Source organism: Oncorhynchus kisutch, linkage group LG25 (genome assembly GCF_002021735.2).
Source record: "Oncorhynchus kisutch isolate 150728-3 linkage group LG25, Okis_V2, whole genome shotgun sequence".
Classification (NCBI taxonomy): domain Eukaryota; kingdom Metazoa; phylum Chordata; class Actinopteri; order Salmoniformes; family Salmonidae; genus Oncorhynchus; species Oncorhynchus kisutch.
In genome coordinates, this window is record NC_034198.2 from 13,837,404 (window position 1) to 13,898,351 (window position 60,948).

Below are 60,948 nucleotides of genomic sequence, written 5' to 3' on the forward strand. Positions count from 1 at the left end.
CAGAGGAACTCTGGAGCTCTGTCAGAGTGACCATCAGGTTCTTGGTCACCTCCCTGACCAAGGCCCTTAACCCCCGATTGCTCAGTTTGGCCGGGCGGCCAGCTCTAGGAAGAGTCTTGGTGGTTCCAAACTTCTTCCATTTAAGAATGATGGAGGCCACTGTGTTCTTCCCCAGATCTGTGCCTCGCCACAATTCTGTCCTGGAGCTCTAAGGACAATTCCTTTGATCTCAAGGCTTGGTTTTTGCCTTGACATACACTGTCAACTTATATAGACAGGTGTGTGCCTTTCCAAATCATGTTCAATCAATTCAATTTACCACAGGTTGACTCCAATCAAGTTGTAGAAACAGGATGATCCATGGAAACAGGATGCACCTGAGCTCAATTGTGAGTCTCATAGCAAAGGGCCTGAATAAATAAGGTATTTCTGTTTTACATTTTTAATAGATTTGCAAACATTTCTAAAAACCTGTTTTCGCTTTGTCATTATAGGGTATTGTTGTAGATTGATGAGGACATGTTTTTATTTAATCATTTTTGAATAAGGCTGTAATGTAACAAAATGTGGGAAAATGTAAGGGATCTGAAAACTTTCCAAATGCACTGTATATTGATGTGTGCCTGATTCCGCCCCTCATCTCTGATTCTCTGCTGGGCGCACAATATCAATTGTGTCTATAGGCTATTTAGTGATGTCTCAATCAAATTATCCATAGTCTTTAGGCTATAGGCTATGAAGTGCATGCTCTGAGAAGCCTGGAACAAACGTATGTTTCTAAGATAGCTGCCAAGATTGTGTATATAAAACTAGGCTGCATTGCACACTGCAATGGATATTCCAACCCTGCTCTGCTCTTGCTGATCAAACTTTGATAGCTTGCTATTACTATAATTGATTTTTAATTAAAAAATAATATGTTTCTTGCCCATTATGTATTTATCAGAGCTCGATTTCAATCAATCAGATTTGAGTAACTTACATTGTGGTGCTGAAACTTGAAGCAGCAGCCGCAGTACAATCTATCGGAAATGGACAGCTCATGGTGCTGAAAGTAGGCAAATTCGAGTAGGCATAATTCATTTCAACCGTCTTCATTTTAATTAGACTTTACTAACAACAAGAGGGCTTTGTGTTGGAGCCTATTTCTTCCTATTTTAGAAATAAGAGGTAGGCCTACCTGTTAGACAGATTAAATTAGGCTATAGGCTGCTATTTCCATAGATTCGTCAGGCAATTCCTCCACCCACTATGCACTCTTTAAATAGCCTCCCTCCGTATCAGTGAAGCTAAAACCAATACTCAAATTAAGAGGGTATGAGAGGGTATGCAATAGGCCTACCTTTTATGAAAGAAAATGGCAAAAAGCACAGGCCTACCTTGTTAGCTTAAGATTTGTATTTTTTTTTTTACAGATCCGATTATATAAAACTATCTATATCAGCCCTTTGGTCCGTGATGCTTTATGGTAGAATCAAGCTTTAAAATACCTGGGAAAACCGTGACTCCGATGCATATAGGGATATCATTGTTTCATTTCTTTGACATTCAGAGGCTGACTTTGCTTGGGAAGTAATCCATTTTTGTCACTAGCAACTGATTAAGCTATTCACGTTCTGTACAATAAAATATGTTTAAACCCAGACTTCTTTTACAGAAACACTTGTGACCTCTCGTTGGGTTAAGCCACGGAAGAAGAGTAGCTTAGCAGTTAAAGCTTACATTTTTTTCTGCATTGGAAGGCCTACTCTGTCTGGGGTGGAAAGGTAGGCCTAACTTTTGAAAGTACCATGCTTAGATTCCTAATTTGCAAACAGGGACAGTTTCGTTACACTGATTTGGCATTGGAGAAATATGATAAGATGATCACATAGGCCTATCTCTCTGTCCATTCTTAGCCGGTAATTTAGTTGATTTGTGTGGTAATAAAAAAAGATTCCGCTAACATGTAGAATTGCATGAAATGTTTATTTAAAAAAAGGCAATTTTTTTCTCAGACCTGCAAAACAGATGCTTTACTATAAAAGAGATCTTTCCACCCCTACTCTTGTCCACGGTGGTCTGCAATCCCACAACCTTCTGGCCCGCAGCCCTGTGTGCTATCAAAATTCCCATGTTGCCATGTAATGCTTACAAAACTGTTTCTAACTGCATATCTAAGGCTCTGCTATCCACTTTGTTTTAGTTATTCTTTTGGGTAATGGGGAGGGTCACTTTTGATATATTCTTTTGTTTTTAGGGAGGGTTTAGGTAAGATACATTTTGCTGAAGGGGGGGGGCATCCATTTTCATTTCAAAGAGTTATTATAAATAACATTTCATCTCTTAGCAGAGTATCATTCAAAACAGGGGAATCGATTGAACTATTAAAACTGTACAGTTTACGAGGCCTTAGGTGCGTTGTACTGTGTGTTGAAACCAAACTGGGACAGAAATGGTCTTTGCTGCTGCTAACAGGACGCCTTCATTAGAAGGTCCCTCTATTGAGCCAGTGGTAATGAGCTATGGCTGTGGAAGAGGAGTGTCAGGCAATGAGCCCAGGAACAGGCACCCTGCTAGGGCAGCTGTCAGGGGCCTTCACTGCTTTCCTCACCTGTCTCCCTGGACCAATACAGCTATTCATTGACCTGACCCTGTGTTGCCGGAGCCCCGATCAGCCCATCCAAAAGCGACAATCATCAGCAATGAAATTAGCAGCCAAGGCGCCTGGCCAGCAAAAGTGATTTTGAGGTCAAGCTGAAGTGTGTTAGTTAGCCTAGCATACTGTGCAAAGGACTTGGGGTGCTTGGTTATTTTTATGCATGGTTGACTGAAGGTCCAGATGTAGCAACCAAAACGTGCTTTTTTTTTTGTGAAGTGAACAAAGTGGGTAAATTCTGAATTCATTGAGGAAGAGAGGTAGAAATACACTATGTGCTGTATGTCAACTGCATTTTACCATGAGCTACCAATACCATACTAGCCTTGCAAATGTCTCCAATGGTGTTTCGTACCATTGCAACACAAGGAACCACCAATTTAACTCACCGTACTTTTGATGTGAACCTATAGTACCAGACACATTTTAAAGGTGGCCTGTAAATCAGCTCTATAAACCGTGCCACTGGTACAGTGTAGGCCGTCATTGTGAATAAGACTTTGTTCTTAACTGACTTGTCTAGTTAAATAAAGTAAAAAAAAAAAAAATGATCCTCCTTGCTGTGGCAGATTATACAGTAGAGTGGCTGTGGACTTCAGACGTCTAACCAGCTAATCAGCTTTAAAGCCAAGCAAAGCAGCGACTCACATGGAGACTAGACTCCGGGACCATCATTCAGCAGCCACAGTTTATCCCCATGGCTAGAAAGGTACAGGGCTTAGCATCTTTCAAAACGAGGGGAACAGGGGGTTGGGCATTGATATCATTTGGGGCTTTTACTTACGGTTTCACCGCGAAGTCTCCACCGCGTCATGTAGATGAACTCCATGGTGTGGTCTTTTCCCATGATCTCCCCGTTGCATAGGACGTCTAGCTGTGAGGGGACACGGAGGCTGGTGACTAAAAGGTAGACGGCGGGACATAGTGAGAGTATATGCTGTTTGAGAGGACGACTAGAGCTAGGACAAATCTTCCTTTCTTATACTGGTCGAACGAACAGAAAAGCTCTGGGGGCCCCATGTGCCTGTCATCAATGTCAAAAGGATTTGAATGAATAAATCACTTTTACAGTAGCCTTCAAAAAAAAGTCCTTCCTGAACCTTTTTCATTTCCATATGTACTAGGAAGCTAAGTATTTGTTTCTTGGGCTTCAGGAATGTGTCTGAAAAAGTGCCTCAGGCCTTGAAAAAAATGTTTTACTGATTGAAAGTAAAGGGAGATCTGTAAACGAATGGGCACCACTGCAAGTGCTAGTAGATACCCATGGACTCCCGGTCATTGCGCTAACGCTAGTTATCATTGGCTCGTGAAACAACCTCTAACGTCCTTCATACTGGACAGAGAGACATAAAAATGGAATCCAGGAGTTCATCTGACACTGGGGAAGAAGTTAAAGGGCCTCATTGCCAAAATCCCAAAGTATCCCTTTAATAAGTTAGAAACAACAATACTATGCACCCACTAGTGGTCAAAAGGTTTTTGGCGCTCCAAAAATAATGTACGGTACTGTATTTTGTGGGGTGGAGTTACAGTACCATTTGAAATACAGAAATTCTTTCCCGCCCACATTTTCGCACAATGCACCAATATTTACAGTATATACCTGTGCTTGAAAAACGAGAAAAAGCGGCAATCGTACTGTTTGTCCATCTTGAGATGCCGTAGCCAGTATACACTTCCTCAAAAATGTCTGAATTATTCTAAGATAACTCCAGAAATCAGTCATTCATTTTGACATTTTGACACACACAAAAATACTCGAGGCAAGCCGAAGTTCGGAGCCGAAGTCTACGCCCCCTTGTCGATCATTGATCAAGAATAGGGATTCTTGCATGTTTGTGTTGTGTGTGTTGTCATTCAACGAGAGATGACTCCTTTTCATGCACATTTTCTCACTTGAGAAATATTGCACTAAACATCTCAGTTAGATGTAAAATTGCGTGACTAAGATCTCAAAAATGTCAAAATTAATGACTGATTTCTGGAGTTATCTTAGAATAATTCAGACATTTTTGAGGAAGTGTATACTGGCTACGGCATCTCAAGATGGACAAACAGTACGATTGCCGCTTTTTCTCGTTTTTCAAGCACAGGTATTTTAAAGGAGTATGCAAGCACACTCGTTCGGCTAGGCGCCAGCCAAACCAAAGCATGCTGAAGCCTTAAGGACAGACTCAGTACAGCAGGGGGCCTGCAAACAAGGCCAGAACTTTTACCCACAACACCAAACACACAGGAGAGACTCTGCGGGAACAGCTACTGTATGTGAGGCCCAAACAAAACTGACATAAAAGGATAAATATTCAATAGCATTTATGGCTTAATATCTGTCATACAGTAGATACATACGAAAGGGTATAGAGCACATATACAAAAGCTTCATTTCTTACCTCATAAGAACTTGGAAGCTTCAACTTCAAGCTGAGAAACTTCTTGATTGTTCCGACTGTCACTCGAGTCGAGCAGCGTATAAATTTCTTCATTAAGCCCTAGAGGAGGTTCAGAAGATTACTTTAATGATTCAGGCACATCTCCCTTTTCTTTTCTTTTTTACTTATGTGAAGAGCATGCAAATCCAAACATTCAAACAGCCATTTTAAGGTAAAAATAAATAAATAAATCAACGAATGTGTAAATTAGGAATAGTTTGACACCTTTTGTACCTTTTGGTGCAGAGAAACTCCTTCTATATACCTAAAAACAATATATAGGACATTTTCTATGGTCCTATATATAACCTTTATGGAGAATGGTTCTTTAAATAACCTTTCACACTCTCAGTCTTTGTAAAACCATATATGTTTTTAAAGAATTCTGGTTTAATAGCCATATTATGTTGCTAAAATTCCATAGCTTTCATTATTGTGTTTACTAACAAGTTGAATCAGGTTGTGCTAGCTCTGGAACAGCTGAGGGTCCCTGAGGAGAGGATTGAGAACGACTGACTTAGTCAACCGTTCTCAATTGACACAAGGCCATATGTGAGTCTTTCACAAGACACCGTCACTGGCCATAGGCATATATAATATGTAATAGAATAACACAACAGATTTTATGAACCGGAATGACTCTCACTCACGGTTGCACAAAAAGAGCTCTGCACAAACCACGCCCCAAAAATAATATAACGAGCCACTGCCCCTACATCTTAATTATCACAAAAAGAGGAAATAACCCTTTTTAAAAGTGCAAAGAACCATTGAAAGGTTCCAAGGGTTATTTTGGGTCAGTATGGTTCCACATAGAACCACCACCCTTCCCAAAGAACACTTGAGGAACCCTAATTTTTTTGTATGTAGTATGCCTCAATTTGAAACCAATTGTGAGCCTCTCCTCTCTCCAAATATTCACTGTTCTGCCAACCAATTACGAACAGCAACACCACTGTTGCAACGAGGACCACTATTTTCATGAAAACAACTGCCTAATTAGTGATGGACTGGATTAACACCTGCTGATAGAGGAGCGTGTCTGACTGAATGACCTGCTCACAATGGCAGCCCAGGAAACAAAGGAAAAACCACAGCGTCATCGTCTCTCTATATTCTACCAAACTCACATTCTGCGGTGTTAAGACAGTTAGAGGGACGTAACGGAGTTAGCTTCGTAACACTGTACCTAACCAAATCAGCCTAAAAGAGGGGGAGGAATGAGGTTAGGGAGACAGGGAAGAGGGTGAACGTGGAGGAAAGAGCAGCAGAGAGGCGCTACAGATAGAGCTCTCCCCCGCGACTTACCCTCACAATGTTCTCTTCCACCAGACTGTTGTTACGTAGACAATCCAGACAGATGGCTATCTGAGGGTCACTCCTGTGGTAGTCTCCATCTCCACCGTCATCATTCTCGGCATCCAGCCTAGACCTCTTTGATCGGGGGCCATCTTCTATGACAAAAGAAATGGATAAGCATGTTATACTTATGTGTGTGAACAAGAGCACGCACTGTGCGGACACAAGTTCAGCTTGCTTTATCTTGAATTTGTTTAAAACTGTGAAAAGACACTTCACAATAAGCATGGGTTTGATTGATCCTGATGTCTTTCGCTTTTCACTTCGAAATGCAAAATCATAAGGTAAGACCTTTGGGACAAATTGTCTATCATCACATTGTCATGGAGATGGCATTTAAGTCTGGCGGACTGAATCCATCCACCTTTAGTCGTCCTGTGGTTTCCACCTGTATTATACCTCATCAACAGGCTAATCTTGTCGATGCCTTGTAGAGTGTGCCGTCCCTCCTCCTCTTGTTCCTTCTCTCCCTCTCAGCCTCATATGACTCACAGCCACCTACAGTCGTGTGCCACTGCAACAATAGAACCTAAGTCGTACTGTAACTCCTTCTCTCTCTTTGTCGCCTTGCTGATCCGTCTCCCACATAGAGCCTCTTTACCTTTCACCTCAATAACCAATCACAGCCCACCTCTGCACACCCAAGCCCAAGGTTAATTCTGGTCCCCCCTGAGGGTCTTGGTCTTCATGGATACTAAATACAGATCTTTTACCTTCTCCGTTCTCCTTCGACTTTCGACTCCTCCAGAACTCAATCTCCTGCTGTTGTTCCTCTAGTCAATAAGCAAAAACAGAGAAGATATGTATACACAGGGCAGGGCTCTATGATAAAAACAATTACAAGGAGAATGTGTGCTCCTAAGTTTAAAAATATATGAGCACACAAAGAAATTTAGGAGCACAACGAAAAATATTTGGGGTATTAAAGCGGCAATCTGCTGCTGAACGATAACAAAGCTGTCCCCGTCACTGTTTCAGTAAAAGGTTGAGGGATGGGGATGGAGCAATGACTGTACATATAAATGGACAAAACCGTTGATCACGTGACACCATTCATTCCTATTTGAAGAATCAGTAGCGCATTGAAGCCAATTAAGTTGGTTAAGATGGTGTCTCATGGAGACATAACATGCGCAGTTTGAACTAGTCAAGGAAGTGACGTTGTAGGCTAGCTCAGTTCTGCCCCCTCTCAGGATACTTCTTCTATGTGCGATTTTTAAATAATCGGTTCAAGGACATACTGTACATCTGGTGTATTAGAAGCAATTATTGGTACCATGATTGTCTTCAAACATATATATATATTTACACGAAGATTGACCAACGAAATTGCCATCTTTTCCATTCACCATAATGGGAATCCTGTTTTCTGCTAACAATGCCTGCAATACCACGGTTGGACTTGATCTACCGTGGCTTCAATGAGAAGGGGCAGTCGGATTATAATTTTAACCATGTTTTGAGGCTATACAGAGTTACTTTGTTTACATTGACTTTGTTTACAAACAATGGGGATGTACTAACTGCAGATTGCCCCTTTAATGATACGAATTGCCAGCAATGACAAAATACACGGTTTAGGAGCACCAGAACAATAGATTTTTAAGATTGAGATATAGCCTTGGACCTATATGAATCCTAGCTACGTTTGAAGCTCATCTCCCGAAAAAGCTCTCCTTTTTACTTTCTTTCTGTGCCACCACATTTTTGCGTACTGCTGAGGCTGCGGGACAGCGAAGAAATCATTACAATAATTATTACCTGGGCAATTTATTTTCTAGGGGCACTAGTGCTCCCAAATAAGAATTCCAGGTAGCACAGCAAAGTATTTATATGCCCCCAAAATGGTAGCACTGTAGAGTCCTGCAGGGCAGGAGTTATATCATTCAAGTCGAATGGAAAACAGCTTGAGTAACTCTTAGGCCTTACTATCAAAGGCAAGATTTATATCTGATGTTGGTGGATACTAAAATGACTTCACTCACTTTCTCTCAGCCCAGGCACGAGTTTGAAAATGATTTCCTCTAAAGTGTTGTCCAACCTGGCGATAGAATGAGACGTCAAGGAAGAATAAAAGTAAGTACACTTACACACACACACACACACAACCACAAACCCACACACACATTCCCAGACATTGCATCTGTGGGCTGGGTAGCTGGGTGGCTGAGCACTGGGTGAGGTCTTCAGCTGAGACCTTGGCTCCAGAATGGTGTCCAGCTGTTGCCTGGATCTCACCGCAGCCAAGCTCAAGTTCACTCTATCCTCCCCCAGCCCAGCCCAGCCCACACCAGCCTTACAATCTCACAAGTCAAGTAGACAACTGAAGAAAAACTGCCAAAATCCGGCTAGGGCCAGTTCAGAAGCGCAAAGGCCAGCATGTTTATACTTTACTGATGGTTTTGATATATTCATCTATTCAGTAGTATACATTACGATCCTGTGATTCTCAAAAGGAAAACATAAATGCAGATAAGATTCTGTCAAATATGTCAAATTAGGTGAATTACCTTAACATCTCCAGAGGGTTGGTTTCGTGGACTTGAATGCCACATTTGGGGCAGTCGTTGCTGTCTTCAAAGTGTTGGACGATGCAGCTTTTACAAACTGTTGACAGAATAAAAGGAGATCGAGACAAAGACAAGTTGACCATCTCAAAATGCGGACCTAAAGTAAATATGGATTTTTTTTTTATCACATCATTCCTGTGTTAAATAAATGCCACGATGACGGCATATTCTCTTTCCTTATCCCTTTCGCTCAGGTAATCTCCACAATAAAATGATTCTCAATTGAAAGTAAAGTTTAAAACCCAAAAAGGAATAGCACTCTTAACATCTCATCTCTACAGTTTCAACTGGATAAACAGCAGAGTGTCTGTTGAGCCTTGAAACATGACTAAAAACTCGGGCTTGCAGTTGAAATTTAAACTGCGGACCGGGCAGGGAGATAAGGAAATAGTGGGTATAGCCTGGCCAGTTCTATCACACACATTGATCACACAGCCAAGGTCAGCTGCAGCCAATACCACAGAGCGCACACACACACACACACACACACACACTTGCATGTACACAGACTGTATGTGCAATAAGGCACACGGACACACGTACACCATCTATGAGGTGGTACACGATGTACGGTCTGATCGTTCTTTTAAGAACACAAACCGATTCCATACAATACTGACCTAAGGATTAAGCCGACGTCCCACAACGGGGATGTCGTCAAATCGTCAGATAAAGATACTGATCAACAATATCTGCGGAAATACAGGGCACAGTCTCCCCTCCTAGCAATTGCCATTGTCAACACGACGCATACTCTATGTACTTGTGCACTATGCACCGACCTTATAGCCTACATAACAATCCTCGCAAACATACAGTAGTGAGTTGCTGTCGTACTTAAGCAACCATGACTGCCAAGGGAAACGATATGTCAGGACAACAGCTTACATGTTCTTTCAATAGCCAGCACCACATAACTGCGCATGACACATATGAGACAGACCTCACTGTGCACAGTAGTGTGTAATAGTGGCAGATGTTCTCTTCAGACGTTTCCTATATGCATACATGCAATTGCATGTAATTCACATGTAATTGCATTCTGAATACTGTACTTTATACAGAGACTTGGAACCACGGGCCACTTTCATAATGGAACACTAGTGACTTTGATCATGTTTAAATCATGTTTACATGCTGCTTTACTCATGAAATCCTGTACAGTTGAAGTCGGATGTTTACCTACACTTAGGTTGGAGTCTTTAAAACGTGTTTTTCAACCACTCCACATATTTCTTGTTAACAAACTATATTTTTGGCAAGTCGGATAGGACATCTACTGTGTGCATGACACGTGTAATTTTTTCCAATAATTGTTTACAGACAGATTATTTCACTTATAATTCACTGTATCACAATTTCAGTGGGTCAGAAGTTAACATACACTAAGTTGTCTGTGCCTTTAAACTGCTTGGGAAATTCCAGAAAATTATGTAATGGCTTTAGAAGCTTCTGATAGGCTAATTGACATCATTTGAGTCAATTGGAGGTGTACCTGTGGATGTATTTCAAGCCGTCATATGGCTCAGGCAGGAGGCGCGTTCTGTCTCCTAAAGATGAACGTACTTTAGTGCGAAAAGTGCAAATCAATCCCAGAACAACAGCAAAGGACCTTGTGAAGATGCTGGAGGAAACAGGTGCAAAAGTATCTATATCCACATAACCTGAAAGGCCGCTCAGCAAGGAAGAAACCACCATAAAAAAAGCCCGACTACGGTTTGCAACTGTACATGGGGACAAATACCGTACTTTTTGGAGAAATGTCCTCTGGTCTGATGAAACAAAAATAGAACGGTTTGGCCATAATGACCATTGTTATGTTTGGAGGAAAAAGGGGGAGGCTTGCAAGCCAAAGACCACCATCCCAACCGTGAATCATTTAAAGGTAATGCTACCAAATTGTACCTTTATTTAACCAGGCAAGTCAGTTAAGAACAAATTCTTATTTTCAATGACGGCCTAGGAACAGTGGGTTAACTGCATGTTCAGGAGCAGAATGACAGATTTGTACCTAGTCAGCTCGGAGGTTTGAACTTGCAACCTTCCGGTTCCTAGTCCAACACTCTAACCACTAGGCTACCCTGCCGTGTATGTAAACTTCTGACCCACTGGGAATGTGATGAAAAGCTGAAATAAATCAATCTCTCTTCTATTATTCTGACATTCACATTCTTAAAATAAAGTGGTGAAACCTAACTGACATAAGACAGGGATTTTTTACTCTGATTAAATGTCAGGAATTGTTTAAAACTGAGTTTAAATGTATTTGGCTAAGGTGTATGTAAACTTCCAACTTCAACTGTATATACTGTATTCTATTCTGCTATATTTTAGTCAATGCCACTCCGACATTGCTCAATCTAATATTTATATATTTCTTAATTCCATTATTTTACTTTTAGATTTGTGTGGATTGTTGTGAATCGTTTTTAGATACTACTGCACTGTTAGATACTACTGCAATGTTGGAGCTAGGAACACAAGCATTTCGCCACACCCGCAATGACATCTGCTCAATGTGTGTATGTGACCGATACAATTTGATTTGATTTATAGTAGATGTTACAACAAAAACAGTCTAGACTAATGTCAAATATATATTTTGCTGGAGATCACTGAAATTCACTGCCATGCACACTGAAAGAGATCATGCAACAGCAAAAACGTACTGTACTAGGCAGCAGCTGATATTTTTCATTATTGAGATTATGGCTAGGGGTCAATACAACTTATATGACTGTAAAGAAGTGACTTTGCCCTCAAAACAAACAAATGCATTGGACACAAACAGCTTATCCTGTGTGGAGGATATTTGTTGTCATGGTGACTGAACCCACAGATGACTGTGTTTTACCCTGATCACTTGAGATGTGTCATTCATGGGAGCGAGATCTGCCGTTCTCCTCCAATAAAACACTCAGTTCAGATGGAGGAGGGCAGAAATGAGAGAAGGATGCCATGTAATATGATCTGTAAATCATGCAGGATATGACATCGATGAGATCAACAGAGGGCTTTTTAAAAATTCATTGCTGTGACTGTGCAAGGCTGTGGCATAAAACAACAAATAGGACAGCCAATTGATTCTGTGAGCTCTGAATTCCAGCTACTCTAGCACTTTTTAGTGGTGCAATAGATGCCGTAAAGATTTCGTTTTTTAAGTCACACTACACCCCAAAAAAATCCTTAGGATATTTCTGCATAAAATCCTTGTTAGATATCATTTCTAGTAAGGGAAGTTAGGTATAATGCATATATATTAGGCAGAACTAAATAGAAATCATACAAATATGCATAGTGAAAATGTGTTGTTTTTCTGGTATAGCCAGCTCCCATTTCCCACAGGCCTACATTACATGATGTCACATTACATGGTGTCATTATGAATGAGGCACCTGAGAGAGAGAGAGAGAGAGAGAGAGAGAGAGAGAGAGAGAGAGAGAGAGAGAGATTGAGTGAATGAGGGAGAGAGAGAGATTGAGTGAGAGTGAGTGAGAGTGAGAGAGAGGGAAAGAGAGAACAAGGGGGAGGGGGGGCTTACAGGTGTGCAGGCACTCAGTCACCGTAGTGGGCTTGATCAGGTATCCTTTACATACGTAGCATGTGATAAAGTGGTTGAAATCCTTGACCAGGTGCTTTCTCGGCGAGGTCATCTTGGACCAGAGCAGGAGTGTTGATGGATGGGAGTGCTGTGTATTTGGGGGAAAGGAATGATGGCAGATGGGGGCTGGAGGTCAGAGTTCACAGGATTTTCTGAAATGCTCCACACTTCTGGGTTTTCCCCTTCAGTCGCTTCATCTTAAATCAGGCTTCCCCTCCAGGGAGATATCAAGTGTGCTGCATTTTCATCTCTGTGGTGCTGTGGGTGTCTGTGAATGAAAGTAGAAAACAGCGTTGTTTGGGTATTTCCCAGGTTACGTGCTTGATATTTGAAAATGTGTGACCACAAATTCAAATGCAAATTGCAAAGTTGTATTATTTCATGAAATAGAATACATTTGACCAAAACAAATATCATGGATAAGCTACAGGCAGTGCTTGACTTGGACAGGAGCTGACCGGAGCTAAGTACCGGCACCTCAAATGTTCTACTGCTTGAGCTCATGTTCCTCTTATAGAATATTATCTCAAAAGTCTTGTGGAGCTCCTGCACCTAAATATGAACAGTACCGACACCTATTTCATTACAAGGCAAGGCTACAGGTGCATGTAACGTTTCACCTTTATGCCCCGCCCCCTTTATGCTTTTTTAAAATCGAAAGCAACTTCAGTTCCTTCCAAAGATTGTTATGACATAAGTGTATAACCCCTTCATTGGCACAGTAATAGAATTGAAATAGTATTTTCAAATCCAAAGTTTGGAGAAAGGCTACTTCGGTTCGCCAACTCAAGCGGAACGACACAGAAAATCGAGATCTCTGCTTTCGCTATTAGCTAGCTATGGTCATTATGCTGTTGCATGATCCCAGAGTTCAATACCAGGTAAACCTATAACTAGTATATTCTGAGAAGAAATGTCATATGATATAATTGTCACAAATTTGATTGCTGAAAAATCCTCAATTGGCAGTAAGGAAATCGAGGATTGTCCCCTTTACAGTGACAAAATTGGTGCTTATGTCCCTCATCATCACCAGGAAACCATTCGCGTCATTCTGTCAACCACGGTATTGCGCGAATTACATTATGGTGAGTTTATCATACCCTGAAAAACTGACTTAAGATTCAGCCTAACTGTGGGGACCGTACAAAGATAATTCAATCACTAAGATAATAAATAAACTAGCGCCACGGCACACATTTGACTATGACCAAAAAGCACATGTCTAGAACTTGATAGCCCGTATGACACATGATCGCATTCCCAACCCACCCCAAACTTTACTATCACAGCACCTACGGAAAAAAGATACGCACAAGCATCGTTTTCTCGGCTTCTGAGTAGCGAGTAGTAAACGCATCTCTTACATTCCAGTTCAAGGCTCCATGGTCGAGATGGTGTGATCTTATCCGACAATTCTATCTATATACGCTGTATGATGTGGGCGCCGATGTTACATTAATGTAGGCTAGCACTGAATACGGAACTGGTTTCAGAATAGATGATAGGAAAGGAGCGGAGGAGGATCCAGCGCTTGTTTACGCATTGCTGCTTTATTCATTCCACGACAGATACCCTCTGATTGGACACAAACTAGGGCGCAGCCTTCAATTACCAACTACTCTAGTCCAGTAACGCGTAGTCTATATAATATGATAAACACAAGGCTCCTGAAACCTGTTCATCAACCCGAGCAAAGGCATGGTATTGATTGATGGACTTGTGGGCCTATAGATCTGAAGTAGCCTGGGCTACCTAGCCTATAAACATTCAAACAGTATTCACCAACATATAAAACAGATTTAGCTTACATATCCACTTGTCTTCATAGCTTCATATAGTGTTAGTGTTGATAAGTAGCCTGATATGACCATGTTATTACATCGTTTAGATATAAAATAGGACTGGCCAGTATCCAGTTATTCAACATATGTCCAAATAAAAACATTTAAAAACATATAATTTGCTATATTTCAGGAGTAACTCTTATTCCTAGTGAATTCATTTTTGTAGGTATCAATAAATAAGTTGATATGTGTCAGCCACCTTTCAGCCCTTTATGAAAATAAGAATTTGTTCTTAACTGACTTAACTAGTTAAATAAAGCTAAAATATATATATATTTTTTAAATGTCTTAATTGAAAGGACATGCCCGCCATTCTGTCTAGGGGTGTGTTAGGCTACATGTGGGCGGATCATGCCTTCATAAGGAACCCAAAACAACTGCTGAGGTTGGAAACAGAGATATAATTACTCTCTAGCGGCTGTGCTAAGGGCACATTTCACATACTAGAACTCACATTTCTTTATCCCTTCAACCTTATTCTCAACCGTCTGATAGTGCATGTTTTGACGATGGACTTAGAAGTGGATATGAAAAAAAATCTTCACTTGAACTTGGTCAACTCCCCCAGCCTTCCTGCATCAATTAACATCATTTGTATCCCTTTGGGTTGCTGCAGTTCAGTGCTGTGGCACACTTAACTTTGCCCACTCAGAGGGCTGTAAGAAAACTCACAATCAGTCACCAAAGATATGGGATCAAATGCAGGAATGCAGTTGGTGAGGTATTAACATGACACCATTCCTGTTAGTAGAGACCTTGGAAGAGTAGGAATATGAAAATAAATAGCTAAAATGTAAACAGATGAAAAAGCAAGAATTTTGGAAAGATGTCAGCAAACATCTTTCCAAAAAGAGAATAGGGTAAAACATTTTTTTTTAATTAAATCAAATTATTTTGATTGAATTGTTGACAACCCGCTTTATCAGGCAACATACATTGGTTAAACTGCATTTCATGAACCATAGGCTCAATTAATCAATATTCAAACTTAAGGTTGCCTATAATAGTAAGAAAAACAGCACTGTCATATATTATCTCAGAATGTAGTCTGAACATGTAGTAGGACAAATGGTTGTTGAACCTGGATCAATTGAAATGTAAGAAAACCATTTTGAGGGACCTTGCACTATACACCACCTGAAAATGCATTAATTTCAATTTAATTTAATATTACCATTCATGTGTTAACATTTGACATTAGTCCTCATTTAACAATGCTAAAGTAATTTTTCTAATATTGTTGAGATAAGTGAAATGCTATGAATTATACAACAGGTGGTTTGGAATTCCCATTGTTATAGCCAATCCTACCAAATTATACTAGACAACCTAGGCCTACATATGGCCAGTACATAGTGCTGGGTCCTCAGCACTATGTTTACATCGTTAACTTGCAATGCCCTACTACTACTAGGCTACTACTTTCACAGATCCACTGCCCAGCCATGCAATTTATAAACTTGTTATCGGAAAAGTTTCTGGTCTGAATCCTCGAGCCGACTAGGTGAAAAATCTGTCGATGTGCCCTTGAGCACTTAACCCTATTTGCTCCTGTAAGTCACTCTGGATAAGAGTGTCTGCTAAATGACTAACATTTTAATGTGTAGGGTGTCTATGGAAAGCCACTGGGGCACTGCGGGTGTGTAAGGCAATGGCGGTCGGTGCCATTTAAGATGGATGATTCTTTTTTTTTCATGGGCATGGCCTTATTTCTATTACAGCATATTGGATGACTGGCATTCATATTCACCCAGTTCAATGTAACAGAGATAGGTTTAAGCTACTACATGATACTCAAATATTCCCTATACCCATCATGAGGTTGCTACAACCTAGCCTATGATCGGAGGTTTACAACATAGGTGCACACAGGTCGAAGAGAAAGATTTGAGGTGACAGACAGCGACACTTTCCATATCGCCTTGCACACTCTTGCATGCATCTAGCTGATCTAGAGTGTAATCTTTAGTCCAACAGTTGCAAACAATAATTTCTATTGGAGAAATTCAGGCATGTTTATCACGGTTCATTCAATTTGCTTCCGTTTTTCAACAAAATCGATGAAATAAATACAGCCCTGATCACACGTAAACACAGTTCATTTTCATAGCAGCCTCATTGTATTCCTTCTCGCATTTATGCACTCTCCTCCTCTCACCTTTTCCCTTCGCTTGTGGACTTCAATGCACAACACATTAGCTGTATATGACCAGGTCGAAACAACCTTTCCAAGCCAAACCATATCATAACTGCTACACACAGCCTACATCGTTGTCACCATATTACCTAAAGTAACATCATAGTCAACATAGCTAATATAACTAACTTGTTAGTAAACCCGCTACAATCATGCAGTAACGTTACAGTGTACATTCAATAAGCGGTTTAGCACTTACATCGGTGAGCCCAAGTGGCAATACCTTTGTAAAACCAAAAGCTTACCTTGACTTGGAAGAGTTCCAGTGTTGTGTTGGATAGTCATCGCCAGCTAGCTAACAAATCATCCCTCTGTTTGAGCAGGGTGGTTGAGTAGGCTAAACTAGCTAGCTGCATTTGCTAGCTAAGTAAGTGAAATTGAAAGTGAAAATAATTATGAAATCTCTCTGTCACTTTCTTGTTTCTCTTTTCTTTTGGAAGAAATTAATTTGTTCAAAACTGTTCAACTATTGTTTTTCTTGAGTCAATTACTCACCACAATTACTCACCACTGGGAGATGTTTCGTATTGCGTCAGACAACAACATTGACGAATACGCTGATTCGGTGTGCGAGTTCATTAGAACGTGCGTTGAAGATGTCGTTCCCATAGCAACGATTAAAACATTCCCTAACCAGAAACCGTGGATTGATGGCAGCATTCGTGTGAAACTGAAGGCGCGAACCACTGCTTTTAATCAGGGCAAGGTGTCTGGTAACATGACTGAATACAAACAGTGCAGCTATTCCCTCTGCAAGGCTATCAAACAAGCTAAGCGCCAGTACAGAGACAAAGTAGAATCTCAATTCAACGGCTCAGACACAAGAGGCATGTGGCAGGGTCTACAGTCAATCACGGACTACAGGAAGAAACCCAGCCCAGTCACGGACCAGGATGTCTTGCTCCCAGGCAGACTAAATAACTTTTTTGCCCGCTTTGAGGACAATACAGTGCCACTGACACGGCCTGCAACGAAAACATGCGGTCTCTCCTTCACTGCAGCCGAAGTGAGTAAGACATTTAAACGTGTTAACCCTCGCAAGGCTGCAGGCCCAGACGGCATCCCCAGCCGCGCCCTCAGAGCATGCGCAGACCAGCTGGCCGGTGTGTTTACGGACATATTCAATCAATCCCTATACCAGTCTGCTGTTCCCACATGCTTCAAGAGGGCCACCATTGTTCCTGTTCCCAAGAAAGCTAAGGTAACTGAGCTAAACGACTACCGCCCCGTAGCACTCACATCCGTCATCATGAAGTGCTTTGAGAGACTAGTCAAGGACCATATCACCTCCACCCTACCTGACACCCTAGACCCACTCCAATTTGCTTACCGCCCAAATAGGTCCACAGACGATGCAATCTCAACCACACTGCACACTGCCCTAACCCATCTGGACAAGAGGAATACCTATGTGAGAATGCTGTTCATCGACTACAGCTCGGCATTCAACACCATAGTACCCTCCAAGCTCGTCATCAAGCTCGAGACCCTGGGTCTCGACCCCGCCCTGTGCAACTGGGTACTGGACTTCCTGACGGGCCGCCCCCAGGTGGTGAGGGTAGGCAACAACATCTCCTCCTCGCTGATCCTCAACACTGGGGCCCCACAAGGGTGCGTTCTGAGCCCTCTCCTGTACTCCCTGTTCACCCACGACTGCGTGGCCACGCACGCCTCCAACTCAATCATCAAGTTTGCGGACGACACAACAGTGGTAGGCTTGATTACCAACAACGACGAGACGGCCTACAGGGAGGAGGTGAGGGCCCTCGGAGTGTGGTGTCAGGGAAATAACCTCACACTCAACGTCAACAAAACTAAGGAGATGATTGTGGACTTCAGGAAACAGCAGAGGGAACACCCCCCCCCATCCACATCGATGGAACAGTAGTGGAGAGGGTAGCAAGTTTTAAGTTCCTCGGCATACACATCACAGACAAACTGAATTGGTCCACTCACACAGACAGCATCGTGAGGAAGGCGCAGCAGCGCCTCTTCAACCTCAGAAGGCTGAAGAAATTCGGCTTGTCACCAAAAGCACTCACAAACTTCTACAGATGCACAATCGAGAGCATCCTGGCGGGCTGTATCACCGCCTGGTATGGCAACTGCACCGCCCTCAACCGTAAGGCTCTCCTGAGGGTAGTGAGGTCTGCACAACGCATCACCGGGGGTAAACTACCTGCCCTCCAGGACATCTACACCACCCGATGCTACAGGAAGGCCATAAAGATAATCAAGGACATCAACCACCCGAGCCACTGCCTGTTCACCCCGCTGTCATCCAGAAGGCGAGGTCAGTACAGGTGCATCAAAGCTGGGACCGAGAGACTGAAAAACAGCTTCTATCTCAAGGCCATCAGACTGTTAAACAGCCACCACTAACATTGAGTGGCTACTGCCAACACACTGTCAATGACACTGACTCTACTCCAGCCACTTTAATAATGGGAATTGATGGGAAATGATGTAAATATATCACTAGCCACTTTAAACAATGCTACCTTATATAATGTTACTTACCCTACATTATTCATCTCATATGCATACGTAGATACTGTACTCTATATCATCGACTGCATCCTTATGTAATACATGTATCACTAGCCACTTTAACTATGCCACTTGGTTTACATACTCATCTCATATGTATATATTGTACTCGATATCATCTACTGTATCTTGCCTATGCTGCCCTGTACCATCACTCATTCATATATCCTTATGTACATATTCTTTATCCCCTTACACTGTGTATAAGACAGTAGTTTTTTGGAATTGTTAGTTAGATTACTTGTTCGTTATTACTGCATTGTCGGAACTAGAAGCACAAGCATTTCGCTACACTCGCATTAACATCTGCTAACCATGTGTATGTGACAAATACAATTTGATTTGATTTGATTTGATTTATACACTGCAGTGCTAGCTAGCTAAAGCTTATCAAAGAAAATCAAAGTTTAATTATCACGTGCGCCGCATACAACAGGTGTAGACCTTACAGTGAAATGCTTACTTACAGGCTCTAACCAATGGTGCGGGGGAAAATGTAAGTGTGTGTGTGTGTGTGTGTGTATAGGTAAGTAAAGAAATAAAACAATAGTAGAATAACATTTGACAAAAGAGTAGCAAGGCTATATACAGACATCTGTTAGTCAGGCTTATTGAGGTAGTATGTACATGAATGTATAGTTAAAGTGACTATGCATATAAGATAAACAGAGAGTAGCAGCAGCGTAAAAGAGGGGTTGGGGACCCCTCTTTTAGGGCCTTCCTCTGACACCACCTGGTGTAGAGGTCCTGGATGGCAGTTAGCTTTGCCCCAGTGATGTACTGGGCCGTACGCACTACCCTCTGAAGTGCCTTGCAGTCGGAGGCCGAGCAATTGCCGTATCAGGCAGTGATGCAACCGGTCAGGATGCTCTCGATGTTGCAGCTGTAGAACCTTTTGAGGATCTCAGGATCCATGCCAAATCTTTTTAGTTTCCTGAGGGGGAATAGGCTTTGTCATGCCCTCTTCACGACTGTCTTGGTGTGTTTGGACCAATCTAGTTTGTTGTTGATGTGGACACCAAGGAATTTGAAGCTCTCAACCTGCTCCACTACAGCCCCGTCAATTAGAATGGGGACGTGCTCGGTGCTCCTTTTCCGGTAGTCCACAATCATCTCCTTAGTCTTGGTTACGTTGAGAGATATGTTGTTATTCTGGCACCACCCGGCTAGATCTCTGACCTCCTCCCTATAGGCTGTCTCGTCGTTGTCGGTGATCAGGCCTACCACTGTTGTGTCGTCAGCAAACTTAATGATTTCAGTACTCTGATCCTTTCATTGGGTGGTTTCTCTGGGGGCCTGCTGTTTGTGTCCAGCGAGCCACTCTCTCTCTCCTTTCCCGGGGGGAGAAATAACTCGTGTTCTGATTGTATAACATTTTTGTATAACAATCCAATTGCTGGGAAAGCACAGCTTTCCTGTTGTCACAGATGGAGAGAAGATGTTCTCAGCTTTCTGTAGGTATACCTTGTTTCATTCTGTTGAGACATTTTCGTTGGCCTAATTAAGTTCCAACTGTAATGTTGTGTTTGCTGCAATATTCTACCCGTATTTTCCATAATAAAGATTACAAACTTTTGTGAAGGTTTGGTGTGGTGTAGTTATTAGCCGATTCTACTTCAGGCCTGTGGTAATGAAGGCAGTGCACCCTCCAAATGACTCTGACAGTTGAACTTGAGGTGTGGAAGAATGTTTTAGGGCTACCAGAGTTACTCCTATAATCTAACAATATAATGCTTATCTTTGTAAAAAAATATTCAAATTGAAAATTGACGAATTAGCCTCCTTCTGTACGCCTATATCTGTATAGCAGACGCAGTAGCCTATCTGACAAGGATAAATCAATGAATGTTGGTGTCTTAGCATGTCGCCGGGCATATCTCTCTCTCTCTCTCTCTCTCTCTCTCTCTCTGGGGCAAGGCCTTAAATTCTCTTCCTTTATTTTATAAAACAATATATTAATACAGTAGAAGCTTAAGCCAGCCTAAGCATGAAATGCCCTGATGCATTTAGTGCTCAAATCTCTTGACAGCTGAACCGTGAGGTGGACAATTATTGTTTTAGGAAAGTAAAATACCAATAACACAATAGGCTATGAAGTTGTGCATACGCTACCGATCAAGGAATAGTGTTTTTGTCATTAGTTACGCTAACGATCAAGGAATAGTGTTTTTGTCATTAGTTATAGGCTGTTTTTAAGGACACGGCTAAATGTGCCTCTTCTGACAATGGTAAGAAACAATCTAGCTGGTTGAGTTTTATCAAAATCTTGCTTTAGTGTGAAGGGCACTGTCAAATCAAATACAATCAAATCAAATGTTATTTGTCACATGCGCCAAATACAACAGGTGTAGTAGACCTTACAGTGAAATGCTTACTTACAAGCCCTTAACCAACAATGCAGTTTTAAGAAAATCCGCCAAAAAGTAAGAGATAAGAATAACAAATCATTAAAGAGCAGCAGTAAATAACACTAGCGGGGCTATATACAGGGGGCACCGGTACAGAGTCAATGTGTCAATGTGGGGGGCACCAGTGTCGAGGTAATTGAGGTAATTATGTACACGTACAGTCGTAGCCGGAAGTTTGCATACACCTTAGCCAAATACATTCAAACTCAGTTTTTCACAATTCCTGATATTTAATCCTAGTAAAAATGTCCTGTCTTTGGTCAGTTAGGATCACCACTTTATTTTAATAATGTGAAATTTCAAAATGATAGTAGAGAGAATGATTTATTTCAGCTTTTACTTCTTTCATCACATACCCAGTGGGTCAGAAGTTTACGCACACTCAATTAGAATTTGGTAGCATTGCCTTTAAATTGTTTAACTTGGGTCAAATGTTTCTGGTAGCCTTCCACAAGCTTCCCATAATAAGTTGGGAGAATTTTGGCCCATTCCTCCTAGCTAATTGGCATCATTTGAGTCAATTGGAGGTGTACCTGTGGATGTATTTCAAGGCCCACCTTCAAACTCAGTGTCTCTTTGCTTGACATCATGGGGAAATCAAAAGTTATCAGCCAAGACCTCAGAAAAAACATTGTAGACCTCCACAAGTCTGGTTCATCCTTGGGAGCAATTTCCAAACGCCTGAAGGTACCACGTTCATCTGTACAAACAATAGTACGCAAGTATAAACACCATGGGACCACACAGCCGTCATACCGCTCAGGTAGGAGATGCGTTCTGTCTCCTAGAGATGAACGTATTTTGGTGAGAAAAGTGCAAATCAATCCCAGAACAACAGCAAAGGACCGTGTGAAGATGCTGGAGGAAACAGGTACAAAAGTATCTATATCCACAGTAAAACGAGTCCTATATCGACATAACCTGAAAGGCCGCTCAGCAGGGAAGAAGCCACTGCTCCAAAACCGCCATAAAAAAGCCAGACTACGGTTTGCAACTGTACATGGGGACAAAGATCGTACTTTTTGGAGAAATGTCCTCTGGTCTGATGAAACAAAAATAGAACTGTTCGGCCATAATGACCATTGTTATGTTTGGAGGAAAATTGGGGATGCTTGCAAGGCAAAGAACACCATCCCAACCGTGAAGCATGGGGGTGGCAGCATTATGTTGTGGGGGTGCTTTGCTGCAGGAGGGACTGGTGCACTTCACAAAATAGATGGCATCATGAGGCTGGAAAATTATGTGGATATATTGAATTTATTTATATATAATATTACATTTCTGACCCACTGGGAATGTTAAAATAAAGCGGTGATACTACAGACAGGGAATTTTTACTTGGATTAAATTTCAGGAATTGTGGAAAACTGAGTTTAAATGTATTTGGCTAAGGTGTATGTAAACTTCTGACTTCAACTGTATGTAAACTTCCGACTTCAACTGTAGGTAGAGTTATTAAAGTGGCTATGCATAGATAATAACAGAGAGTAGCAGCAGCATTGGGGTGGGGGGCAATGCCAGTAGTCTGGGTAGCCATTTGATTAGCTGTTCAGGAGTCTTATGGCTTGGGGGTAGAAGCTGGTCCTGGATGGCAGGAAGCTTGGCGCCGGTGATGTACTGGGTCGTACGCACTACCTTCTCTAGTGCCTTGCGGTCGGAGGCTGAGCAGTTGCCATACCAGGCAGTGATGCAACCCGTCAGGATGGTCTTGATGGTGCAGCTGTAGAACCTTTTGAGGATCTGAGGACCCATGCCAAATCATTTCAGTCTCCTGAGGGGGAATAGGTTTTGTCGCGCCCTCTTCACAACTGTCTTGGTGTGCTTGAACCATGTTAGTTTGTTGGTGATGTGGACCCAAAGGAACTTGAAGCTTTCAACCTGCTCCACTACAGCCCCATCGTTGAGAATGGGGACGTGCTCGGTCCTCCTTTTCCTGTAGTCCACAATCATCTCCTTTGTCTTGATTACGTTGAGGGAGAGGTTGTTGTCCTTGCACCACAAGGTCAGGTCTCTGACCTCCTCCCTATTGGCTGTCTCATCGTTGTCGGTGATCAGGCCTACCACCTACAGATTTTGTTTTAAATCTTCTTCTTTTTTCACGAGTCCTCGTGATAGTCTGAGAGGAGGAAAGATGTGCAAGGAGGTAGAACTTGACCCCTGACCAGCACATCATTCAGTAGCACTGGTCTCTGACCTTCGACTTTTTATGTCCACTGTTTTATTTATGGTTCTATTGTACTATACAACACTCCTGATCCAAAAGTAGGCCAACCATGCCAGAGATAGGATTGCCACTTCACCTAAATTTGAATGAACATTACCTCATGATAAATGTCTGGACAATGTGGGACTTTTCATTTCTGAAAACCCAGATGAAAACCTTTTTCAATGGAGATTCTCTATTTGAAATGCTTGTTAGTCCACGTCGAGTAGGCTTCATCTAGGTCTAAGAAACAAGGCCTGTACATTCTAAATACCATTATCACTACGATGTACCTGTTTAAGCTGGAAGACAGAGCACGGTTATCTTTTCTTTAAAAACAACTAAACCTTTAGAATGATTCAATTCCCTAAAGAGGGGAAGATTTTACAGCTGCACAATTTTTTTACTATAAATTATTTTTGCTGCAGTCTCAGAGCAAGAGATCTAACTAACCTGGATAAATAAAGGTTGAATAAAGAAAATGTTTTTTTTTTTTGTTACAGCTTAGTTACCTTTTTGTCATCATGAGAGGCTGGATCGGGGTTTTTGTTTCTGTTCGGCTGCTTGCTCGTATTCTATTCATGCTGTGGCTCATGAATTTTACAACTTGACAACATGAAAATATGTTATTCACTTGTATGTTGTCCTGAAACTGTATCTCAGTCCTTGTGTACATAGATGTCCTGTCGTCCTTTTATGTTGATAGCTCACTCCCGCCCTGTTCATTTCTTCAGCTACCTTCAGATTCAATTCCTCAAAGATATGTTTCTTCAAGTCCTTTTTTTGCTGTAACAAAAACAGTATGTCACTGCGTTTAAAAAGTGAATAAAATAAGAAAAAAAAGAAAAAAAAGATTGAAGGTAGTGTGAGAAATGCTAAAATAGAACAACATGCCTCATAAAATGTTATCCTATGATACCACGGTATGAACTAAGCTGAGGATGGAGTTAAGCAGGAGTGACGTATATCACGGTTGTTCTAGCGTTAGAGATACAGCGATGAGGGAGGGATGTGATTGGGTGGAGGTAGCAGACAAGTTGTAAAGCAGTGTTTTAAAGAGGGCCAACCTCCCCGCAGGAGTAAGATATTGACCTGAGCACAAGAGATCCAACCCCCCTCACCTGTCAATATTGGGATGAACTGAGAAAATACAATCAGGTAGAGACCCTGGTATGGACGACTAGAGGCCATGGATCCTGCCACTGCAGACAATGTAAATATACTATATTCATATATCCTCATATATGCTGTTGAATAATCAAACAACTTTGACAATAACGATGTGCAATGTTGGTTTTGATACAATGATACATTATGTAAAGGTGCTCAACAGTAGCCATGCAGGGTTTGGTATACACATGCATTTGGCCACTTAAGAATATCTACTGTATTCCAACTGCAATAAATGATTGATACTGATAATATCCATGGTACTCATTGAAAGCATGTTGAACTTTAACCTTTTGGATGTTTTAATACATGCTTTTCAGTGTTTTGTTGGTCTTTGTTTTTTTCTAGCTTGGTGAAATATTATGTTAAAGCGGCAATCAGGCTGGTTCCACCAGGCTAGTTTTTTTCATCATCCTGTGTGCAATTAAACTACAAAATAGTGCAGATATTTCTTAAGTTCCATTTGTTTTGAAATAATGTGCTTTGTGAAACAAGCAGGAGTTTGAAAAATATATATATTTCCACTCTCTGAACATTTATGGAATGGATGTTTTATTTATTAATTGAAACCATTATCATGATTATTATAATAGTAATCCAATTGGTTCGTCTTCTACAGTATATTACATTTTGTTGCATTGTGAAGTATGGTATGTTTAATGCTCAGAGAGCAATTGAGGTGCAACCATGGATGCTGTGTAAACACGTGTAGTTAAACAATGCTCTCATAACAAGATAGACTACTCAATAGCCACTTTTTTTCTCTCATCGTTTTCACTATGATTGATTACGATTCACTACGATTTTTAGAATAAAAAATGTTCCCAATCATGGAATCTCACTTCTGTGAAAAGTGAAATCATTATACGCCTACTGCACCAAGTTTAAGGAAATAAAATGTAGTGTATTTTTGGGAGCAGGCAAATAAAAATGGAAAAAGTGATAAAGATCTGTCTGTCTTTCTAAATGAATGTGATACGTAAGTGGAATGGTATGGCCTTTCCAGACATCGTCACGGTCCTAATAAAGTAAGCTCTTCGATGTCAGGGCGAGAGACAACATATCAATATAGGTGTAATGGTTACATCTTAATGTCCTGTGTCATTGAAATATTACTCAAGACATGCCCGAACACTGCGCCACCCACATTGCTAAAAATAGCATTTATGGTGTTATCTACCAATTAGACATGGAAATAAGGTCCTTTGTAACTATAAGAAAAATCTGCTGTTTCATTTGTTCATTTTGAGCTCTACAGCTTAGTGTGTACTCTTTAAAAAAAACAACAGCTGTCAAACATGTGAATCGCTAGGAAGATTATTTATCACCGGCTCCATTAAAAATAGTGTCAGATAGTAATGGTTTTATTGCCCAATGTAAGCAATGCAGAGACAGAAACCGAAGAAGATGAAAACAAGGCAGAAAATGCAATCAGTCAGTACCCCAACTGAGGAACAAACAACCACTTATATCAGATGGTACATCATTTGTCACGGGTAGTAGAATACAGAACACAAGTCAATGATTTGTATGAATAGACATTTGGATGCTGTAAGCCTACTAAGTCATCTCTTCCTGTCCTGTCTGTGTCGCAGTTGAGGAATGTAGTTAGGTTCTATGCGGCAGAGGCTACAGGGCCCGGGGCCAGCTGTCGGTGAGAAGTGTAGGAGAGGGGAGTGGAGGGCCATTACATGGCTGGAGCCTTTGGTCATCGTGCATGGCGGCATGGAGTCATAGAGTTAGTGCCACTCAGATTTCACCTGCTGACTGACTGGAGGCGATGGCAGCCAAATGCATCTCACTCACTCCCGTGGATTTCTCAGCTCACCCCTTCCTTCTTCCCTCACCCCTTCCTTCTCTGCCAGCCAGGCCGTGACAGGAAACCTTGCCCTGTGGCGGGGGCAGGCGAGTCACCCAGGCTAGAACATGATCTCATTCCTTGCCGGCTCCAAACACATATAAAATGTTGAACCGAGGCCCGCAACCGTAGAGCACAGACAGTTGACACTGGTCATTGACTGGAGATTTGAGCTACCACATATACTTGACAAATGATGATGGGTATTCTACGAGTACAAGAGCTGGTAGGTCTTTACGTCTTTATCTCTTTTTCAAAATCCAGAGGCTTTCATTGTGGATTTCACAAAATAACCACAGTTGCAAAGAATAGAGGGTTGAAATTAGGTTGAAATCTAGCAACCTTTCGGTTACTGGCCCAAAGCTCTAACCACTAGGCTACCTGCTGCCCTTCTATCACAGACGCCAATGTGCATGGGGGGCACAGGACAAACAGAATTGTCTCAGTTGCTCACATATTCCTAATAGTCTTGTTTTTCTTATTCAAGGTTTCCAGCAAGAAATGTGAGGGCAAAGAATCCAGAGATGTGCAGTCCTCAGAGGGAGAATACGAGACATCCATCAACCAGGAGAAACAAGAGGACCTGAGATCTCACAAGGACAGCCTGGCTGACACCGATGCCCCCATGAATTTAAATGTAAGTCAAATACTCTCTTAGCGTCGTTAGTACAATGCCAGCAAACCTGTTAAGTGTTTCAGACCTAATGATTATGTGTTGAATAGACAGACATAAGGTTTTGCAGTTGGAATCTTGGTTGGGCAATTGTCTGAATTTGTTGTAGTAGCTATGACACTAACTTCAAATAAATCTGAAATCAAAAAGTGTAATCACAGATTACAATCATGGCTCGTAGCGTTTAATCCTCAATTGGGAAGCCGTTTTATAGAAGTGCAAGATGTATAATATCTCTCTATTTGAAATGTTTGGTTGGCAGGTAGACAAATCTGGCCATCTGCGGTTAGAGACAATTGATGACCTCCAGATTATGCTGCAACTGAGGAAGTCGAGAAAGAGAGCGAGAAGAGTACAAGTTCGCAAGCCACCACCCTCACCCGAGACTGTGGTAAGACAGGCCTACTTGCTGAGTAGGGTGATAAGGTATCTAATTTGAGACATAGGAATAGAGGCAATTTACTTCAAGATTTGACCCTTCATAAGACAAATAATTACTAAGTAACTGCTACGTTCAGCTAAATCACCTTCTCTCTTTCCAGCCTTACTATGTGGATGAGGTGGACTTTTTCAAGGCCTGCGAGGAGAACAAACTGCCATTGATCGAGAAGTATCTGGAAAAATCAGGAGACGTCAATGCTTGTGACAATGTGAGTGTTTAGATAATACCAACCAACCTGAAGTTTGCCAACGCACCTCAGCTGTGTCATCACTACGTGTGTTGTAATGCAATGTGTCCTGCTTCCTCTGCCTTTACAGTTCAGACGTACAGGCCTGCACAGAGCTTGCACACAGGGACACGTGGTCGTTGTGAAGAGGCTACTGGAGGCTGGAGCTTTAATTGAGAACAAAGACATGGTACTTTAAATAGAAGAACTCCAAATAACTGCAGGTCCACAGGAGCCAAGCTCTTGGCAATATATTGCACAGTCTTTGATCCTATACTGTAAAATCATTTGGAGTGTTGATGAGAAAGGAATAGATAAAAACAAGGGATTGCTTGTCTATCTTTAGCTGGATACCACTGCTGTCCATTGTGCCTGCCGAGGAGGAAGCATGCTTGTGTTAGAAGTGCTGCTCAACCACGATGGCAGCTTCTCTGCCAGGGATAAGGTAAGCCTACAGAACACTCAGCTAGCAATCCGGACTCGGATCTGAGAGTATGTTCAATGTGATTTATCCTTAAATGTTTCCGTGTCCCTAAGCTACGCAGCACTCCCCTTCACGTTGCAGTGAGAACCGGACACTATGAATGCGCTGAACATCTCGTCCACTGTGGAGCGGACATCAATGCCAAAGACAGAGTGAGCTATTCTCATTCAGTATAGGAATTCATTTTTTATTTTACCTTTAACTAGGCAATTCAGTTAAGAATAAATGTTTATTTAAACCTTTGCTTTGATAGACAGTATAAACACCTTAAAATCTGATCAGAAATATGAAACACCAATGGGTCTTTAACCATAAGAGGTTTTATATTCACACAGGAAGGAGATACCCCCATGCACGATGCAGTAAGACTGAACAGATTCAAAATCATCCAACTACTTCTGCTTCATGGAGCCAATCCAAAACTCAAGAATTGCGTAAGTTCTTGACTAACATGGCCAGCAAACTTGTTACCTCAATCTATCATAGTATAGAATGTGGTATTTTGTTTGAATAACACAATGATTTAAAAATGACTTATTTGCGCGTAAGGCTTACATGTATCATGTATTCAGAGAATCAAACTAGTGATAGCTGCAAAATTCTCTGAAGCTGGACTCACATCTCCCTCACCAGCTGTCAGAGCAGCTCACAGATCACTGCACCTGTACATAGCCCATCTGTAAACAGCCCATCTATCTACCCACCTCATCCCCATACTGTATTTATTTATCTTGCTCCTTTGCACCCCAGTATCTCTACTTGCACATTCATCTTCTGCACATCTACCACTCCAGTGTTTAATTGCTATATTGTAATTACTTCCCCACCATGGCCTATTTATTGCCTTAACTTACCTCATTTGCACTCACTGTATATAGACTTTTTATTTTATTTTGTTCTACTGTATTATTGACTGTATGTTTTATTTACTCCATGTGTAACTGTGTTGTTGTATGTGTCGAATTGCTATGCTTTTTCTTGGCCAGGTCGCAGTTGCAAATGAGAACTTGTTCTCAACTAGCCGGCAGGGTAGCCTAGTGGTTAGAGCGTTGGACTAGTAACCGGAAGGTTGTGAGTTCAAACCCCCAAGTTGACAAGGTACAAATCTGAATCTGTTGTTCTGCCCCTGAACAGGCAGTTAACCCACTGTTCCCTAGGCTGTCATTGAAAATAAGAATGTGTTCTTAACTGACTTGCTTGGTTAAATAAAGGTTAAATTAAATTTAAAAAAATAGCAAAGGTGACAAGATTGATACATAACCCCAGTGCCATCTTGTGGTGATACATAAGATTGCACTTGAGTTCATCTTTTTTTTTTAATTGAACCTTTAACTAGGCGAGTCGGTTAAAGAACAAACTCTTATTTACAATGACGGCCTATTCCAGCCAACGCTGGGCCAATTGTGCTCCGCCCTACAGGACTCCCAATCACGGCCAGATGTGATGCAGCCTGGATTCAAACCAGGGACTGCAGTGACACCTCTCGCACTGAGATGCAGTGCCTTAGACCGCTGCGCCACTCGGAAGCGAAATAAATAAGGCCCTTCACATTTTAGTCATCTAGCAGAAGCCCATACCTAGAGCAATTGAGGAAAACATACGATTGAAATATTTAATATATCTTTGTTTTTCTCCAACACAGGAGGGGAAGTCACCATTGGATAGCACTCTGGAGTGGCAGAGTGGGGCTAAATCCATTCTCAGCAACTTCAAGGATGATGCAAAAACTCCAGTCAAGTAAAGTCCAGTTCAGTTCAATTGCATTTTAAATAGGTCTCAAACTCAGAATAAGAAGATAAAAGCAAATGCTAACCCAGTTCCTTTGTGGAGAGACTAACTTTCACAACTACTCAGTCGATTATGGCGATACCACTTCCAAGGTTTCATTAAACGGAGGCTGACTTCAAGACTGAAAGTCATTTCTTGCTAACCAGTAGAAGTTTGGGGTGAAAAAATGAAGTAACTTTGCATTTGCTTGTAAGGATGTTTGTTTCTTTATAGGCAGCTTATTGGAGGTCGGAGATGCTCAAGAAGGTTGAAACGGTTGACAAATAACTATATGGGGAAAGAGAAAGTTTGGAAATTGTAGTTGTGACTTGACTATGACATCAGCATGACTATAATATGCATTCAGTTACATACTAAATTGTAGTTTAATTGTTGAAAAAAATATTTTGAATCAATACATTCTTCATTTCTCTTTAATATAAAATGACAGTGATCTGGTGGCTTCAAACTGATTTTGTGCTAGTCAGTGAGAACACAGGATTTTTTAATTCTTGTGTGATTCTAATGCACTTCCTGAAGTCATTTTAATTGTTCTACTACATGTTTACCGTTAGCATTTTGCTTGTCATTTTACATTACGTTATGAAATAAACAGTATTGCCGTTGTCATCCGAATTTGTTTGCTTTGTCTAAAAGGAACAAGCATCATCATTGTTGCTAATACATGACAAACTATACGACCACTGAGCAGTTACTAGAAAACGGTATTCATAAAAATACATTTACATAAACACTTTCTTTATCCATAAAGAAAAAAGTATTACGATTCAAACAAGTTATTACATTCTACTGCGCCATTTCAATCTTAGCCCTCTTTGACACTGGAACATCCTCTTCCTCCTGTCTCTCAGTCAAAGGTCGCTCATTCTTCATAGAGTGTACTATCCCCAAGGCAGTCTTTCTCGTTTCTGTAATGACAACACTGTATATTCATTGATTTTTATTGTGCCACAAACACAGCTTTGAGAATGATAAGACAAGTAATAAATGTAGTTCAATGACACTGTTACATGATAATAACACTCACATTCCATGGATAGGCTACTCTCACTTGGCCTTTTAACCAAGTGTACATACCTGCCTGGCATATAACATTTTACACAATGTATTCAACTGCTCGAGCAATGTGTAAATGGCAGTATATGTACCTCCATGTAAGTGGACAGCTCGACAGTTGGTTGAGATCGCAGCTTTGCCATCTTCATCTGACAGGCCAAACAGTAGGCCCCTGGACACCATTCAGGATAATAGCAGTGACACAGTTTGGCCTCATCACACCTGCATATAGTCTATCTGTAATACTGTACCATATTAGAGTCGCATACATCAAGTACTGTACCAGGTAGGTAATGTTTTAAGAGAGGATACAAATTGGCAATGTCATAGGGTCCTCTCAACTCAAGGGGCTGATTGAACAAAACACACATTTACAGTGGTATGGTTAATTTCAGTAAGATGTTAAAACCGGTATGTTCAATGCTCATGGTATGAATGGTATCCAAGTGGGTAATATACCTTTTCTGCCCCACTGGTCACAATTACGTTCTGTAAAAAAAAAAAAAAAACATTGCTGTTACACAGACTGTGTGAAAATGGAAGGTTGATTGACAGGTGAAGTGAAGTTGAACCATGTTGGGTCTATTTACCTTGCCTTTGCACGCCTCCATGAGATTTAGAGCATTTGCGATGGTGTGTCTTCTCATGGTGGAGCCTCGGATTGCAGGTGTGTAACGTATCTCAAAAAACACACCCCTTTCAATTGCCTGAAACAAGCACAACTTGCATTACCACCTGTACATTACTTGGAAATGGCCAAGCAATCTCTTCATTCAAATACACAGAGAGCAATGGTCTCACCCCATTGACTGAAGATCTTTTGAAAAAAAAGGGCTGTTTTTCTGTCGCTGCTACACAGATGATGTCAATAGTAAATTCCATGCAGGCTGCCTATTGAAACAAAGAGAAGACCGACACAAGCAGAATGTCATCCATACATTTCCAGTGTAGTCAACAATAATAGAGTACTTATTGTTGACGGTGGTGAAAAAAAGTACTTACATGAAACAACTTCTCCGTTTTAGGATAGGCAGCCACTAAGTCATAGGCTTTGTACTCTCTTAATGGTTTCTGGGAAAGGATAAATTACATTAGTCCCATTTCACAAATTATGCAATATGAATACTGTCAGCAAAATGCTCAAACTTCTACTGTGTATTGGACTTACAAAGTGTGCTGCCCTTGAGGCCACAACTGTCAGTCGGTTCAACACCTTGATTGGTCTGGATTTACCCTGTACAAAATCAGGGGGACATAATGCCTTCAGAAAAGTATTCATACCCCTTGACTTATTCCAGTGTGTTATAGCCCGAAATCAAAATTGATTAAATATTTTTTTCTATCTCATCCATCTACACACAATAGCAGCCCGTAATGACAAGTTGAAAACATGTTTCTATCAATTTTTGCAAACATATTGAAAATGAAATGTCTCATTTGGGGCGGCAGGGTAGCCTAGTGGTTAGAGCGTTGGACTAGTAACCGGAAGGTTGCAAGTTCAAACCCCTGAGTTGACAAGGTACAAATCTGTCGTTCTGCCCCTGAACAGGCAGTTAACCCACTGTTCCTAGGCTGTCACTGAAAATAAGAATTTGTTCTTAACTGACTTGCCTGGTTAAATAAAGGTAAAATTTGGCAGCGATTACAGCTGTGTGTCTTTCTGGGTAAGTCTCTAAGAGCTTTGCACACCTGGATAGTACAATATTTGCACATTATTATTTTAAATATTCTTTAAGCGCTGTCAAGTTGGTTGTTGATCATTGCTAGACAGCTATTTTCAAGTCTTGCCAATGTGTTTACAGTTATTGTCCTGCTGAAAGGTGAATTTGTCTCCCAGAGTCTGTTGGAAAGCAGACAATTAGGTTATCCTTTAAGATTTTGCATGTGCTTAGCTATATTCCTTTTATTTTTAATCGCAAAACACTCCCTAGTCCTTGCCGATGACAAGCATACCCATACCATGATGCGGCCACCATCATGCTTGAAAATATGAAGAGTGGTACTCAGTGATGTGTTGTTTGCACCAAACATAACGCGTTATATTCAGGACATAAAGTACAATTCTTGCAGTTATACTTTAGTGCCTTATTGCAAATAGGATGCATGTTTTGTAACATTTGTATTCCTTCTTTTCACTCTGTCATTTAGGCTAGTATTGTGGAGTCACTACAATGTTGATCCATCCTCAGTTTTCACCGATCACAGCCATTAAACTCAAATGGTGTTAAAGTCACCATTGGCCTCATGGTGGAATCTCTGAGAGGTTGCTTCCTCTCCGGCAACTGAGTTAGGAAGGATGCCTGTATCTTGTAGTGACTGGGTGATTGATACACCAGCCAAAATGTAATAGTAACTTCACCGTGCTCAACAGGATATTCAATCACAGTTTTTTTTTTTTTAACTCATCTACCAATAGGTGCCCTTCTTTACAAGGCATTAAAAAAGCCTCCCTGGTCTTAGTGGTTGAATCTGTTTGAAATTGCCTGCTCGACTGAGGAACTTTACAGATAAATGTGTGGGGTACAGAGATGAGGTAGTCATTCAAAAATCACGTTAAACAATATTATTGCAACTTGTGAATTGTTAAGCAAATGTTTACTCCTGAACTTATTTAGGCTTGCCATAAAAGGGTTGAATACTCAAGACATTTCCACTTTTCATGTTCTTTTTGTATAAATTGTGAAAAACAAATTCACCCTGACATTATGGGGAATTGTGTGTAGGCCAGTGACATCTTTTTAATCCGTTTCAAATTCAAGCAGCAAAACAACAAAATGTGTAAAAAGTCAACGGGTGTGAATACTTTCTGAACGCACTGTAATTATGGATCATGGATAAATGGGATAGCTAGCTTCAATATTACATAATGTAGTAACATTATTACTACACCACATTACCTGCACTATGGGAAATGTTTCAAACAGCTCGGAGACACACGTCGGTTTGCCAATTTCCTGTAAACATACGCAAACAAAAAGGGTGAAATTTCAATCAATGGGATATGTACAAAGAAAGCCCTCAACTTCATGATTAGCCATAACAGGGTACAATCAGTAGCCTACCTGCTTATTTTGTTCCAAATCAACCACATAATTGATGGCAACTGTGGAGTATCCAACTGAGACATGAAAATATCAATGGATTAGTACAAATCAATCAAGACATAGTTTAGCTAACTCCTGTCCATCGCAACAACTGTTGTCAGTAATTCCATTGACCCGCACTTGAAGTTAGCAACGAAAGACGATTTAAATATCTTTGAAGTTTGTGCTAGCTAAACAGTTTTGCAAATGTAACAAGATAAAATATAGTTACGATGAGCTGCTGTTTCAATAACACTCTGAAGTCGTTTCTTATCGGTTGTGTAGCTAATATTCAAGTCCATGAACACAGCCATGTTTCCACGTGAGTTGACCCGAAATGCCTTATGGGACAAGAAGTTGTTTTTCTCTCGCATCTGGTTGTTGGATACAAGGCAAGCTCTCTGATTGGTTCAGTAATGTATCAGATTATAGTTTAAATGAACTTGAACAAATTGACTTTGAATCCAATACATTTCAAAATTCTCTTTAATATAAAAGAAAATGTCACAAAACAATTGTCTACAAATATGGAGCATGTATCCATAAAATGCTAATTACATAAACACATTCTCTTTCCATAAATAAACAGTTTCAAAATCAAAACAAGCTACCACTTTACACAGTATTAGCAATCTACACAGTCTCAATCTTAGCCCTCTTTGAAGCTGGAGCATGCTCTTCCTCCTGTCTCTCAGTCAACGGCTGGTCTTTCTTCATAGTGTGTACGATACCCAAGGCAGTCTTTCTGGTTTCTGTAATGACAACATGGAACATAAATTGGTTCTCTTGTGCCGCCCACAAATATTGATTTGAGACTGATACCCAAGTAATAAATGTAGTTAAATGACACATTGTGTTACAATTGTGTTATAATCACAACATTCACATTCCATGGATGGGCTACTAACTTGCCCTTTAAACCATCGACTCCCTGAGCTGATAAGGTAAAAATCTGTAGTTCTGCCCCTGAACAAGGCAGTTAACCCACTGTTCCCCAGGTAGGCAGTCATTGTAAATAAGAATTTGTTTTTAACTGACTTGCCTAGTTAAATAAAAAAGATACATGGCATGACACAATGTATTAAATTGATCGACAAATGCGTAAAAGAATGCGGCCTATTTACCTCCATGTAAGTGGACAGCTCGACAGTTGGTTGAGATAGCAGCTTTGCCATCTCCTTCTGAAAGCCCAAACAGAAGGCCTCTGGACACCATTCAGGATAATAGCAGTAACACGGGTTAACCGGGTTAACCTCATCACACCTGCATATAGTATGTACCATATTCTAGTAGTCTACATCAAGTAGGTAGGTAATGTTTTATGAAAGGATACAAATTGGCAATGTCGTAGGGTCCTCTCAACTCAAGGGGCTGAATGAGAGAAAAAACTGGTTCAAGGTTCATTGCAGAAAGATATTAACATGATTGGTATCTAAGAGGGTAAGACAATATCTCATTTTTATCTTACCTTTTCTGCCCCACTGGTCACAATTACATTCTGTTTGAAAAAAAGAAACATTGCTGTTACACGCACTGTTTGAAAATGGTAGGTGGATTAACAGGTGAACAATAAACCATGAGGAGTTGATATACCTTCCCTTTGCACGTCTCCATGAGACTGATGGCATTTGCGATGGTGTATCTTCTCATGGTGGAGTCTCGAATAGCAGGTGTGTAACTTATCTCAAAGAACACGCCTCTTTCAATTGCCTTACACAAGCACAAGTAATATCACTTTTACTACATAAAAATAATTCAGTCCAACCAAAAGAAACAGGTCGTAGGCAAGTCTTCAAATCACTACAAAGTATGTTGTTAATTCAAATACTGAGAAGTATAGATAATTACCCCATTTATTGGAGATCTTTTGAAAAAGAAGGGTTGTTTTTCTATCACTGCTACACAGATGATGTCAACATCAAATGTCATGCAGGCTGCCTATTGAAACAAGTAGAAGGCCAAAGTTAGCAGAAGGTCATCCTATTATCAACATACATTGTCAGTAGCGGATGGTAATATACAGTGATAATGATCCTGAACAAAATTACTAACATGAAACAACTTCTCTGTTGTAGGATAGACAGCCACTAAGTCATAGGCTTTGTACTCTGCATTTGGTCTCTGGAAAGGGATAGATGTAACGTTAGTTATTTGAAAAATTGTGCAATATGAATACTGTCAGCAAATGCTCAAACTTCTACAGTATATCAGACTCACAAAGTGTGATGGGTCAGAGGCCACAACTGTCAATCGGTTTAACACCTTGATTGGTCTGGATTTACCCTGTGCAAAAGGAAGGGGATATTACCTATTATTTCGATTCCCAATGCATGGAGAAACGGGATAGGTAACATCATGAAAAAGAATTACATTATGTATCAACATTATTATTATGCCACATTACCTGCACTATGGGAAATGTATCAAACAGCTCTAAGACACACTTTGGTTTGCCAATTTCCTGTAAACATAAGCAAACAAACGTTAAGGGTCAGGAATAGTTCTCTTGACTTCATGAGTCATAAACTGGGAACACTGAGGAACTTACCTGTTTCTTTTGTTGCAAATCAACAACATAATTGATGGCAACTGTAGAGTATCCAACTGAAACATGAAAGCATTAGCTACTTGATAAGCAAATCAATCAAGATATATTGTAGCTTGCTCTGGTCCATATTACATATATGGCTGCCTAGGCTAGAAGTTAGCAAAGACGATTCAGCGAATGTGAAGTTTGGGCTACAGTAGCTAAACAGTTTGCAAATATAAACAAGCTTAAACAGCTATTTGCGGTGAGCTGCTAGCCAGTTAGCCAAGTTGAGAGCCATGGTCTTCTTTACGAGGTTAGTGGAAGCTAAGCTAAACAGTTTTGCAAATGTGAACAAGATAAACATAGTTACGGTGCGCTGCTGTTTCAATAACACTCCGAAGTCGTTTCTTGTCGGTTGTGTAGGTAATATTCAAGTCCATGAACACAGCCATGTTTCCGTGTGTAAAATGTTAAACGTGCATGTGGATGGTGCGTTAACAGAATGCCTTATGGGACATGTTGTAGCCAACAACCGTATGCGGACTACAAGTTCTCTGATTGGTCCAGTTTAAAAATTAGACCGCGGTCAGCTTGTTCAAAAACGAATGGAGAGGACTGTAGCTAGCTACATCAATGTGTCGATGAATAAAAACACACAAACGTGAGTTATTACAGTAGGTAAACGATTTTTAAAAAATCCGATTACGAAAGATAGATGCATAATTTTTTTTTACTCTGTCTGTGTCAACGTGTTTGCTCTTCTCTCTTTCCAGCAAGACACAACGGTAACACAACGGCTAGCCTTGCCTCGGCTAATTTATTGTAGGCTAGCTAAAGAGTAACGTTAAAGGACTTCATCATAAACAATGTGAAATGTCTCTTTTTATAGAGTGATGGATACGTGTTTGGACAAGAAACCAGAGAGAGTGGGGCCTATAGTTGTTGAGGATCTGAGAAAGGACTTGTTTGCTGATTTTTCAGCAATTGCATCTGCTCTGCCACAGGTTTGATTTTGTGAATCTTGTACTGTACTGGGATTTTTCTTGATGTGACAAGCTAACGTTAGCTAACTAGGGGCTTATGTTATCAGATGTTTTAATATTATCTATATAGCTAGCCAAATTTGGCAATTACTTTAACTAAAAAAAACACAATACCCCAAGCAATTCTGTATATTAATCTCTCCCTACAGGATTGTGTATTATTTGAGAAAGAGCATCTGCGGGTCTACCTCAGGATACGTCCCTTTACCACAGTAGAGAATGAAAGTGGTGAATCTCAGGTATTGTCCCATGACACATACAGTACACTGAGATGAGGATCATGATTGATCTGCCGCAAAAGGACCTTGATATACTGTAAAGTCACATTCTTTATTATTTCCAGTTATTACAACCAATGAAAAGTACCCTTGGATTGGATGAATATGACTTAGAAAATCCTCAATAGGATTGCACCTGTGTCAAGACACTTCCTGCAGTAGCAAGGGGCAGGATGGTCAGTCAGTGGTCCTTTGCTGATCAGAGTGCATTTGTTGACGTGCTCCTTTTCCTCTGTTTAAATCCAGGAATGTGTGTCCATGGAGCCACCAGACACTGTTTTACTCAGGGCTCCTAGGAGCTCTTTATCAACCAGACGACAAACTAGTCACGCAGATGGTGACAAACCAGTCACTCAGACCACCCAAAGATTTCAGTTTTCTCAGGTAAGGCCTTTTCCAGCTGTTTAATTAGTAGCTATCTGTAAAGATTGGCTTATCAAAAAAATGGGTGTGGAGTGTGGACATTTTTCCTAAACTGTTTACCCCACCAGGTATATGGCCCTGACACTACACAGAGGCAAATGTTTGATGGCACAGTGAAACGTCTGCTCAGAGATGTTCTAGAAGGAGGAAATTCTATTGTCTTCACATATGGAGTCACCAACGCCGGGAAGACATTCACATTCCTTGGTCAGAATTCTTTTAGCATGTTTCAATTTGCATTTGACATTTTATTGTTGGGTTAAGTCATTTTTCATAAACTGTGTTACGTTTTATATACAGACAAATTTGCCCTTTGGCCTCTCGGTTTCATAACAGATGCTCACCACAATAAAAATAAAATAAAAAAGTGACTGCTACGGTTTCATGTTAAACACTTTGTCTATTTTTACTTCCAGGCCCTGAGAGTGATGGTGGAATTCTTCCAAGGTCTTTGAACGTGATCTTCAACAGCATCGAGGGCCGGGTCTATGCACAGAACAACATCAAACCACATCGATGCAGAGACTTCACTAGGCTCACAAAGGACCAGCAGGATGAAGAGTCTACTAATAAGCGAAACCTCATGAGACTGTCAAAGGAGGTGAGGTTTAACACTAAAACCTCTCGCACAATTCCCCCCTGCTTTGCATTCTTAATGAAATGTAAATTAGTCTCATTCTACTTTCTTTCCCACTTTTCTTCAGAGTGATTTTCTGAAAAGCACGATGAGCTCCACTTGCAGGTCAACAATACTGGAGGGTAAGAAACTTGTTGCAGGCCTAGAGTATGCAAAGTACAGTAGCTATGTATTTATGAGTTTCTTGATACTATGTGACACATTTTTCATTGTTACAATTAAAGATGTAATGTAAGATCTGTTGTTTGACAGGTTCCTCCTTGAGCGACATCAGTGATCAGGGGGAAGGAGACAGTTTCTGTCTGGATGTGGACTCTCACACTAAATACTCTGTGTGGGTTTCCTTCTGTGAAATCTACAATGAGAATATCTACGACCTGCTGGAGCCCATTCCTAATGGCTCACATAGGAGAACCGTCCTTCGGCTGTCCCAAGACATCAAGGGAAACACCTTTGTGAAAGGTAATGTCACTTTGATTGAATATGTGATGAATTCGCCTAGAAGCTATGGGATTTCAGTTCATACAGAACATACACATGGTTTCTCTTGTAGATTTAAAGTGGGTTCAAGTAAATAATTCAGAGGAGGCTTACAAAGTCCTGAAGATCGGAAAGAAGAACCAGAGTTTCTCCTGCACAAAGCTCAACAATGTCTCAAGCAGAAGCCATAGCATATTTTCCATTCGTATCTTGCGGATTGAAGATGTTGGTATACCCAGAGTCCACACAATTAGCGAGTAAGTGACCAAGTTATTCAATTTTTTTTCTCATGATTGTCTTGTTGTAATTCATAGTTGCGTGTTATGTCTAAGGTTGTCGTTGTGTGATCTGGCTGGATCTGAGAGATGTGCAAAGACTCAGAATAAAGGAGTGCAGCTAAAAGAGGCTGGCAATATCAACAGCTCATTGCTCACTCTGGGCAAATGCATCAATGCTCTGAGACTCAACCAACAAGCAAAGTGAGTATTTGACCTGTATACAGGTTTAGTCTTTTACAAACACTGACTGCATGTTTGTTTCTAATGAACCAATATAATGCTCCTTTCATCCTATGTAAATATTTTCCAGGTTCCAACAACATGTCCCCTTCAGAGAGAGCAAGCTCACACACTACCTCCAGGGCTTTTTCTGTGGTAGAGGGAAAGCCTGCATGATTGTCAACATCAACCAGTGTGCCTCCATGTACGACGAGACGCTCAACGTCCTCAAATTCTCTGCCATCGCCCAAAAGGTCAGTCAGAGGAGCTTTTTATAAGGAAAAGTAAGCTTGTGGTTCATAATATTGGTGGCCAAATTGCTCATTTATTTAATTTCTTTGACTTCTCAGGTGGTGGTCCTCAACATCAAACCAGTCCCTGCCATTGCTCCAAAGAGATCAGCCAGGGATGTGTCCCTCATCATTAACAATGCTGGCTGCAAGAACCTGTGGAGTAGGAGGGAGAGCTCCATGGTGGCTTGGGAAACGACTCTAGAAGATGTGCAGGAAGATGGGGATGAAGAGGAGGAGGAGGATGATTATGAAGAAGAGGAAAGTTGCGATGAGAGCATGGCAGAGGAGACCATTCTGGAGGCGGGAGAAGAGGACAAGACGGTGCTTGAGGACTTCAATGTAGGTTATGTTCATATTCAGTATGTTGATATGCTGGTTCTTTTTCACGACTTTGAAAAATCCTCCTTTTTATAAGGAGGATGGGATCCACCTGAATAATTTGGGTTCCTGGATCCTTTCACAGCATTATAAGGCTGCGTTGAGTGATTTATCAATGGCCCAGCTCAATTAATCCCTACCATTGTGTCGCTGAGTTGTCATAATGCTTCAGCAAATGTACATTATCCCAGGGGCGTTGGTAGACGCAATGTAAGTAACCTAATTTATGTAGCTTAAGAAACAAGGTTCATGAAATCAATAACTTGCTAATAACATGACATTCATATTCTGATTATCTCTGAAACTCACTTAGATGATACTTTTTGATAGTAGTTGCAGTACATGGTTATAACTAGAGGTCGACCGATTTAATCGGAATGGCCGATTTTAAATTAGGGCTGATTTCAAGTTTTCATAACAATCGGAAATCGGTATATTTGCCAGGATTTTACGTAATTATGGCATAACATTGAAGGTTGTGCAATGTAACAAGAATGTTTGCAGGAAAGTGCTGTTTAAATGAATGCTTACGAGCCTGCTGCTGCCTACCAACTCAGTCCGACTGCTATATCAAATCATAGACTTAATTATAATATAATAACACACAGAAATACGAGCCTTAGGTCATTAATATGGTCGAATCCGGAAACTCTAATTTCGAAAACAAAAAGTTTATTCTTTCAGTGAAATACGGAACCGCTTTGGAGCACCTTAAATTAAATGTAGGGTAAAAAGGCAAACTCCGCTCCATCATTCATTGAATCAGATGGCTCATTCATCACACAACCCACTGATATTTTTTATTGGAAAGATTAGCAAACTTAGACATGACATGCCAGCAACAAACACTGACCCTACACATCCAATAGAACTACATCTATGCCTACTAGAAAGTGTGTGTGCCCTCAGACCTGGAGGGAAGCAAAAGTAATTATGCTATCTAAGAATAGTAAAGCCCCATTTACTGGCTCAAATAGTCGATCAGTCAGCCTTTTACATTAGTACATTTTTGGAGAAAATTGTGTTTGACCAGATGTCAAAGTGGCACTGCATCTCGTTGCAAGAGGCGTCACTACAGTCCCTGGTTTGAATCCAGGCTGTATCACATCTGACCGTGATTGGGAGTCCCATAGGGCAACACCCAATTGGCCGGGGTAGGCCGTTATTGTAAATAGGAATTTGTTTTTAACTGACTTGCCTAGTTAAAAATAAATATGTTACTATTTTACTGTAAACAAATTGACTAGACTTTCAGCACGCTTATAGGGAAGGACATTCAATATGCACTGCATTTACATAAATGACTGACTGGCTGAGTGAGTGAAATTGACAAAGATTTTTGGGAGCTGTTTCGTTAGACTTCAGTGCGGCTTTTGACATTATCGATCATAGTCTGCTGCTGGAAAAACGTATGTGTTATGGCTTTACACCCCCTGTTATATTGTGGATAAAGAGTTGCCTGTCTAACCAAACACAGATGGTTTTCCTTTAATGGAAGTCTCTCCAACATAATCCAGGTAGAATCAGGAATTCCCCAGGGCAGCTGTTTTAGGCCCCTTACTTTTTTTCAATCTTTACTTATGACATTCCACTTGCTTTGAGTAAAGCCAGTGTGTCTATGTATGCGTATGACCCAATATTATACACGTCACCTACTACAGCGAGTGAAATCACTGCAACGCTTTTAACAAAGGGCTGCAGTTTCAGAATGGCTGGCAAAGAATAAATTAGTCCTAAATATTTCAAAAACTAAAAGCATGGTATTTGGGACAAATCATTCACTAAACCTCAACTAACTCTTGTAATCATGTGCAACGTGACTAAACTGCTCGGAGTAACCTTGGATTGTAAACTGTCATGGTCAAAACATGTCGATACAACAGTAGCGAAGACGGGCAGAAGTCTGTCCATCATAAAGCGCTCCTCTGCCTTTTTAAAACCCCTATCAACTAGACAGGTCCTACATGCCCTAGTTTTGTTGCACCTGGACTACTGTTCAGTCATCTGGTCAGGTGCCACAAAGAGGGGCCTCAAATTAAAATTGGCTCAGAACGGAGCAGCGCGGCTGGCACTTAAATGTACACTGAGAGCTAACATTAATATGCATGTAAATCTCTCATGGCTAAAAGTGGAGGAGAGATTGACTTCATTACTTGTAAGAAGTGTTGACATGTTGAATGCACCGAGTTGTCTGTTTAAACGACTAGCACACAGCTCTGACACCCATGCATACCCCACGAGACATGCCACCTGAGGTCTCTTCATAATCCCCAAGTCAAGAACAGACTATGGGAGGCGCACAGTACTACGTAGAGCCATGGCTACATGGAACTCTATACCACATCAGTTAACTGATGCAAGCAGTAGAATCAGATAAAATATTAAAATAAACCTTTATGGAATGGCAGGGACTGTGACGAGACAGAGATTTTGTATTGTAGAGATGTGGTAGTTGTTTAGTGGCCTGAGGGAACACACTTATATGTTGTGAAAGGTGTTATGTAATATTTTAATTTGTGAATGTATCTAACTGCCCTAATGTTGCTTGACCGCAGGAAGCTAATGGGGACCCTTAAGTACAAATATAAAATGTGTATTTGATTGTATTTTAGGGCCAGTTTGCTCTGGTGGAGGAACTGAGGGAGAAACTTCTGAAGGAGGAAGCTGAGAAATTGGCTTTGGAGTCTCATATCCGTGAAGAGGTCACCATCGAGTTCATGGAGCTATTCTCCAAAATGGAAAGTGATTACAAGTAAGTAGTCGCATTTCCCTCTCTTTGAACGAGCTGTCAATCTTGGCCGTTGTCTGTAGATGCATTGACTGAACAATGTTTTTGTCATGCAGTGAGCGTCTTTCCAAAGAGAGGGAGATCATCGAGGACAGAGCGGACAAGAGGTTGGAGATCCTGAAGAATTTAGTCAGCAAAAGTGTCAGCAAGTGTGCAAGTGTCACTGGTGACGAGGAAATGACAAAGGTAAGTCATATTCACATCGCAGGTGTCATGTCTCTGACTTATCATTTAAATGTGAAGACTTATTTTATCAAATCCATTCTCTGTCATTATTATTACGTGATTAAACTAATGTTAATTTGATTGACTAGGAAGTCAATGTACCATGGAAAATGTTGGTTTACAGAGTCATCATTTTCCGACAAACACTTCAAATATTTTAATATCTGATCAGTTAGTCTTCTAATAATGAATTATTATTATTACCTTCCGTCAGCCTCATCTGAACCTCGTAAAATTATTGGTTATCTGCACAAACCCAGCCTTTACTTATAAATCACCCATTCACAAATTAGCTCAATTTATTTACTAACTAATTAAACAATTACAGAATATACAATCCATAATAAAATTATACAGTTGGTGGACTAAACAAAAACAGTTTGGTTATAACACGATTGATTCAGAGAGAAGAAATTTGGGTTTTGGAAGGAAGACTAAGGAACATGGGTCTCTATCGGACCTGGGAAGCTATTCTCACAAATACATATGCCACTAACGATCGTTCATTCGGAAAAGCAATACATTGTATTTACGTGAAGTTTGCTTCGATAGTTGAGCTGGTGATGTGAGGCTCTGGTTTGCACAGTCGATGTTGCCATTGTCCTTTGTAGATTCTTCCAGGTTGTCGTGTGAGAGGTTCATGTGATCTGAGGTTTATCTCACCCTGGAGATGCTTCTACGTCGGTGTTCTCGTACTAGATTTGCTCATATGTTCAGCTGCAGTCTGATTTATGATAGTTTAGTATGCACCTCTTTAGGTGCTCAATCGTTCAGAGCTCATACCATTTAACGTGTGTAGCAAGCTCTCTCGTTTCCTGGTCTGTGGAGTTGAAATTATAATAAGACTTTTTAAACGTGAGTACAAGTCCTCACGGTATTTGGAACTGAGTTGACTTTTCGTCACGGAGGCTTTTATTCAAGAGTGGAAAGGGGGTTGGTTCATTTCCAACCAATGTCTATTCACTTGGGCGTGGCTACTGACTTAATTTAACTTTACATGGGAAGCCAATTCTCAAATTTTTTAAGATTAACATTACATAATTTTGCAAATAGTTTAATGTTTACTCATTAATTGTATTCAATAATTAGATGCAAGCCTCAAAGCTGAGGAACCAGTATAAACAGAGTTAGATTAATGTTGTTGTATTGTCTTTCATGAGGTCACAAACATGAAACACACTGGACCGGGTCAATGCTGGCTTCTCCACTGACCGTTTACACGTTCTTCAAAATAGGAATATTGGTAAATTGTCAAATTCTGGGATGTAGTAGAATTTATTATACTGTGACCCTCTCTCTCCTTTACGGCATGGTCAGGGAGACCAGATTCTCTGCAAGAAATGTACGAAGTGATTGTAAAGTCATAACTGCCCCTCTAACAGGGGGGGGGGGTGTTCACATCTCTGCTAGCCAATTCACTGAAATGGCTAGTGTCGTGACACAGGTTATAATATCAGATCACGCAGAAAATACAACTTCACCACTAACATCCTTATCTGTCCTTGTTTAATGAGTTGAGTTCGGATGTCTTTGTTGTCCCTCGCAGGAGGATAAGGTGGAGCTCTTGGAGGGGATCATTGATGCAATGCGAGACGACCTGGCTAGAATCAGGAGGGATGCAGAGGCTGCACAGACCTGTTTGGTGGACCTGCCTGAGTCTCCTGGCACTGTAGCCAGCCCGAGGAAGCAAGTGGATGACTTATCAGAGGAGCTCCTCAAGACCCAGCAGCAACTCCACCTCAAAACAAATGGTGTGTGTATAGTATGTCTCAACTGTGATTTTTTTTTTTGAATGTCTGATAAATATTCAGGATTTAGCTTAAAGGGATGCTTTGGGATTTTGGCAATGATGCCCTTTATCTACTTCCCCAGAGTCCGATGAACTCATAGACATAAAAATGGTGTCCAGTATGAAGGAAGTTGGAGGTAGTTTTGCATGCCGATGCTAACTGGTGTTAGTGCAATGACTGGAAGTCCATGGGTATCTTCTAGCATCCTTCCTTCATACTGGACAGAGATCTGACTCTGGGGAAGTAGAGTGGCAAACCCCATAATGGCAAACTGAAATCAGGTTTTTAGAAATGTTTGCAAATGTATTAAAATGGATACCTTATTTACATTAGTATTTAGACCCTTTGCTATGAGACTTGAAATTGAGGTCAGATGCATCCTGTTTCCATTGATCATCCCTGAGATATTTCTTCAACTTGACTGGAGTCCACCTGTGGTAAATTCAATTGTTTGGGCATGATTTGGAAAGGCACACACCTGTCTATAGAAGGTCCCACAGTTGTCAGAGCACAAACCAAGCCATGAGGTCGAAGGAATTGTCCGTAGATCTCTGAGACAGGATTGTGTCAAGGCACAGATCTGGGGAAGGGTACCAACATTTTTTTGCAGTATTGAAGGTCTCCAAGAACAGTGGCCTCCATCATTCTTGTAGCGTCATACCCAAGAAGACTCGAGGCTGTAGTCGCAGCCAAAGGTGCTTCCAACAAAGTACTGAGTAAATGGTCTGAATACTTATGTAAATATGATTTAGATAAGGGGGGGGAAACGTGTTAATACATTTTAGAATAAGGTTGTAATGTCACAAAATGTGGATGCACTGTAGATAAAGGGCCTTATTGCCAAAATTCCCAAGTATCCCTTTAAGTGTGTTTTCTCTCTGTTTACAGAAATGGATGAAATGAGCATGGAATTGAAACAATTGTGCGGGCAGCTAGAGGATGCGAAGGAGGTAAGCCTGGCTGATATTGAGATGTGTTTTGTTCCATGTGAATACTGAAAGGTTGGGTTAGAGTTAATTGTTCTCCACATTTTGGTTTTATGCAGAATTTGGAATCTCAGACACGGACGTTTGAGGCCTTAATGGAAATCTGCCATGAGAAAGATGACATGATTACCAAGCTGCAGGAAGCAATAGACCAGAATAGTGAGGCTGCAACTAGGGATGTAAGTAAATTACTTCCTTGAACTAATGATTTCATACTTGTATTAATGGTGCATATGGGGTGCTTTGTAATATGTCAATCACAGAACCTTTATATGATAATATGCATTCCATTTCACTATTTTTGTCAACAGGCAGCCTTGGTTGACTCCATCAAGGATGAGATTCTGAGCTTGAAACAGAATTGTAAGTGTATGAGTTGGGAAAGTCCCAGTGCTGAGGAGGGCAGGAACTGCCATGCTGATGTCCTAGAAAACCTTGATGATCAGCCTGCCCTGAAGAAAGGTAGTCATAAAAGATGAAAGGAGTAACATCTTGTATCGGGGCTAATGGTCCTTTATTTACTTTTAGAGTTCTGTATGTGTCTGACCAGCCCCTCTCTCTCCAGGGCGTCTTGAGGATGAGCGTGTTATTCTAGCATGCGAGTTGGAGAAACTCCAGGCGGAATGTCATCAAAAAGACATGACCATTTCACAGTTAAAAGAAGAACATGAGGTGATGGTTCAGAAGTTGGAGACAGTCAAAGGAGAGATAAAAATAATGAACGAGGACTCCGGTGATCTCAAACGCGAGAAGGTTTCGTTCGAACAGAACTTACAGAAGCTCACCAACGATTTGGAGGAGCAGACGGATGACTGTGAAGCTGTGATGGCTTTGCTGGAGAAAGAGAGGAAAGAGACAGCCAGGCTCTCTAAAGACAACAAAGCACTGGTCAATGGCATCTTCCAGCTCCAGCAGACATCACAGAAAGAGGAGTCTTCAGTGAAAACTCTCCAAACAGAACTTATCGAACAGACTGAGAGGTCCGCCAATCTTTTAGAGGAGCTAGAGGCAGCCAGAGCACTCTTGAAGGAGCTCGAAGACCAATCTAACGAAAAATCCAAAACCATTGAATCCTTGACTTTGGAAACTGAACGACTCCAGAAGGAAGCGGAGGAACTGAAGGTCTCTTCTGTGCAGAGGAACGACTCAAAGTTCCATGACACCATAGATGCCATGAAAAGGGAGTGTGAGAGTGTGGTGGAACAGTTGCTCCAGAAGAGCCAGTGGATAGCTGACCTGGAGCAGGAGCTCAACCAGGTCAGAGAGCAGCTCTCTGGACAGGAAGAACTCTGCAGCCAGCTGAGACATGAGCTAGAGACACTGCGGTCAGAGGCACAATTCAACCTGCAGGACTATGAATTAGAGAAGGGGGCTTACAATGAAATTACGAAGAGTTACTCTGACCTCGAACAAATGGCAGGCCACCTGAAGGAGCGAATCGTGGACCTGGAGGTTCAGGTGCAGTCCTCTGGAGGCAGCTCTGAGAGGGTTGTGGAGTTGGAGAAGCAGCTGGCTGAGAGGGAGGCCCAGTGTGGAGCTCTGCAAGCGAGACTAGAGGTGGCTCAGCAGAAACTGTCCCAGGTGGAAGAAAGTCATATAAATAAGTCCAAGGAGAAGGTGATTGAAGACATGCGTCTTGCACTGACAGAGCAGGAGAGGACACAAACAGAACAAGAGCAGATTCTGGAGGCTAAGATGAAAGAGATTGAGGCTTTAAGTCGAGGTGAGTGGTCACACGATTTAAAAAGAAAATACCCACTGATTTAACCATGTCTTCATTTAGAATTTTTGGGGGAAATTTGCACCAATGTCTAAATTTTGCATTTCAGAGCTGATGAGTTTGAAGGACAGCTGCCTTCCAAAAAACATGAAAAGTGCCAAGTTTTCTCATGTGATCAACTGTCCTGGCGAGAACGTGAAGCCGGAACGTCAGCGGACTGAAGAGCGCTTGAAGGTAAGAGCTGCCGTTTGATCACAGATGCTCACACTCATTCTCAAAGTCTCTCTGAAACTATACGCAATTTACGTTTCTGTTTGAAGCAGAACCCTGTATGCACACGTGGTGAGGGAAGTAATCATTCCTTTTGATGTCTTCCTAGCTGGTTAATGAGCAGCATGAGGTGGAGAACCAGAAGTGCCTTGAAAAGAGGGCAATTCTGATGGAGGGAGCCGACGAGCCAGAGCAGGAGGAGAGTCGGTGCCCGGCTCCAGAGTTGATGAGGGAGTGTCGAAAGGAGCTCTGCCGTAGCACGCTGCAGACTGAAAAGGTAATGGGATCATCCTGACTCTGATTTAATAATCACATTAGAACTGCTGGCCTTTATGGCATCTCTGGGTGAGAAGAAGTACTCAATGGAGTTTCAGAGTGTAGGAAGCGGGAAGTTGCTGAATGACATTCAGAATATGGGTTTCTGTGACCTAATCCCTAGTTTCTGCATAATTTAGTGGGACATTGCTAACTTTTTACCTTTCTTATCTCTGAGGATCACATAAATTCTAATAGCATTAATGTTGATCTATACATCATTGAAGTTACCAGCCTGTGTCTTATCACTTCTTTCCCTCTAAATTATATTTATGTAGTTGCAGGGAAAGTGGGTGCACTTCACACAGTAATTGACAGTATTTCTCACCATAAGTATTGTCTGCCTTTTTAAGCTAATGTCTGTTTTCCAGGTGAAATTGTCTAAACAACCTTCAGAAAAAGAAGAGGAGAGTGTCTCTATAGTTGAGGCCCTCAAATTAGAGATGCAGGAGAGAAACGCAGAGAAAGAGCACAAGCTCAGGGAGCGCCATGACCACTTCAATTTCCAAACACAAGATGTCAGTATACATCAGAGAATCATTTATACTGAACAAAAATATAAAAGCATCATGCAACAATTTTAAACGATTTGACTGAGTTACAGTTCATATAATGAAATCATTCAATTGAAATAAATTCATTAGGCCCTAATCTATGGATTTCACAAGACTGGGCAGGGGCGCAGCCATGGGTGGGCCTGGGAGGGCCACCCTCTGGGGAGCCAGGAGGTCTTGGGCTGGCGTTTTTACACGTGGTCTGCGATTGAGTCTGGTTGGACTTACTTATTCTCTAAAACGACATTGGAGGCGAAGCAGCTTATGGTAGAGAAATGAACATGACATTCTCTGGCAATAGCTCATTCCTGAGACATTCCTGCAGTCAGCATGCCAATTGCACACTCCCTCAACTTGAATTATCTTGGCAAAGGAGAAATGCTTACTAATAGGGATGTTAGCAAATTTTTGCACAACATTTGAAAGAAATAAGTGTGTTTTATTTCCGCTCATGAAACATGGGACCAACACTTTACATGTTGCGTTTTATAGTTTTGTTCCGTATAGCTGCTTCTCATGTTTGACTATTTTCTAGTCATTTTTTTTTTGCAATTTCAGCCATAAAATCAGGGATGGACTCATCCCGGTAAGGGTGTAAAGAAACATTCATATTTGATGAATTGGATAATAAATAGGGGTGTGTGATGTTGGTCTGTTTGGGCAGGTACTGGACTCCCCGCAGGTGTCCACAGATGGCAGGCGAGAGCTTTGCTTCCCCAAGCTGGAGAGCCAGCTCACCCCTCTGCACCCCAACAAGCTGAAGGTCCGGAGGCAGGGAGAGAACAAGTCTGTGAACATCAAAATCACCCGCTCAGCCAGGAAGAGGAATAGCAACGAGATGGAGAAGGTATATTTCAAAGTGTGTGTGATAGGATAACGGATATGTCTAGAAAAGAAGGTCCAGAAGACATTTGACTGAAAACCATAACATTTTTAAAATGTGTTATTGTCACATGCATGCATTGAGTTATTGAGCTTGTTTTGGTTGATTTCATGCAGCAACCTTCCATTTGGGCCTTATTGTACTGATCAACATTTGCATAGAAGAAACAATCTTTTTTTTAAGTGTGCGCTCTATAAGACCATTCCTTCATTCTCTCACACAAACACTTAGTTTGAGGCTTGAGCAAAGATAGTCTTGACTGGGAGAGATGTGAGGCAGGCGCGGGGGCGATTATTTGAATTAATAACTGTTTTGGTGACAATCAGCTTTGAAATGAGCAATATTTTGCATTATGGTTTGCGTATCACAAACAAGGTACTAGAGTAGTGAAATGTTACCTTCAGCTGTAAGCTAGCAAGGAAAGTTAGCCTACAATGCTGGAAGCTACCGGTATTTTCTTTCAATGTGAAGTGTTCTAGCCTGTAATGGACATTGTTTTGCGAGCAGTAATTAATATTTTCAACATTTCTACATGCCTTGTTGCCTTATTCAAGTATGTTAACTCCTCTGCTGCATGAGCGGTGATGCAGCCAAGACTCAGTGAGTGCAGTGGTTCCTCGGGACCGGCTAGAGCTGGCAATGAGTAAGTGGAGCAGGCACGGTGCTCTTGCACTATAAGGGGACATCGGCTGTGCTGATTGAGAGAGGACCAATTCTCTCAATCAGTAGACAACGTGAAATACTTTTGACAGAACTGCCGGTAGGAACAAATTCTAGTACCGAACTGTTTTTCAGGTTCTATTAAGAAAAAGTACAGAAGTTTTGGTATACCGTGCAACACTAATAGGTGCAGTGAAATGTGGTGTTTTACTGGGTCAGCCATAGTAATATAGCGCCCCTGGAGCAAATTAGGGATAAGTGTCTTGCTCAAGGGCACATCGACAGATTATTCACCTTGTCAGTTTGGGTATTTGAACCAGCGACTCTTTGGTTACTGGTCCAACGCTCTAACCACTAGGCTAACATGGCATATCAAATTTATTTGTCACATGTGGCGAATACAACAGGTGTGGACTTTACCGTGAAATATAACTACATATCCATTCAATCTCATTACACTTCCTCCAAAATGTAGACATAGAGAGCCAGTTCTGTCACTGGGTTGCCTTGCATTTGATTTAGTTTGTGTTTGTGCATGCATGTTTGAGGTAGAGGGGATGAGAACGAGAACATCTTAACAAACAGACTGGGTATTACCCAGCCCTTCCAGAGACCAAGCCGCATATAGACAACTATAAACACAACAGTGTCTGTCCTCTCTCGCTGCACTGACAAACTACCTCAAAGCAACCCTTCTCTTTGTTCAGTAGGATTAAGGTCAGTGAACAATAATAACAACCCTACAGAAGCTGAATTGTATAGATAGTGGCTTTGCGTTAACGTTCAGTCCAGAGGACCTTTCCAAACATTCTTATTGTATTATCCTGCTAAATCAACCCCCCCTGTATGGCTTTCACTAACAGACCTATGCCAAAGGAACAAGAGCAACGTCAACAGATGAGGCTTATAAACAGTTGTGGGAACCTGGAACTACAAGCACAATCCCTTCAGTCAGATTGGACAGTATTAAGGTCCTGGTTGCTTTTCCTCATTTTATTAGATACTTTGGAAAAAGTGGTAACAAATTTAACCAGTGGTAAAAAGTGGTAATTAGATCCCAATTATGCTATACATATAGCAGAAGAAGGATGGCACTATTTTGAATTTATATGCTGAAGAATTGACCCCTTTATTGTAGTGGCAGCCCTGCTTCTAGCTCCTATGCAATTTTGCAGTATTTCTTTGTGTGTTATTTCTTACATTATTAGCCCAGAAACGTTTTTTGTGTTATTACATACAGCCGGAAATAACGTTTTGGATATCAGAGCAGCGGTAACCCACCAGCATTAAGAAATACAACTTTCACGAATTGGATGCTTTGTTTGTACCCCCAAGGGCAATTTAACTTATTCCAGAGGCTGCTCCAAAACACCACTGGCGGAGAAGAGGTATTCGGAGTGGACTTCTGGTCCGACTCGGGAGGCGTACACACCATCCACTGCTTCTGAGTGTATATATTACTCGCTAATGTTCAGTCTCTGGATAATAAAGTACCGGTAGACTAGCTCAGGGCGAAGATCTCCTTCCAAAGAGACATACTGTTTAACAGAATCATGGCTCTTTCAGGATATACTATCCCCAGCCATTCAGCCATCTAGGTCCTCAGTACATCGTGCCGACAGGAATAAATAACTCTCTGGGAAGAAGAGGCTGTGGTGTATGTTTCATGATTAACTACTCCTGGTGTGTTTGTGATAACATACAGAAACTCAGGTCCTTTGGTTCACCCAACCTAGAATACCTCACAATCAAATGCCGACCGTATTACCTCCCAAGAGGAGTCTCTTCGGTTATATTCCCCCTCAAGTCGATACCACGTCGGTCCTCAAAGAACTACACTGGACTTTATGCAAACTGGAAACCATATAGCTTAAGGCCGCATTTATTGTAGATGGGGATTTTAACACAGCAAATTTTGAGGAAAACACTTCCGAAGTTCTACCATCACATTGCCTGTAGTACTCGCTCTGGTAAAGCATTGGACCATCATTAAGCTTGGGGTCCTGGGTCTGAACCCCGCCCTGTACAACTGGGTCCTGGACTTCCTGATGAGCCGCCCCTAGGTGGTGAAGGTAGGAAACAACACCTCCACTTTGCTGATCCTCAGCACAGGGGTATGTGCTCAGCACCCTCCTATACTCCCTGTTCACCCATGACTGGCCACGCACACTTCTAACTCAATCATCAAGTTTGCAGACGACACAACAGTAGTAAGCCTGATTACCAACAATGACGACACAGCCTACAGGGAGGAGGTGAGGGCCCTGGGAGAATGGTGCCAGGAAAATAACCTCCCACTCAATGTCAACAAAACAATGGAGCTGCTCGTGGACTTCAGGAAACCGCAGAGGGAGCACACCCCTATCCACACAGACGGAACTGCGGTGGAGAAGGTGGAAAGCTTCAAGTTCCCCGGCGTACACAACACTGACGATCTGAAATGGTCCAACCACAGACTGTGTGGTGAAGAAGGCGCAACTGCACCTCTTCAACCTCAGCAGGCTGAAGAAATTTGACGTTGTCCCCTAAAACCCTCAAACGTTTACAGATTCATAATTGAGAGCATCCTGTCGGGCTGTATCACCGACTGGTACAGCAACATCGTCCGCAACCGCAGGGCTCTCCCGGTGGTGGTGTGGTCTGCCCAACGCATCACCAGAGGCAATCTACCTGCCCTCCAAGACACCTACATCACTCGTTGTCACAGGAAGGCCAAAATTATCATCAATTTCTTAATTCCATTCTTTTTCCTTTTAGATTTGTGTATTATTGTGAATCGTGTTTAGATACTACTGCATTGTTGGCGCTAGGAACACAAGCATTTCGCTACACCTGCAATAACATCTGCTAAATATGTGTATGTGACCAGTAAAATTTGATTTGATACGACACTGTCACTAATCCTGAAATGTTCTCTCTGTCCCTTAGGGCCCTGTGGAAAGTGAGAACAAAAAGAATATCAAGTTGAGGGTGAACATGCAGGTGAGAAGAGAATCTAGACTTATAATCCTATTTGACTGTCACTAGTAAAGCTTATCCTGTGTGTGTATGTATGTGTATGTATGTATGTGTATATATATATATATGTGTATATATATATGTGTATATATATATATATATGTGTATATATATATATATATGTGTATATATATATATATATGTGTATATATATATATATGTGTATATATATATATATATGTGTATATATATATATATGTGTATATATATATATATGTGTATATATATATATATATGTATGTGTATATATATGTCATGTCAACAGTCTCCGACAGTGCTTGGTGTAAAAACAGACCAGAACAAGCAATGGACACCAGCAAGTCTGAAAGCCAAAAAGGATGGAACCGTCCAGAAGATTGGAGACTTCATCCAGTGTTCCCCAACTCTGCTTGGGGGCGAAGGTTAGCAAGACTTGGCTGTTGATGTCAATGTTCTGTACACACATCAGACATTCAGTCATGTATGTGTATATATATATATATATATATTACAGTGCCTTGCGAAAGTATTCGCCTCCCTTGAACTTTGCGACCTTTTGCCACATTTCAGGCTTCAAACATAAAGATATAAAACTGTATTTTTTTGTGAAGAATCAACAAGTGGGACACAATCATGAAGTGGAATGACATTTATTGGATATTTCAAACCTTTTTAACAAATCAAAAACTGAAAAATTGGGCGTGCTAAATTATTCAGCCCCTTTACTTTCGGTGCAGCAAACTCTCTCCAGAAGTTCAGTGAGGATCTCTGAATGATCCAATGTTGACCTAAATGACTAATGATGATAAATACAATCCACCTGTGTGTAATCAAGTCTCCGTATAAATGCACCTGCACTGTGATATTCTCAGAGGTCCGTTAAAAGCACAGAGAGCATCATGAAGAACAAGGAACACACCAGGCAGGTCCGAGATACTGTTGTGAAGAAGTTTAAAGCCGGATTTGGATACAAAAAGATTTCCCAAGCTTTAAACATCCCAAGGAGCACTGTGCAAGCCATAATATTGAAATGGAAGGAGTATCAGACCACTGCAAATCTACCAAGACCTGGCCGTCCCTCTAAACTTTCAGCTCATACAAGGAGAAGACTGATCAGAGATGCAGCCAAGAGGCCCATGATCACTCTGGATGAACCGCAGAGATCTACAGCTGAGGTGGGAGACTCTGTCCATAGGACAACAATCAGTCGTATATTGCACAAATCTGGCCTTTATGGAAGAGTGGCAAGAAGAAAGCCATTTCTTAAAGATATCCATAAAAAGTGTTGTTTAAAGTTGGCCACAAGCCACCTGGGAGACACACCAAACATGTGGAAGAAGGTGCTCTGGTCAGATGAAACCAAAATTGAACTTTTTGGCAACAATGCAAAACGTTATGTTTGACGTAAAAGCAACACAGCTCATCACCCTGAACACACCATCCCCACTGTCAAACGTGGTGGCAGCATCATGGTTTGGGCCTGCTTTTCTTCAGCAGGGACAGGGAAGATGGTTAAAATTGATGGGAAGATGGATGGAGCCAAATACAGGACCATTCTGGAAGAAAACCTGATGGAGTCTGCAAAAGACCTGAGACTGGGATGGAGATTTGTCTTTCAACAAGACAATGATCCAAAACATAAAGCAAAATCTACAATGGAATGGTTCAAAAATAAACATATCCAGGTGTTAGAATGGCCAAGTCAGAGTCCAGACCTGAATCCAATCGAGAATCTGTGGGAAGAACTGAAAACTGCTGTTCACAAATGCTCTCCATCCAACCTCACTGAGCTCGAGCTGTTTTGCAAGGAGGAATGGGAAAACATTTCGGTCTCTCGATGTGCAAAACTGATAGAGACTTACAGCTGTAATCGCAGCAAAAGGTGGCGCTACAAAGTATTAACTTAAGGGGGCTAAATAATTTTGCACGCCCAATTTTTCAGTTTTTGATTTGTTAAAAAGGTTTGAAATATCCAATAAATGTCATTCCACTTCATGATTGTGTCCCACTTGTTGATTCTTCACAAAAAAATACAGTTTTATATCTTTATGTTTGAAGCCTGAAATGTGGCAAAAGGTTGCAAAGTTCAAGGGGGCCGAATACTTTCGCAAGGCACTGTATATACACACACACACACACACTACATGTCTGTCTCTATTCATAGCTAAGTCAATTATGGGGATTGTAAATGGAAGATCTACCAAGCGAGAGAGAGCCACATCAGTGAAACCGAAAAGGACCAAGAGGAAGCTGTACAAGACCGAGATCTCCTCTCCTCTGGACATCCCATCTCTTCCGGTGAGTGGCAACTGGGTGGAACTTGGCCTCAGAAGCCCAGGCTTCTTATGTTCTCTTTGAAAGCCTGGGAAAATTCTCCTCGGGAAGCCAATAAAAAGGGGTAGTGTTTGCTGCCCTACAATGTTGTTGGATAAGAGATGTATATTTATTATGAATTAATATTTTATGCATATCAACCATGACCACTGATTTAACGTATGAACCCTAAAATGCAGACGGCGCTCTGCCTTTGTATGACCTTAAACAACTATATGGGTAAGGCAAAGCGAGCTATCAACGATCTCTAAATGTTTGTCCAACTTTCGTGTAAATGTTTCTGTTAGATGGAAACTATTTGAGTTCCAACTGCGTTTAATGTAGTTATGTCTTCATGTTTTGAATGTTGTATTGTAGTAACCCTTAAGCATTTTTCCACCATAAGGTAAGGACTATTTCATCACGCAGAAAGTTTATACTTAAAAATATATATATTTGACTGCAGTATCTACAATCTAAATGTGTTCTTCTGACTTAATTGTTGTTTTTCTGTTTTGACTTGTATGGTATTTATTTGACTTGGTCGTGGTTGATATGCGTAAAAAAATTACTTCATAATAACATAAAGCATCAGTGCTTCATCGACTGTATGTTGTAGGTAGACAAGGGAAGTCGGAAGTTTACATACACCTTACCCAAATACATTTAAACTCAGTCTTTCACATTACCTGACATTTAATCCCTGTAAAAAATCCCTGTTTTAGATCAGTTAGGATCACCACTTTTATTTTAAGAATGTGAAATATCAGAATAATAGTAGTTATTTATTTCAGCTTTTAATTCTTTCATCATATTCCCAGTGGGTCAGAAGTTTACATGCACTCAATTAGTATTTGGTAGCCTTGCCTTTAAATTGTTTAACTTGGGTCAAATGTTTTGGGTAGCCTTCCATAAGCTTCCCACAAGAAGTTGGGTGACTTTTGGCCCATTTCTCCTAACAGAGCTGGTGTAACTGAGTTAGGTCTGTAGGCCTCCTTGCTCGCACACGCTTTTTCAGTTCTGCCCACACATTTTCTATAGGATTGAGGTCAGGGCTTTGTGATGGCCACTCCAATACCTTGACTTTGTTGTCCTAAAGCCATTTTGTCACAACTTTGGAAGCATGCTTGGGGTCATTGTCCATTTGGAAGACCCATTTGCGACCAAGCTTTAACTTCCTGCGCCTGATGTCGAGATGTTGCTTCAATATATCCACATAATTTTCCAGCCTCATGATGCCATCTATTTTGTGAAGTGCACCAGTCCCTCCTGCAGTAAAGCACCCCCATAACATGATGCTGCCACCCCCGTTCTTCACGGTTGGGATGGTGTTCTTTGGCTTGCAAGCCTCCCCCTTTTTCCTCCAAACATAACAGTTCTATTTTTGTTTCATCAGACCAGAGAACATTTCTCCGAAAAGTACGATCTTTGTCCCCATGTGCAGTTGCAATCCGTAGTCTGGCTTTTTCATGGCGGTTTTGGAGTAGTGGCTTCTTCCTTGCTGAGCGGCCTTTCAGGTTATGTCAATATAGGACTCATTTTACTGTGGATATAGATACTTTTGTACCTGTTTCCTCCAGCATCTTCAAGGTCCTTTGCTGTTGTTCTGGGATTGATTTGCACTTTTCGTACCACAGTATGTTCATCTCTAGGAGACCACGCGTCTCCTTCCTGAGCGGTATGACGGCTGCGTGGTCCCATGTTGTTTATACTTGCGTACTATTGTTTGTACAGATGAACATGGTACCTTCAGGCATTTGGAAATCCCAAGGATGAACCAGATGTGGAGATTTACTGTTCTTGGCTGATTTCTTTAGATTTTTTTTCCTTCCCGTGATGTCAAGCAAAGAGGCACTGAGTTTGAAGGTAGGCCTTGAAATGCATCCACAGGTACACCTCCAATTGACTCAAATGATGTCAATTAGCCTATCAGAAGCTTCTAAAATGTGACATTATTTTCTGGAATTTTCCAAGCTGTTTAAAGGCACAGTCAACTTAGTGTATGTAAACCTCTGAACCACTGGAATTGTGATACTGGGAAGTAATGTCTTTAAACAATTGTTGGGTAAATTACTTGTGTCGTGCACAAAGTAGATGTCCTAACCGACTTGCCAAGACTATAGTTTAACAAGAAATTTGTGGAGTGGTTGAAAAACGTGATTTTAATGACTCCAACCTAAGTGTATGTAAACTTCTGACTTCAACTGTATTTGTCTGGACAGCAAATGAACTGTAAAGCCATTTTTCATAGTTTCACTGTTTGTGTTACTGTTCTTTGCCTTTTGTGTGGCAGAGCTGGTAACTGCATTCAGAACACGGTGGACCAAAGCCAAAGTGTTTGTCTTGCTTTTTACTTTGTAGTTACTGCAGGTTTCACACAAAATAACTCTTAAACTTTGTCTGACATGGTAGGGTAATGGGCACAGGAAAACAAGGGAATTCCTCTCCTGGGGAGAAATGTAATTTCTAATTAGAGCTAATCAAATATGAGCGTTAACAGCCAGTGAGCGTTTCCAATGAAACAAAACAAAAATCCAATACTTAAGTTTTCCATACTTGCATTAACAAGATTTGGAAAGATGGTCCGATGTCTCATCAGGTGGTGGGACTTTGATGGTTTCTGTGTAAAAACTGGCTCTTTTTAAAGAATCTATTTAGGTTGCATTAACAAACGACTGGTGCAAGCTAATATTGTTTTGTTCTTATGTTGCAGATCATTGGTCTTGATCAAGATGAGAAAGAAAGCGACCATCTAATTATCAGGAGGCAGCTTAGATCAAGAACAGCAAGGAAATGACTTCGTCAACAGTGGCCAGGAGTTGATATTGCTTACTTGATTTTAAAACTATTTTAAGAAAACTAGCCATGTACATATGTGAATATTTTCATATTTTGTTTCTCATTCTTTTACATTATGTTTTAAACTCTTATTTTTAAAAATTGAAAATAGTATACACTATAGGAAACATGGCAAGTACCAAACCGTTTTGTAAATGTACATTGGAGACCCAGCCTGTGATTGGAGCACAGTAGACAAGGGACACATTGGAGGATGGAGTATTGTTTTGTCCTGCTCGAATGGGGCCAAGTGTAGAATGTCATGGTCATTTATTTTAGTGGCAGCCGTCAGGGGTGGTTGTCATCTGAAGAGAGTAAATAATACAGCTCATCTCTCACCCCTTCTCTGTGGTGGGCCCCTGAGAGGTCCCACTCTCACAGCCAGTCAGGTTCAGTCTCAAGTGGGCAATTTAATGGAACAGTTGCCAGTGTTTGTCTACGTCATTGCTGTTGTCATTGAAAACATGTCTCTGATTAAATGCTTTTTCTCTGCATTGCCTGGCTGTTTTTTGTAAATAATAGACAATGCATTAGAATTCATAATAGCCTACAGGAATTGAAGTCTGGTTAAAGCTACTTCAATAGAAAATGCAGGGCAAGGTTGTGAAGATAGACTTTCTGGCTCCTAAGCAACTTTGCAATATTTAATCTTTTTGTACATTACTGCACTGTTGGTGCTAGGAACACAAGTGTTTCCCTACACCCGCAATAACAGCTCCTAAATATGTGTAAGCGACCAATAAGATTTGGACCATCTGTTTAGCAGGGTATCAAGAGACCATTGATTTATCTTGTTTACTCCCATCAGCACTTTTTTTTTTTAAACAGTTGGATAGCAATCTGTGTCTCAGGATCCCGTGGGGAGAGACTAAGTAGAACATCCTGTTGAGGGTAAGCGTGCAGGTGAGAAGAGAATATGGAATCTACTCAACTATATCACTATGCTACAAATTGATACATCTAATCTCTGAACTTTGCTTGTTAAATTTCTACTGTATCTTGTCCCATGTCAACAGCCCTCTACAGTTGTCAATGTATAAGGAGACCACAAAGAAGAAACCCCACTAAGTCTGTCTTAAGGTTCACATCGTTTTTGCCGGTCTTCCTTTAGTGTTCCCCAACTGCTCAGCAGTAAACGTTAGCACGGTCATTGATTTATCTGGTTTACTACTATCAGCACTTTAGAAACAGTTGGATAACAATCAAATCAAAGTTTCTTTGTCATGTGTGCAGAATACAACTGGTGTCGACCTTACAGTGAAATGCAAATAGTCTGGGTAGCCGTTTGATTACCTGTTCAGGAGTCTTATGGCTTGGGAGTAAAAGCTGTTGAGAAGCCTTTTGGTCCTAGACTTGGCGCTCCGGCACCGCTTACCATGCAGTAACAGAGGGAACAGTCTGTGGCTGGGGTCTCAGAATTTTTTTAGGGCATTCCTCTGACACCGCCTGGTGCAGAGCAGAGCGACGA

The 60,948-nt window shown here is 41.1% G+C and overlaps 5 protein-coding genes across 16 annotated transcripts in view; 2 read left to right on the forward strand and 3 right to left on the reverse strand.

Moving 5' to 3' along the window:
* Positions 1-14,123, reverse strand: part of LOC109870407 (polycomb group RING finger protein 5-B) — a 21,017-nt gene extending 6,894 nt beyond the window's left edge. The window contains exons 1-8 of one of the 3 annotated variants that reach the window (XM_020460907.2): positions 13,965-14,123; positions 12,538-12,865; positions 8,937-9,033; positions 8,412-8,467; positions 7,140-7,199; positions 6,376-6,518; positions 5,029-5,127; positions 3,423-3,512 (exon numbers count right to left, since the gene is read on the reverse strand). In XM_020460907.2, the coding sequence (XP_020316496.1) occupies positions 3,423-3,512; positions 5,029-5,127; positions 6,376-6,518; positions 7,140-7,199; positions 8,412-8,467; positions 8,937-9,033; positions 12,538-12,649 (657 nt within the window). In that variant the 5' untranslated portion in view covers positions 12,650-12,865; positions 13,965-14,123. Of the gene's footprint in view, positions 1-3,422; positions 3,513-5,028; positions 5,128-6,375; positions 6,522-7,139; positions 7,200-8,411; positions 8,468-8,936; positions 9,034-12,537; positions 12,866-13,913 lie in introns of all 3 variants that reach the window. The other 2 variants (XM_020460904.2, XM_020460906.2) reach the window with 2 other exon arrangements.
* A 10,785-nt stretch (positions 14,124-24,908) lies between these two features.
* Positions 24,909-31,050, forward strand: LOC109870459 (ankyrin repeat domain-containing protein 1-like). Of its 3 annotated transcripts, none has more exons than XM_020460974.2 (10): positions 24,909-25,015; positions 27,318-27,467; positions 27,766-27,894; positions 28,046-28,153; positions 28,263-28,361; positions 28,518-28,616; positions 28,709-28,807; positions 28,991-29,089; positions 30,298-30,392; positions 30,657-31,050. In XM_020460974.2, the coding sequence occupies exons 1-10, from the start codon at positions 24,992-24,994 to the stop codon at positions 30,742-30,744; spliced, it is 990 nt and encodes a 329-aa protein (XP_020316563.1). In that variant the 5' UTR covers positions 24,909-24,991; the 3' UTR covers positions 30,745-31,050. The 3 variants fall into 3 exon arrangements, with proteins under 3 accessions (XP_020316563.1, XP_020316565.1, XP_020316562.1); XM_020460973.2 differs by lacking the exon at positions 24,909-25,015 and adding an exon at positions 26,932-27,056; XM_020460976.2 differs by having other exon boundaries at positions 30,298-31,050.
* Positions 30,626-34,969, reverse strand: LOC109870460 (ribonuclease P protein subunit p30-like). Of its 4 annotated transcripts, XM_020460978.2 has the most exons (12): positions 34,815-34,952; positions 34,562-34,617; positions 34,397-34,453; positions 32,668-32,733; positions 32,502-32,570; positions 32,301-32,390; positions 32,090-32,206; positions 31,959-31,988; positions 31,812-31,849; positions 31,592-31,671; positions 31,227-31,351; positions 30,626-30,710 (listed from the first exon to the last, which is right to left on the reverse strand). In XM_020460978.2, exons 1-11 carry the CDS (start codon positions 34,894-34,896, stop codon positions 31,230-31,232), a joined length of 807 nt encoding a protein of 268 aa, XP_020316567.1. In that variant the 5' UTR covers positions 34,897-34,952; the 3' UTR covers positions 30,626-30,710; positions 31,227-31,229. The 4 variants fall into 4 exon arrangements, 3 of the variants coding, with proteins under 3 accessions (XP_020316567.1, XP_020316566.1, XP_020316568.2); XM_020460977.2 differs by lacking the exon at positions 30,626-30,710 and having other exon boundaries at positions 30,839-31,351; positions 34,815-34,946; XM_020460979.2 differs by lacking the exon at positions 30,626-30,710 and having other exon boundaries at positions 30,841-31,365; positions 34,815-34,969.
* An 81-nt stretch (positions 34,970-35,050) lies between these two features.
* rpp30 (ribonuclease P/MRP 30 subunit) lies at positions 35,051-37,623 on the reverse strand. Its single transcript, XM_020460589.2, has 11 exons — positions 37,483-37,623; positions 37,131-37,186; positions 36,987-37,043; positions 36,800-36,865; positions 36,635-36,703; positions 36,431-36,520; positions 36,176-36,292; positions 36,051-36,080; positions 35,916-35,953; positions 35,707-35,786; positions 35,051-35,334 (listed from the first exon to the last, which is right to left on the reverse strand). Exons 1-11 carry the CDS (start codon positions 37,562-37,564, stop codon positions 35,216-35,218), a joined length of 804 nt encoding a protein of 267 aa, XP_020316178.1. The 5' UTR covers positions 37,565-37,623; the 3' UTR covers positions 35,051-35,215.
* Positions 37,624-37,643: 20 nt separating this feature from the next.
* kif20bb (kinesin family member 20Bb) lies at positions 37,644-59,974 on the forward strand. 5 transcript variants are annotated; one of them, XM_020460586.2, is made up of 27 exons: positions 37,644-37,773; positions 38,002-38,116; positions 38,305-38,394; positions 38,680-38,817; positions 38,925-39,063; positions 39,273-39,457; positions 39,561-39,615; positions 39,746-39,955; positions 40,047-40,230; positions 40,306-40,452; positions 40,562-40,724; positions 40,821-41,102; positions 43,754-43,893; positions 43,986-44,115; positions 45,701-45,905; positions 46,833-46,894; positions 46,990-47,109; positions 47,242-47,392; positions 47,496-48,653; positions 48,760-48,884; positions 49,030-49,197; positions 49,607-49,753; positions 50,454-50,636; positions 54,261-54,314; positions 54,616-54,751; positions 56,494-56,627; positions 59,356-59,974. In XM_020460586.2, the coding sequence occupies exons 1-27, from the start codon at positions 37,718-37,720 to the stop codon at positions 59,437-59,439; spliced, it is 4,761 nt and encodes a 1,586-aa protein (XP_020316175.2). In that variant the 5' UTR covers positions 37,644-37,717; the 3' UTR covers positions 59,440-59,974. The 5 variants fall into 5 exon arrangements, with proteins under 5 accessions (XP_020316175.2, XP_020316177.2, XP_031660677.1 ...); XM_031804817.1 differs by having other exon boundaries at positions 37,686-37,786; XM_020460587.2 differs by having other exon boundaries at positions 37,704-37,790.
* Positions 59,975-60,948: the final 974 nt, after the last annotated feature.

Bases quoted from the DNA above. Each gene is read 5' to 3' on its own strand.
- LOC109870459 (XM_020460973.2), top strand. From the start codon at position 27,024: ATGATGATGGGTATTCTACGAGTACAAGAGCTG. The intron at 29,090-30,297 runs GTAAGTTCTTGA...TCTCCAACACAG, and splicing joins ATCCAAAACTCAAGAATTGC to GAGGGGAAGTCACCATTGGA. The intron at 30,393-30,656 runs GTAAAGTCCAGT...GTTTCTTTATAG, and splicing joins GATGCAAAAACTCCAGTCAA to GCAGCTTATTGGAGGTCGGA.
- LOC109870460 (XM_020460978.2), bottom strand. From the start codon at position 34,896: ATGGCTGTGTTCATGGACTTGAATATTAGCTACACAACCGATAAGAAA. The intron at 34,618-34,814 runs GTAACTATATTT...TTCATGTCTCAG, and splicing joins TATTGAAACAGCAGCTCATC to TTGGATACTCCACAGTTGCC. The intron at 32,571-32,667 runs GTAAGTCCAATA...ATCCTTTCCCAG, and splicing joins CCTCAAGGGCAGCACACTTT to AAACCATTAAGAGAGTACAA.
- rpp30 (XM_020460589.2), bottom strand. From the start codon at position 37,564: ATGGCTGTGTTCATGGACTTGAATATTACCTACACAACCGACAAGAAA. The intron at 37,187-37,482 runs GTAACTATGTTT...TTCATGTTTCAG, and splicing joins TATTGAAACAGCAGCGCACC to TTGGATACTCTACAGTTGCC. The intron at 37,044-37,130 runs GTAAGTTCCTCA...TTATGTTTACAG, and splicing joins ATTTGCAACAAAAGAAACAG to GAAATTGGCAAACCAAAGTG.
- kif20bb (XM_020460586.2), top strand. From the start codon at position 37,718: ATGGAGAGGACTGTAGCTAGCTACATCAATGTGTCGATGAATAAAAAC. The intron at 39,064-39,272 runs GTCAGAATTCTT...TTTTACTTCCAG, and splicing joins GAAGACATTCACATTCCTTG to GCCCTGAGAGTGATGGTGGA. The intron at 40,725-40,820 runs GTCAGTCAGAGG...TTGACTTCTCAG, and splicing joins TCTCTGCCATCGCCCAAAAG to GTGGTGGTCCTCAACATCAA.